Genomic DNA, 72,089 nt, shown 5'->3' on the forward strand with positions numbered 1-72,089 from the left:
ATTTTAAAAATTGGGATAAAACATCAATAGAAAAACTACAACTAGAAATTATCAAAAACATTTAAGGTGTCCATAGAGGTACGTCCAGTGATGCCTGCAGAGCTGAATTAGGCTTATACCCGCTGAAGATTGAGATCCAGAAGAGATGTGTTCAGTTCTGGCATCACCTCCATCGATCTGATCCTGATTCAGTCCGATATAAAGCCCTCCTCGCCAATGAAACCTCAGCAGAATCTCATCCTCTAAACACGCTCGCTCTTCAGCTCGTCCATAAAACCCAGTTCCTCACCGACTACAGCTACAACCCCAAAGCCATTATTAAAGAAATTGACAAAAATCTGAAAGATATATACAAAGATATATAAAATACACTTTGACCTTCAAAATAAACTCCAATGCTACTCAACCCTAAACAGAACCACTAAATTTGCCAATTATTTATTTATTAAACCATTCAAAGAAAGACAAATCCTCTCCAAATACAGATGAAGTAACCATGATTTAGAAATAGAGAGAGGAAGACATAGACAAACATGGACAGAGCGAGAGCAGAGGATCTGTAGACACTGTGATCTACAGCAAATAGAGAAAGATGTGTCCTAAATATCACAATGTGAGGGAAACATTTCTCCCCAGATTTGAAGCCCTGATCCCATCATTTACTGAACTTAGTGATACTGAGAAAATGCCCTTCTTACTTGGAGAAGATGATAACACAGCTGCACTCACTGCTAAATATGCATTAACCATTCACAATGTTAGATGTTAAACATGATTAACTCTAAACTGACTTACTTTATCTTTTCATTTATTTAGATGGATTTTATTTATTATTATTTATGTTGTTGTTATATATATATATATATATATATATATATGTTAATGCTTTGGCAACATTGTGCTACACAGTCATGCTAATAAAGCTGAATTGAATTGAGAGAGAGAGCGAGAGAGGAGTCCGGGACCTAGTTTAGCCCATATATACTGATCTCTCGGTAGGGTGTGCAATATCGTCTGTATCGTCTGTGATGATATTGTAGTTGTTGTTTTAACAATGTGGGATTTGACATTATCATATATATATATATAATGTATATATAAATGATTCGGTTCGATCGCAATGACTCGCTTATTAACAATGACTTGCTGCCACCTGCTGGTGGTTTTAATTTCACATTTAAAGTATCTTCTCATTTTTTAAATAATTGTAAATATCAGTATTCAACGTTTTATGTTTAAAATATCAAAACATTATTTATGCATGTGTAACTGCAGGTTAAATGCATTCATGTTCTGCATTAAACAGTGTAAAAAAACACACTTTTAGACAAAAATGGTTTTACAAAGCTAAAAATACCCATAAAAGGTAAAAATCAATTTAAACTTATTGTAAAATATTAATTTCTATCACTGCTGTGAACTGACCACACAGAATATTAAAAAACTGATGAGTCAGCTATCTACGGTAGTCCTTAATATACCAGCACAATAACACACTCAGCAAAATATTGACTAATTATCATTATCGATGAAATCCCAGAAAATATTTAGAGATCATTTTTGTCAATATCGCACACCCCTATCTCTCAGTTACCTAAAGTTACTATTTATTGAACTAAATTATTTTTTTTATCTCACTTCATGATGATTATATGAAATGTATGAGACACAAGGAATACGTTTCTGCTATAACTATTTTTTTGTTCCCATTAGTGTAACCCACCATTGCTAGGTCTGAGCTCACGAGGCACCATTTGGTGTAGAAAAGTAACCACTACGAATTTCAAAAGTGAGTATTTAACAGTAGTTCTTATTGGATATATGTTTATCCCATATTAGTGTCAAATACTACTAGCTCTTAGATGTAATTTGTGAGGAGCTGCCATGAGACATGGCTCGGTGTAATGTATGCTGCTAATTCTAACGTAGACTTAGTATTGACATTGCTATTTTATATATACACTCCCCTCCAAAAGTATTGGAACAGTGAGGCCGATCCCTTTATTTTTGCTGTAAACTGAAAACATTTGGGTTTGACATAAAAAGATGAATATAAGATGACAGATCAACATTTCGGCTTTTATTTACAGGTATTTTCATTTGGATCTGATACACAACTTTTAGAGGATAGCACCTTTTGTTGGCCTCACTGTTCCAATACTTTTGGAGGGGAGTGTGTATATATATATATTTGTTTTTGTTTTGTTTTTTGTTTGTTTTTTTACAGAGTAGAGATTGGAGAAGCACACAACTGTAATGAAAATGGGAATTCTTGAAGTAGTAAGCAGCAGCAGTTGCACTCCAAGGGCCCTGTCAAGTCAAGTGTGCTGAATGTCTCCGTTGTCCTGGAAGAGGAGCTGGTGCTTGACAACTTAGGAGACTTTGTAAATGCATTTACTGAACTCATCCTGGAGTACAACAAGGACTTAAAGGGATAGTTCACCCAAAAATGAAAATTCTGTCATTTAATTACTTACCCTCATATCGTTCCAAACCCGTAAGACCTTTGTTCATCTTCAGAAAACAAATTAAGATATATTTGATGAAATCCGATGATGAAATTTGTTTGATGAAATCGATTTTTTTTATATATAATTATATAAATATAATTTATTTTTATTTATAACTTATTGATGTGGAATGACATGAGCGTAGTTAATGACAGAATTTTAACCTCAAAGTACCTCTTATGAGTGTTTTTTGGCAAACATTTGACGTGTAAGATGTAGTTTCATGAGCTCGGAGTACCTTTTGTGAGAATGGTAATATTCGGTGACATTAACCTACACACTGGTTGAAGTAACCTCAGATAAATTATTACTATTATTTATTAAATTATTATTATTTTGTGGTGTTTTCGACATTTTTGCACGTTTGTGAATGTGTTATTGTATAAGGTGCAATTCATCAGCTTTGTGTATCTTATGAGAATTGGAAATGCATGATTTTGTATTCAATGTATTTATAATTTTAAGGTATTTTCACAATATTGTATATTTCATGAAAAGTATTAAAATGTGGCAGTGTTTAGTGTATCATCATTTAATAATTTTTTCCTTTTCTTTTGGGACAAGAGGGAATAAACAATTCAGTAAAGTTGCTTTAGCAATATACATTTACCAATATACATTTTTAAATTAGGTAAAACAAAAAATGTATACTACTACTATTTAAAATATGGCTCAACATATTATTTCTCATTGAGCCAATGTTAACAGACTGTTGCCACAATTGATAAACTGCAGTTAGCAGAAATTGAATTGAGCCAATGGAAAAGTAGAAAATTTTTGGTCTGAAATTTTTTACAGTGTAAATACAGAAAAATAAATAAATAAAAATCCTAAGATATCAAAACAAATTTTAAATATAACCCTGACTGACAGCACCTGTATCAAAAACATCCAATAATGTGGAGAATTTCTTATTAATGTAAGTTATAAAAGCTAAATGTGAAGTGGATGGAGCAAGTCCTGCCCATGTTTAGCCATAACACACACACGCACACAACATAATACAATAAAATAAAAAATAAAACCACACTTTTTTAGGCTTTTGATAATATTCAATATATGTGCTTGAAATTTTCCAACACTGTTAAAAATTGCTGTTAAAGAACGGCCAAATTTTGACGGTAACATACCGTTTTCCATTAAAACAGCAATATACCATAAAACGGTGTGTAATATTTGTCATGCTGCAATATACCGTTAATAATGCTGTCTTCACGTGCTTTCAGAAATTTCCCTCTTATGAAGTCGCGATTATGATTCTTCCGCTGTCGGAAAGAATAAAATGTAGTATCCCATTCATCATATAAAATGGTGTGAATGTGAAATATTTTTGAACATTCAATTCAATTCCGTAATTCAGCTTCACTTCATTGTCTGTGTGTTACACCCTGATAAAGGGGGAAAGTAGACATTAATAAATGAAGACACGGACTCGTGCTGTCCTCTCTGCGTCAGTCTGTATTAGCCGTCAGCCCTTCGGTCTCCCCCTAGTGGACACTACATAGTACACTTAAAATCATATTGATTTTAACTCTTTTTTTCTTTTTCTATTACAGTTGAATCACATTGATTCCATCATTTATATGATCATTTTGATCTTTTTAACCTCTACATGTGCAGATATATGTCACAGTGCATGTTAGTGTAGAGTGGGGGAAAACGCCCCTCTTAAAGGGATAGTTCACCCAAAAATGAAAATTCTGTCATCATTTACTCACCCTCAAGTAGTTCCAAACCTGTATGAATGTCTTTGTTCTGCTGAACACAAAGGAAGATATTCTGAAGAATGTGGGAAACAGAGCAGTTCTGGGGCACCATTGACTTCCATAGTATTTTTTTTTCCTACTATGGAAGTCAATGGTGTCCCAAAACAGCCTGGTTACAAACTTTCTTCAAAATATCTTCCTTTGTGTTCGGCAGAACAAAGAAATTTATACAGGTTTGGACCTACTTGAGGGTGAGTAAATGATGACAGAATTTTCATTTTTGGGTGAATAATGCACTTTTATAAAATCAACAACTCAGAGACCAACAAATCTGAGCGTCATGCATAACTGACAAAGCCCTAATATGTGATGCATATTTGCTGTAGCTGGCACTATTGACCAGCATTGGCGGGCAGTTTAATAGCCTTTATGCATGTGTTTTAGGTTCATTTTTGTAAGATTTTTGGAAGGTGGTGAGACAAATCTGTACTTATTTCAGAAAGTATTGATAATAGTAATATGAGTGCATCAGAAAATCAGGTTGTATTAATAAAACAAGTTGTTGAGGACCAAGGAGGATAGAAGCAATATCTTGTGTTTGGCGAGGTTGGAGCAAGTCAAACGTTGTCAAAAACCTACTCTGCTTGGTTCGTTGCTAAGGTGACCGGGGAGGTTATTAGTGGGCATTGCACTTGCATGGCTGGGTAAGTGTGTATGTCTATGTTAATAATAAATTACGTTGCTAACTGAATTCTTATCAATTAAATATTTTGTTCCGTCATAATTTACTGCGTACATAATTATTCCATACGTTTTTAAATGTTTGCGGTTAGATTAGGTGAAGTGTGCAGCCATGTTGCAGTGGAACAGTGTGTGAGAGATGGTTTGAACGCTCCATCTGTAACATCTGAGCCCTGTGTGTGGTCACGAATAAACAAGAAGTTGCATGCAATTCAATGCTGGCTAACGTGTCTTTTTTATCTATTAAATTCTAATTCATCACATGTTGTTGGTTTTCTATAAAAGTAGATACTTGCAGATTAGTCAGTGTATAATCCTACTTTGTTTTAGATTGATTCAAAACCAGTGGCAGACACTGACTTTACCAAACCTGTCATACAAAGAGCAATTCAGAGTAGGGATCCCATCACATCCACTAGTCACACCAGTCTCACCAAGCAAGCTTTTTAAGTCCTTGAAGAAAACATTTGCAGAAACAAGATAAATGAAAAAATACATCCAAAACGCATGAAATCTGTCATATGGTTTTCATGGATATAGCCACACACATTGATATGCACATGATATAGTGGCACTTGTGTGTGACTAAATCCATGTATATTTCAATGTATGCGACTACCCTATAGGAACATATTTCCATATTTCATATGTTTTGCATACATTGTCATAAACACAAGTTGTTCAAATAGGAACTTTTTAGGGGCAGAGCAGGTCATAGAGAATTAGTTATGATTTTGACATTGTATCTGGATTAACTATAAAAATATAGCTGTTGGAAATTAGATATGTGCTACACAAATAAATTTGGCTATGACTTCAATGTGATTCCCATTTCAGAATGAGATCCCAAACTGTGCACTGTTTACCACTATGACTTTTGGTAGTGACACAGACACTGCATCTGAGGGAGAGCAGGAGAGCACAGACGGGGTTGATATTCTCACTGCAGCTGAGGCAGAACCTCTCAAGGAATCACAAGTAGTGGTTCAGAGTGAAACACCTTGTACTGACGGCACTGTAACTGCAACAAACCTGCCAAAGCCCCTTACACATTTGTTTGATGAGAAGCACAGTTTACTGTCACAAGATGAACTACAAAATGAGCTGGATAATCATGCAAACCATCCCTGCACACTTTAGTGAACTGAATTGTAAGCACCTCCGAGAGAGTACACAGGGTCAGTCCTCTTCTGAACAGTGGTTCAAGCAGAGACAGAGACGAGTAACTGCAAGTCATTTTAACGAAGTGTTAAGATGCGAGACAAGTCAAGCTAGCTTGACATCTAAAATCATGGGTTACACATCCAGCAGAAATGCACCAGCCTTAGCTTGGGGAAATAACAATGAAAAACTAGCTAGAGAAACCTTTACTTCAAACCAGATGACTTGTCATGACAGCTTGAGGGTCGAAGAAGTTGGGTTAATAGTAAATCTAAAGTTTCCACATTTAGGAGCCAGCCCAGATGGAATAGTCCATTGCAAGTGCTGCCCACCTGCTACACTTGAAATAAAATACCCCTTGAAGTATGCAAATATGTCCATACCTGATGCCATCAAAAGCAAGGATTTCTGTCTGAGGAAAAATTTTGAGCTTAAAAAGGACCATGCATACTATGCACAAGTTCAGGGGCAAATGGCAGTGTGTGAACTCAAAACATCATACTTTGTAATTTGGACAACACAGAAGTCCACACTCAAAAGGTAGAGTTCTCTGAAGAGTACTGGACTCAGATCAGGCCAAAACTAGATCTCTTCTACAGACGGCACATTCTCACAGAAATCTGCACACACAAACTAAAGAAACAATTTCTGATCGCAGAGGCTTCCTGTTTGTGTAAAAGAATGTCTAAAATATCTGTCACAAAGTGCTCTGTCTGTCACAAGGTGTTTCATCTGAAATGTGTAGGCTTAGAAAGGCATCCTGGTGATCAATGTTTTTGTTCAGCGTGTTTGTCAAAAGCCACATAAACGTGAGATCATACACAGCCTTCTAAATAATGTTAAAAGTTAATTTAATTTTAAATACATTTAATCAATTGCAAGACAGCAAATATTTGAGTTAATAAACAAATGTTTAATTGTATATAGTTAGAAAAATCATTAAAAATCAAACATAAGTCAAAGAAAATTTGATATACAAATGACATATAGTGCACCTTTTCATGTGCTAAATCTGCTATTGATATTAATGCTGTACACAGTTACAATAAATTAAATCTATATAAAAAAATACAGGTTTTCTAACCACTTGTCAGTGTCTATGATATATTTTTCTCTACTGATTTAATGACTTGTCCAAATTAGATAATGCAGAACATACTAGTAATATTTTATCAACTGTTGCCACTGTGTCTTTGGGTCTTCGCTTGACCAAGTTTATGGGGAGTGTTTGTCACAAAATGGAGTAATTTTTTATGTGGCCAATAGCTCTTTCCACATGAATCCTCATCCTTGACATGTGACGTGACACGGACACTTCCTGTCCTGAAAGCGGTGTCTTTCCACGAGCTGAAGCTGGTATGAGTAGCTGAACCCCTTTTGCAGCAAAATACTCAGGGAAACTAAACCCTCTGTCAGCCATGACAATGTCTCCTTCCAAAAGATCAATTAAACCAGATGATTTGGTGATTGTTTTGTCACTGGCTCTCCCACCCCAAGACTTGGAAAGGAATGTGATTGACCCTGTTGGACTGATGCTAACCAGGAATTTGATGGTGTTGTGGGATTTATAGTTGGAGTAGGTCATTGCTCTTGCACTGAGTGATGTTGGTCGATCAATGAATATCTCGCTGCAGTCTATGATACACCTCAACAAGTGGGAGGCACATATGCAACCTGTTGTAATTCCTAAACCGTTCACCTGATTTGGATGTAAATACCCTCAAATTAAAGCTGACAGTCTGCAGTTAAAGAACATCTTGTTCGTTTCATTTGAAATCCATTGTGGTGGTGTATAGAGCCAAAAATGTTAGAATTGTGTCGATGTCCCAATATTTATGGACCTGACTGTATCAAGAAAAAATATGTGTAAAACAAGTCAAGACTTGCTAGTGTTGTTAAAAGTTTTAAACTAGTTAGAGTTTGTTACAAGTTAAATAAAAAGAAGCAGAAGTGAGTGTGTTGGTTTATTTAAAACAAACAAAGCATCTGACATGTTAGTTAAAACAATAGCATAACATTACAAGTTAAATAATGTAGAGTTGACTCATCTTACCCGTGGTGTGAAAGAAAAAATATCACACCGTTAAGTAAGAGTATAAGCTACTCGTCAAAATCTTGTAACATTACAATTTAAAAGCTAGCGTTTGTTACAAGTTAGAAAAGAAGGGAAAAAATAAAAAAATAAAAAGAATCGAGCTGATCCTCACACGCTGCTGTCAAAACTCAGAATGCGCTTACGAAGACCGAGGTCAGACCACACCTACTGCCAGCCCCTAACACCGTAGGAGAGACCGACGCAAAGATTTAAAAGAATTAAAGTAATGTTTTAACATTAGAACGAACGTTATTTTTAATAAATCTTTAGCATTTCTTAAATAATGAAACAATTCGGCACTCATCCTAAAGCTTTTCACTTTAAAATGAGGTTTTTCCTTCTAAACAAACAGTACCTAAGCCGCAGGGAAATGTTGCTTATTTTATTTTATTTACTTTAGTTTAGTTATTTGCACTTAATTTAGTAATTCCTTTATTTACACTTCTATTTTTTGTCAAACTTGCAGTGGGGCATATCAGTTTGAAGACGTAGGCTATACACCATAGTTACAATATCAAGATGACTCAGAATGGTAACATCCGGGCCCAGTCAAACCACACTTACAACCGCCCCTACACCGGAGGATAGACCGCAAAGACTTATTTTTAATAAATCTTTTTTGCATCTGATTTTGAGGGGATCTGGCATCGTAAACTTTGGCGTTTCTGTTCATTGATCAAAGCACATACATGTTAACCATTTTATGACATGCACCTGTGAGTATGAAAAGTAAAGTTGTGAGTAAAGTTCACTGACCGGTCAAAGGATGTGAGCTTTTATATGACACATAGATGGTTAAGTTAAAAGTAAATTTTTCTAGCTGATATTCTGAAGTAAATGTGACATTACGTGACACTGTTTACAAGCTGTTATATTGACATCTTTGCGTGGTTGAAACACAGATTAAGCGATTACATGAGACAAGATACAGATTTTGATAAGCAAAGTTTTTTTATTGGACAAAAGGCGTGTTTCCCTTTCATTAACTGAAAACAGGCTAGATTAATCTATTCTTGGGATTTAAGAATCGATATTGTTTCGTAAAAATTAGAATCTCTTAAAATCAAGAAATCAATATTTCTAAGTTGTCGGAAGCATGGTGGTTGGTGAAGTTGAAGGTGAACGTCTGTGGTATAGTTTGTTTATAGCCTAAGTTTAGTTTAAGTTCTGGCGCTTTTATTTAGGCTTCAAAATTTATAAAAGTTGTATTATTTTGTGAAGATTATCTTGATGGACAAAACATGTAAGTTTCATGAACTGTGGTTGAACACAGAGCTTATTTTTTGCGATAATCCAAAAGCCTATGGAAAAATCCTATTGGCTTTTTGTCAAGGGAACCAGTGTGATGCTAACAGTGGTTCTACAAAGAGACGTCGTAGTACCACCACTCTATATCGAGACAGTTCGCGATACCACGATATTGATAATACCGTTACAGTACATCCCCTACTGCTGAAAATAAAAAGTCTTTGCCATCGCAGACATTTTAAAATAGAATAAATAAAATATATTTTAAAATATTAAAATAGGAAACAGTTTAAATTGTAATAATATTTCACAATATTGCTCTTTTTACTATATTTTTTTTATTAAATAAATGCAGCCTTGGTGAGCAGAAGAGACTTCTCCCAAAAACATATATATATATATATATACAGTATATATATAAAAAAATTCAAAAACAAACAACAAAAAAAAACTGCCTTGCATAACTCTTGACCTGTAGAACTGTCCTAGTGCCGATTAGTTCTTAGATTTATGCGAGAGAGTGTACTGTTCCTTTGTGTTCAGAAATCATACCAGTCCTTTCTCAAAGAGATCCTTCTCTTCAACCCAACGAGTTTGTGCTCCACAACTCTTCACCAGTGTATATACACAGTGCCCTCCATCAGTATTGGAACAGTAAAGACAAAATTGCTCTGTTGGCTGTGGAGTCAAGACATTTGAAAATATGATTAAAAGATTAATATGAGACAAAACTATAGAATGTCACATTTTATTATTAGCCGATTCAACACAATACATGTTTTACCAAATAAAAAGAACAGCTTTTCAACTTTTAGAGTTCATCCCACTCATTGATGTGAGCATAAGTATTGGGACAGATGAACATAAGGCAGATATAAATGATTAAAAGCTATTATTTATGCTTTACAGATGAGGCTGTATGCTTGGGATCATTTGCAGTTCCCTTTTTATCCACATTTTTGCTTTCCCATCACTTAGATAAAGGTTCATCTTTGTCTCATCGGTCCGTAAACACAGTTCCAAAACTCTTCTGGCTCACCTTTGTGCTTTTTTTGCAAACTCTAATCTTGCCTTTCTATTTTTGGAGCTGGTCAGAGGTTTGTATCTTGCCGTGTAGCATCTGTAATTCTGTGTCAAAGTCTCCTGAGGACAGTAGATTGTCAGAGCATCACCCCAGCTTTCCCGAAGTTGTTGGTGATTTTACAGACACGTATTTTAGGTTTCATTTTCACAGCTTTTATGATTTGTCTGTCATCAACTACTGTTGTTTTCTCAGCCGATCAGGTAGTTGTTGGTTGCTGGTGTCGCTGGTGGTTTCCAAACTCTTGATTTCTCCATGCCTTTTGTTTTTGCTAGAGCTCTAATTGACTTCCTCTTTTCTTTTAACATCCAAATTGCTTGCTTTTCTCTCAAAGTCAGCTCAATCATCTTCATTTAAATTTACATTTAATCATTTAGCAGACGCTTTTATCCAAAGTGACGTACAAATGAGAACAATAGAAGCAATCAGACCATCGAGAGTGCAGCAGTATACAAGTGCCATGACAAGTCTCAGTTAGTCCAGCACAGTACACGTAGCTAGTTGTTGTTTTTTTTTCCTTCCTGGTTTCATCCTGGTTTGTGTGTGTCATCGTGTGTGTGTGTGTCATCATCGAATGCAAGATTCAGAATGCAGAAGTAATGGATATAACTGATACAACTCATTCCCTGCTTTTAATATCTGAAGAATCGATGCAACAGGACACAGCTGATCACTTAGAAAGACCTGCAACTGTTCCAATACTTATGCTCACATCAGACAGAGGGATGAAACTCTAAAAGTGCTGAACTTCTTAGCTGGTAAAACATCTATGTGTTGAATAACCCAATAATAAAATGTGACATTCTGTAGTTTTGTCTCATATTCATCTTTTAATCATATTTGTAAATGTCTTGACTCCACAGCCAACAGCAATTTTGTCTTTACTGTTCCAATACTTTTGGAGGGCACTGTATATATATATATTACACATACATATACATATACATATACATACACAACCATTCAAATGTTTGGGGTTGGTAAGATTTGTAATAGTTTTTTCTCTTATGTTCACCAAGGCTATTTGTACAATACAATAAAAATACAGCAAAACAGACATACTAGGGGTGCTCCGATTGATCGGCTACCAATCACTATCGGTCGATAAGCGCTTTGGGATATTTGATCGGCGTTCTCTATAAAGGCCGATCTCAAGCTGATGACGCGCCTGCTATGTGAGGTTTGGCATGACATGCAGCAGCACTTAAGTCTCTGTGCGGTGGGGGTAAAATAATTATAATGCTGAAGGTAAGGTGCAATTTATATGTGAACCTGGACCACAAAACCAGTCTTAAGTCCCTGGGGTATATTTGTAGCAATAGCCAAAAATACACTGTATGGGTCAAAATGATTGATTTTTCTTTTATGCCAAAAATCATTAGGAAATTAAGTAAAGAACATGTTCCATGAAGATATTTTGTAAATTTCCTATTGTAAATATATAAAAACTTCATTTTTGATTAGAAATATGCATTGGTAAGAACTTCATTTGGACAACTTTAAAGGCGATTTTCTCAATATTTTGATTTTTTTGCACCCTCAGATTCCAAATTTTCTAATAATTGTATCTCGGCCAAATATTGTCCTATCTTAACAAACCATACATCAGTGGAAATTCAGCTTTCAGAGGATGTATAAATCTCAATTTTGGAAAATTTAACCTATGGTGAGGATCGATCCTGACAGCAGCGAGTGCTTCTCAAAGGTTCAGATCAGCAGAAGAAGTGGGACGATGGTGAAAGGACGAACTCTGGCCTGAACTCCTGTGTTGCCTCCTTCATTAATGACTTTGGGGATTTAAACGGGTAAAATTACTGATCTACTAAATAATTCTGCTCGGGAGAGTTTTTCAATCTGTAAGTTTTAATACTGTAGGCTACTTATGACTGTTCATGTATTCCATCAAATTTTTCTTTTCTTTTTTTTTCCAGTATGAAACTCTTATGTGTAAATGTTACTGCAGGTTGTGGGAGAGTTTCTTTACTCAGTGATAATGGATAGTAATTCTGAATTCACTTGTTTTACAACCAATTGTGTGTAACAGAAAGTGCAGGGGTGCATTTGATGCTTTTGTGCTCTGGATAGTTATGAATCTTTGAAGGACAGTTTTCTAAATAAATAGTTATATGTAACAATGTTTTGTTCATGAGTCTTCTTGTCTGCTACACAATGTGAGAACACATAAGGGAGAATGATATATGATACATGTGTACATATAGGTAACAAATAATCTCACAATATGTAACAATGTAACAAATTTAAACAGCAAATACACAACACTTTGGATTAAACTGATCATGTATAAGATGAAACTCCTTTTTGCACAATCATGCTGTCTTGGCAAGAAATGTGGCACTTGTGGCATTTAACATAACAACAGCCTAACAGACATTAGGTTACACATATTTATTAAATCATATTCTGGAGATGCACTATTAATCTGATATTCTGTTTTTAATTTTGGAGGGAAAGGGTTGTGGAACACATTTAAAGTATGCATTAATATTTTGTCTTGCATTTATGGTCATAAATTAATTACACCCCAATGTTATCTTATTTTAAGACATATCACACAAGCATGCAGAACAAGTGAATATCAATTAATGCAAGCTGCTGCTCAATTTAAGAAGAAAAGAGTTTGATCAGAAGTGCAAAATAAACAAGGCAATCAACTGCATTCATCAGAACATTTTATAAAATAATATCCTCACTAGGATCCCTCCGTTTGAGAAGCACCCAATGACAGAAAAAAAAACATTGCAAGCGTCAGTAAAAACACGGCACATGCAAAAGACCTGCATTTTGATCTGCAAAAGTTTAAAAACACGTTCTGGCTCCGTAGATTGTTTCCAACGTCTTCACGTCCAGTTCGGGGCGGAACTTACAGTTATTAGCGGATCTCACCTGCTTCATGAAGAGGTGAAACTGAAAGTGGCTTATCAGGAGATTACACGCCATCTTCAGAGAACTCAGGAAATGTCGTCGTATGTCACGGTAAGTTCATTAAACCGTCTCACAGCTGTAATATTATCACTGAGGAGCATTTGCGACGGAACAGACTTGAAATCAAATTACATCAAAGTTTATCAATGATCGTTATTATCTCTCTTGATACTACAAGGAAGCTACATTTATGGCTGAAAATGGTCAAACTTTCCAGCCATCTTTCTTTCTTTTAAAATTTTTAAAGTATTGTCTGGTTTACATCAATCCAGATTGACTTAAACCATGTAATGTTTTTGTTTCGTATCCAGTGAATATTTATATATGCAGTTTGACTAAAGTAGCCTTCTCCAACCCTGCTTCTGGACAGCTACCTTCCTTCAACACATCTTCAAGTAACTCTGAAGACCTTGATCAGCGGGTTCAGGTGTGTTTGATTAGGGTTGAAGCTGACCTTTGCAGGACTGTAGCTCTCCAGGAGCAGGACTGGAGACCCCTGATTTAGAGTAACTGAAGGAGAACCGGTCATGTTGAATTAAAGTGGAATAAATAACAATAATAAAATAGAAATTAAAACCCAATCATTTATTTTTAAACTAACTCACATAGTTAAATTTTGTTGTGTACTATGTGTTCTCTTTTGCCACATACAGGCCTGAAATCACATTTCTCATCAAGGAGGAAGAGGAGGAGAAACCTGCCTGAGAAATGAGTGTGTGTGAGGAGAGAGAGGAGGAGACTACTGTTGACCCTCAGAGAGCAGCGTCTCCAGGATTCAGCTGTGTGTCTATGAAGAGCAACAACTCCATGAATATAATTCCTCCTGAACTCAGTGATGTTCACGCTCAGAGAGCAGCGTCTCCAGGATTCAGCTGTGTGTCTATGAAGAGTAACAACTCCATGCATCTGCCCCCTGAACTCAGTTCTTTTCACACTCAGAGAGCAGCGTCTCCAGGATTCAGCTGTGTGTCTATGAAGAGTAACAACTCCATGCATCTGCCCCCTGAACTCAGTGATGGACCTGCTGTGACCTCTGACCCTCTGTGAGTATCATGTAGTTCAGGGCACAGACTCTGTTGGTGCCCTAGATTTAATATTATATTGGTGGTGCACTGCCCCTAAATACTGAAACACAAGCAATGTGTTTATTTACTACTGAATTTATTGCAGAAACACAATGCTTTTTAATCAATCAATATAACAATCAATCATACAACAATAATCAATAATACAACATTATATAGCACATAATATTAAGTATATTATTAAAGATAATAAATTATAAATAATACATTCACCCAACAACAAACGCCCGTGCTCCAAATTGGACACAAATTGGGACATACACACACACACACACACACACACACACACACACACACACACACACACACACACAGAGAGAGAGATGTTGGCACTCCTGCCTAACCCTCACAGAAACGTTTTTTTTTCTATTTTTACATTTCTAACAAAACTTTGTTTTATATTTATTTGTCCTCATAATGTAGTTGAATGTATACATACATGAAGTCATAATGTAGACAGTTTGAAGGTGTATGACAGCAGATGTGAAGCTTTACAGAAAGTTTTCTGAGAGCTATTTTGAATCACCAAAACGAACTTAATTTTGACCACATTTTGTTTGAAATAATTTCAAACCTGTCTTTATGAATAAATATTATAATGAAAGTTTTAGTGAACCATGATTTGTTCATGAAGACGTTTGTACACAGGTTTCATGGTACGTGTGCTTAGTGAATGAGATCCAGTGTCTAGGAGACACTAAGGTCAATTGATAAGCAGCTATTGTACAACTATCGCCGTAGGTGAGTCATAGATCTGGTGAGGGCACTTCTCATCTGGCAGCTGCTGATTCTCCTGGTGACTGTTCTTTTGGCGTGGTCACATGCCTATTATATTCCTAAACAACTCCTGCACATATGCTATTAGATAAAACATAGGCAATATCTTTTTCCTTCAAGGTTGAGCTGCAGCACATGTCAGATTTTAACATATAGCAATAAAAGGTGCTATAAACCCATAAAAGAATAATAAACATTAAGCATATGTAAGAGTTAGTGGATGCATGTAATGCGTTGTTCTTCACATGTCTCATACAGCTATCACGAGAACCACATAAAAAATAACAAAGTTCAAACTGATAATTCCGTTTCTATAAAATATAATATTTTATTATATAATGATTCAGATGAGTTATATCAAAACAAATACATTTGTTACTGCAACAACACTGTTACTGCATTCCTGACGTGGGTCAGACTCTCAGTCACCTCACAAGGTGCGTTTCCATTACAGATTTGCGCAAAACTTTGGCGATATTTAAAAAATGTCGATAAAGTATTGAGAAATGGCGGCATTTCCATTAACCAATGTTATGCGACTAAAACTTAAACTTTTGCCTCTCGCGATAAGTCATGGAAACGGATTTTGGTGGGATTTTGGCTATATTTATTTAAAGGAGGTTTATGCGTGTATCTTTACAGAAGCAGCACGGAGAGCCACCAGAAACGAGTGTGGCGCAGCTGGAATAAACACAAGCATTGACTAGAGCGGCCGCAATCAGCTTCAGTGGCCGAATCAGTGCCACACTGTACCACAACGTGTGCAGTGTAAATTGTCTAAGCATTAATTTCAGGGAAAGCCCTTATACTCAAGAGCGGCCATGTATGAAGTGTTTCTTGGACATTATAGTACATTGAAGAATGATCATATGACTTTTTACATACGCCATGTGACCTGTAAATGCGGGGGAAAAAATATTTCCATTGCAGTTTTGCCTGAAAAACCACCTCATGTGACCGTAAAATCTTTTTTGTGATATATGGAAATTTTTGTGAAATTGACATGTTTCCATTAGGTGTATTTTCAATTTGAAATTTTAATTTGCGCAATTTGAAGGGTAATGGAAACGCAGCTACAGGCAGCAAATACAGACATTGCTTGTAACACAAATACCAGAATGGATACACTAGTTTTAAGAAAACTATGATTACATATTCATTTTTTAATAGAAGAGCAGGGGATTGGAAATCAACCCCTTCAGGTCAAAAACAGGCCACTCTTTTTAACTCAACTGCAGTGAATCAGGTTTTGTCAGTATCTTCAGTTTTAGGAATTTGTGGTGCATGAGCTCATAGACAAATAAGGGACGATCAGGCTTTTTGAGCCCCTGATCCGATCCGAGTCATTGAATACTGAGCATCTGCTGATACAGAGTCCCGATCCGATATTTGTATAAGATATATTATACTTGTATATTACAGGCTACTTGTATGGTACTTGACACTTGTATATTATATATATTATACTGTCCGCTAGAGGACACAGTGTCTCGTTCCCTCTCGGGGGAACCATGGTTACATGTGTAAACCGAGAGGTTCTTATACATTCAGTAAATGGCTGATGTATGTCATTAATGCGTGTATGAATGACTTGACTTCACTTGACTATGGATCATATTACAGCAATACTGTTAATAAAATGTCTTCTGTTTTAAACTGTATAGTATGCAACACAAATACTTCTTTCTATACCAATATTTACCAATTTAATGGAACCAGACAAATTATCTTCAGAGAGAAAAAAACTGAAGTATTTCTGTCTTTTTCTCTTTCTCATCAACAGGAAGAGAAAGAGAGCAGCATCTCCAGTATCCAACTGTGTGTCCATGAAGAGCAACAGGCCCCTGATTAATCCACCCATGTTCAGGACTGGAGCAGTGCGCTTTGACCCTGTGTGAGTATATGATCTTGATGTACTAGACATTTAACACAGGAACACAGATGTACACAGAGATTACAAGACGGTAAATGTTCTTTATTTAGAAAATATTACCAAATGAAATCATATTCTTCTTTTTAATAAGTACAACACAGAATGAAAATCATGTTAAGCAAGAAAACATTACAGGAAGAGGCCTTTGTTAAATGAAGTTAGTGACACATAAATGATAATTAATTCCCAAAATAGAAATCAGAAAATTCTGGTTTGGAAACTTTTTTAAATTAGTGGTTAAATTAATTAAGACGGCATCACAGTTGTCAACTTTTCAGTCAAAAACTTCATTTACATAATCATTCTCTCTCAACAAACAGAGAGAGATTGTGGCTGTGGCTGTGTCTCTTTTAATGCTTTGAATTAAATCATTGAAATGATGAATCTGAAAATTCTGGTTTGAAATAAACTTGATCCTAAATCAGCAGTTCCCAAAGTTGTTTGCAGTGATGACTGGCTGTGGACAGTGCAGAATTTCAAATAGAGACCAATATGCTCAATGTCCATTTTTCACAGTCCATTTTTCTTCACGTTTTGTGCGATATATTTTACTAAATAGCCTCTGCATATGTTACACATTTAGAAAGGAGCAGGCGTCGTTTCTGGTGTAACACATTTAATGAGATTGTTTGCATGTAAATCTGCAAGAAAAGATATGACAGTATAAAGTCAATCACATATGGAGCGTCTTCAAATCTGCTCACCTCGCATTAACTGCTGTTACATGTTTTTGAGCAGACCTTGGCAAGAGCTCCCCCAAGTGGTTTGGATAATTCACGCCACTGTGTACACATGAAAAGATGTAACATTCCTGCAGATATCTATTAAAGTATGTAAGGAGGAGCTCAAGACCCACTCCAAGCACTTTCAGACATTTAGATTACCACGTCTGTATAGAAATATATAAAACTCAAATTGTAAAGGGGGGGGGGGGGGGTTCCATTTATGTCTTTTCTTTACACTAGTTCCACACATAAGCAATGGTAATAAATAAACAAATAAAATAAAAACCTTTACTAGTGCTCTAAAAACCAAGACCACAATCATCTCACTTCTGGTGATCAGGATTTTAATGTTCAACAAACTGAATCTGCGATTGCTTCTATAGTATATGATCTGTCATCTGTCTCTGTTTAAATTAAAAATAATTTCACGTTAACATTGCTTTTTGTCCATGTCAATGTTTCTGTTATTGGATTCTAAAATAATTTGACAGTGTCTTTTCTTGTTTGTTTGTATCTCTGTTCTTTTATAATGTCTTTTCAGTGGCAAAAAAGCTGTGTCCTCACCGACCGGCATGTCCCCCTACAATCAGAGCCACACCAGTCATTGTGATACAGAAACAGACCTGCGGCTCAATTCAGTCCCACCAGTGCATGATGATCTGCAGAGAGTCAAAGACCAGCACAAAACCAGCATGAAGAACAAGTATGAGAGTGTATTTGAGGGAATCAAACTACAAGAGAATCAAACCCTCCTGAACAGGATTTACACACAGCTGTACATCACAGAGGGAGAGAGTGAAGGAGTGAATGAAGAACATGAGGTGCTACAGATGCAGAAAAGTTACAGGACACCCCAAGACACTCCAATCAACTGCAACGACATCTTTAATCCTTTATCTGAACCAGGATATGAGGAGATGAGAAGAAAGAAGAAAGACAAAATAAAGACTGTCCTTACTAAAGGCATCGCTGGAATTGGAAAAACCGTCTCTGTGCAGAAGTTCATTCTGGACTGGGCCGAGGGAAAAGCTAATCAGGATGTAAATTTCATGTTTGTGCTTCCATTTCGAGAGCTGAACTTGATTAAAGATCATCAGTACAGTCTTCACAAACTTCTGCTTGACTTTCACCCTGAACTTCAATATTTGGACTCAAAGATTTATGATAAATGTAAAGTTGTGTTCATCTTTGATGGTCTGGATGAAAGCAGAATTTCACTGATGTTTTCAGACAGTCAGAAAGTTTCTGATGTGACTGAGATTTCATCAGTGGGTCTGTTGATGTCAAACCTCCTGAAAGGAGATCTGCTTCCCTCTGCTCTCATCTGGATCACCACCAGACCAGCAGCAGCCAGTCAGATCCCCTCTAACTACATCAACCGTGTGACAGAAATTCAGGGATTCAATGACCCTCAGAAGGAGGAATATTTCAGGAAGAGAATCCGTGATGAGCATCAAGCCAGCAGAATCATCTCACACATCAGAAGAGCAAGAAGCCTCTACATCATGTGCCACATACCCGTCTTCTGCTGGATCTCAGCCACTGTGCTTCAAAACATCCTGAAGCAAGATCTCAGTGCAGAAATCCCTCAAACTCTGACTGAAATGTACATCTACTTCCTGCTCATTCAAACAAATATGAGGAACCAGAAGTATGAAGAGAGAGATCCAGAGAAACTCCTGCAGACCAACAGAGAAGTGATTGTGAAACTTGCTGAACTGGCTTTCAATCAGCTGATGGAGGGCAATGTGATGTTTTATGAGGAGGACCTGAGAGAGAGCGGCATAGACGTCACTGATGCCTCAGTGTATTCTGGGATCTGCACTGAGATCTTTAGGGAGGAATCTGTGATTCATCACAGGAAGGTTTACAGCTTTGTACATCTGAGCTTTCAGGAGTTTTTTGCAGCACTGTATGTGTTTGACTGTTATTTACACAAGAACAGTGAGGTTCTGAAGATGTTTCTGACAGGAAAGTCCAGAACTATCACTCTGGATGTGTTTCTGAAGGGAGCAATGAATAAAGCCTTGAAGAGTAAAAATGGACACCTGGATCTCTTCCTTTGGTTTCTTCATGGCATCTCACTGGGGTCCAATCAGAGACTCTTACAGGATGTACTGATACACACAGAGAACAACCCAGAGAGCATCAAGAAAATAATCCAAAACCTCAAACGAGGTAAAAAAAACAATGTCAGTCCTGAAAGATGGATGAATCTGTCACACTGCTTGATTGAGATGAAGAATAATTCTATTGTTGAGGAAATGCAGGTATTTTTAACATCTGGAAAGAATGAAAAAAATCTTACTCTTGCACAATGCTCAACTTTCGCAAACATGATCCTGATGTCGGAGGAGGTGCTGGATGAGTTTGACCTTAAAAAGTACAATATCAAGTCATCAGAAGAGGGTCGATGGAGACTGTTACCTGCTGTGAGGAACTGCAGAAAAGCTTTGTAAGTGTGAAAAATGAATACATTTAAATTTGACTGAAATTATGGATTTTTTTTCCCAGTTCCGTTTTAATTAATTAATATTATATAATTATAATTTATGTACAGCTTATTTTAAGCATTAAATCAATCATCAAGCCTAAAGTCCATTCATTTTTATGTGAGGCTCTGTTGCGAGCAATCATCAGACAAATCGGGATCCATTTGCAGCTTCTTTATTAGAATGGTCAAACAGAACAGGGTAATAGGCCAGCAACGGGAACAGAGTAGGCTAGGCAGAGACGTAGTCGGGAGAACAGGCAGAATAGTCAAGGCAGGCGGCTTACGATCAGAGTCCAGGGAAACAGTCCAAATCAGGGCAACCAGAGAGGGATCACAGAGTCGAGAATCAAGGCCGGGATAACAACAGCAAAGTAAACACGGGTATGGAAACGCTCAGAATGACAGCCGGGGCAAATCAAGACTTCGCAATGAGTGTCAGGAAGTGTGCTGCTTATGTATGGGTGTGTGAATGAGGTGCAGGTGTGGCAAGGTGATTAGGCCCAGGTATGAGGGTGATGGGAAACTGAGTCCGAATGGGAGTTAATATTCAGGGATGGCTCCTCTGGTGGCGGAGAGGGTGTTGTGCGGGAGCTCGATCGTAACAGAGCCCTCCCCGCGAGCGGCTCCTGACGCGAGGAGGCAGACGACGCCGGGTCTTCCGCGAGGTCGAGGGGCCGGCTTCTCCAGATGCAATCGGTGGAACTCCTCCGTGAGAGTGGGGTCTAGGATGTCACCTGCGTTAACCCATGATCGCTCCTCCGGACCGAACCCCTCCCAGTCGACTAGATACTGTAGGGCACTGCCCCGGCGTCTGGAGTCTAGCAGTTCATGCACTCGATACGCCTCCTCGCCGTCGACCAGAATAGGCGGGGGAGTCTGCGGCTCAGCTCCCTCCTCTGACACCCCTCTCGGACCACCAGTGGGTTTCAGCAGAGATACATGAAAAGTGGGAGAGATGCGGTAATTAGAGGGCAGTTCTAGCCGAAATGATACAGGGGTAATTTGTCTGGAAATTTTGAAGGGTCCAACATACCTGGGACTGAGTTTCTTGCATGGAAGTCGGAGGCGAAGATCCCGAGCCGAGAGCCAAACCCATTGCCCGGCTGGTAGATGGGACCTGATCGCCGATGTCGGTTGGCCTGAAGTTCCTGGCGCCTGACAGCCCGTAGCAGATGGGTGTGAGCTCGGTCCCAAACCTCCTCACTACGTTGAAGCCATTCAGTGACCGAGGGCAACTCGGTGGGTTCTCCTGACCAGGGGAACATTGGTGGTTGGAATCCGAGAATACATTTGAAAGGGGTCATGCCGGTGGCTGGTTTGGTCAGGGAGTTTTGAGCGTACTCCGCCCACATCAAGTATCGACTCCACTCTGTCTGCTGCTGTTGGCAGTAGGAGCGAAGGAAGCGAATGACCTCCTGGTTGAGACGCTCAGTTTGGCCGTTAGATTGTGGGTGGTAGCCTGACGTGAGACTGATATTGACATTAAGACTCCTAAAGAAACTCGACCATACCCTTGAGGTAAATTGAGGACCCCGATCGGAGACGATGTCATCGGGCAGACCGTAGTAGCGGAACACCTGGTTGCACAGTAATTCCGCTGTCTCAAGGGATGTTGGCAGTTTGGGTAATGGTATAAGGCGGCAGGCTTTGGAAAATCGATCCACAATGGTGAGAATGGTGGTGTTACCGTGAGAGTTGGGTAGATCCGTGATGAAATCAATGGCGATATGAGACCAGGGACGCTGAGGCGTGGGTAATGGTTGTAACAGGCCGGCTGGAAGTTGTCTGGGTGATTTAGTGGTGTTGCAGATGTCGCAGTTGTGAATGTAACTGGCTGTATCGGTCAAAAGCGTGGACCACCAGAAGCGATTCCGCAGGAGTTGTTCCGTAGCCGAGATCCCAGGGTGGCCCGAACTGGGGTTTGTGTGGACCTGAGCGAGCAGTTGCTGACGGAAGGGTTCTGGAACGAATATACGGTCGGCAGGGCACTCTGGAGGAGGTTGACTCTGTTGATTAGCATGGCTGATCTCAGTCATAATGTCCCACTGAACGGGAGCTAGTAGAATTTTCCCGGGAATGATATTCTCGAGGGGGCCTGAGAGATCTGCACCTTCAGCTTGACGGGAGAGAGCGTCTGCTTTAGTGTTCTTGGTGCCAGGTCGATAGGTTACAGTGAAGTGGAAACGTGTGAAGAACAGCGCCCATCTGGCCTGTCTGGGGTTTAGACGTTTGGCTGAGCGCAGATATTCGAGATTTTGTGATCAGTGAGAACGAGAAATGGAAGTGTAGTCCTCCAGCCAATGCCGCCACTCCTCCAACGCTAGTTTCATGGCCAGCAGTTCGCGATTGCCCACATCGTAATTCCGCTCAGCAGGAGAGAGTTTGTGGGAAAAGAAGGCACACGGGTATAATTTCGCGGGCTCCCCATGGCGTTGGGATAGTACGGCTCCCACCCCGTGCTTGAAGCGTCGACCTCGACAGTGAATTGGCGTTCTGGGTCAGGGTGCCGAAGGATGGGTGCGGAGGTAAAGCGAGTCTTTAGTTCCTTAAATGATTGGAGAGCCTCGGTGTCCATACTAGGCGCGAGGTGTTGCGTTTGGTCATGGTGGTGAGCGGAGAAGCGATGGAGCTGAAGTTTCTGATGAAACGTCGATAGAAGTTAGCAAACCCCAGGAAGCGTTGCAATTCCTTTACCGTTTGAGGCTGTGGCCAGTCGAGTACTGCCTGGACCTTTTTGTCATCCATAGCGACTCCGTCTTGACTGATTACGTAACCGAGGAAAGAGGTGCTGGTCTGGTGGAACTCACATTTCTCTGCCTTTACGTAAAGCTGGTGTTGTAGCAATCGCTTGAGAACTGATCGGACGTGTTGTACGTGTTCCTCTTGAGTATCTGAGAAAATCAGTATATCGTCTATATATACGATTACCCATTTTCTAACATGTCACGGAAGACGTCATTCATGAAAGCTTGGAAGACTGAAGGACTGTTAGCGAGCCCGAAGGGCATAACCAAGTACTCATAGTGCCCACTAGTGGTTGAGAAGGCGGTTTTCCACTCATCCCCTTCACGGATGCGAATCAGATTGTAGGCATTCCGCAGGTCGAGTTTGGTATAGTATTTTGCCTGCCGTAGTTGTTCGAGGGCTGAAGGGACAAGTGGTAGTGGGTAACGGAATTTCACAGAGATCTCATTCAAACCTCGATAGTCGATGCATGGTCTGAGGCCCCCGTCCTTCTTCTTCACGAAGAAGAACCCGGCGGATGCCGGAGAGGTGGACGGTCTGATGAATCCCTTGGTTAATTCCTCCTGTATGTAGGTCTTCATAGACTCTGACTCTGGCTGGGACAGAGGGAAAATCCTTCCTTTGGGTGGAATAGTACCCGGCAGGAGATCGATTGTGCAATCGACTGAGCGGTGAGCGGGAAGCTGGGAGGCCCTCCTCTTGCTGAAGACTTCTATGAGATCTGCATATTCAGAGGGTAAGTTGAGAGTGTCGGTGAGGGGAGTAGTGGTTGTGTTGGGTAGTCTGGTGAGTTTGGACAGACAATGTTCTCGACACGCTGGCCCCCATTCTGTAATCTGTCCTTGCCTCCAGGATACTTGCGGATCGTGGGTTCGAAGCCAGGGAAGGCCGAGAATCAACGGATGGTTGGGTGACTGTATGACGTAGAATTGAATCTGTTCGGAGTGCAGGGTTCCAATGTGCAGTGTGAGGGGTTCGGTGATGCGGAGAATCATTCCTTTGCCCAGAGGGCGACCATCTAGCGCCTCCACTGCCAGGGAGGAAGTACAGGGTTTTAGTTTCAAGTGATGCTGACTGACAAACACACTGTCTATGAAGTTTCCAGCTGCTCCTGAGTCTAGAAGGGCCGTTGTCTGAATTACTTGGTTCAGGGAAATAAGTTCAACAGGTAGTCGAGTCGTGGGTTGACAGAGGGAGCTTGCATGACCGGAGGGTTGTTAGGAACGGGTGGCGGGTTGGCAGTGGCTTGTGCTTGAGCCACGCGCAGACCTTGCAACGCTGCGAGAAGTTCGTCGGTGAGTGTGGTAAGCCGATGCAACTGATGTTGGTGCAGAGCAAGTTGCGAGGCTTGAGCCGTGAGCTCAGTGGTCAGCTGAGTCAATGCTGCTGGATCGCTGTTTGGCGAAGTCTTCTGTTGCGAGCAATCATCAGACAAATCGGGATCCATTTGCAGCTTCTTTATTAGAATGGTCAAACAGAACAGGGTAATAGGCCAGCAACGGGAACAGAGTAGGCTAGGCAGAGACGTAGTCGGGAGAACAGGCAGAATAGTCAAGGCAGGCGGCTTACGATCAGAGTCCAGGGAAACAGTCCAAATCAGGGCAACCAGAGAGGGATCACAGAGTCGAGAATCAAGGCCGGGATAACAACAGGAAAGTAAACACGGGTATGGAAACGCTCAGAATGACAGCCGGGGCAAATCAAGACTTCGCAATGAGTGTCAGGAAGTGTGCTGCTTATGTATGGGTGTGTGAATGAGGTGCAGGTGTGGCAAGGTGATTAGGCCCAGGTATGAGGGGTGATGGGAAACTGAGTCCGAATGGGAGTTAATATTCAGGGGATGGCTCCCTCTGGTGGCGGAGAGGGTGTTGTGCGGGAGCTCCGATCGTAACAGGCTCAGTTTCTGTGAATACTACAGAAGTACAGCAGAAACTATGAATCAGTCCTCTAATCACTGAGCATTGGTTTAATTCAAAATTTAAAAAAATTGTAGTGCCTAAATAATTGTAATTTGTCCACAAAATTTCATTTCCATTAACAGTTGTATGCTTAGGAATGTGAGCATTTCTTAAAGTTATTTTTTATATCCTTGATTTCAAGAAGGACATCTATCATACCAAGACACAACATAATCTAGCATCATCACCTTTCACCATAGATAGGTTCCCTTTCCTTTAATAGACTTATAATGACACAATTCTCATGAAGGATAACTACAAACAGTAGTTTGTACAATGACATTAAACAAAATCGGTCCATTTGCTGTGGGGCCCCCTCAAGCGAGTGGCCCGGTGTGACCGAACCAGTTGCACTGCCCTAAGAACGGCCCTGTGTTCAAAAAATATGAAGTAATATCTTTATTTTGAAACTATAAAGCAATATATTTTATATAAACGTGGATTTAACCAAGGAAGTCTTTGCAGTCTGGAAGGGAAACCAGCACTTCAGCATGCCTTATATCCAGACCCCTCTCTTTTTTTCAGATTGTCACGCTGTTATCTCTCTGATCAGCACTGTGAAATCATGTCTTCAGCTCTACAATCTTCAAACTCCCCCCTGAGAGAGCTGGACCTGAGTAACAATGACCTACAGGATTCAGGAGTGAAGCTGCTTGCGGTTGGACTGAAGAGTCCAAACTGTCAACTCAATATACTGAGGTTTGACTTTTACATTGATCATTCAGTATGTTATTATTAAATACAGTGACTTACGAAAGTATTCATACCCCTTCGTTTTTTTCCCCATGTTTTATGTTGCTGCTTTAAATTATTTTATTTTTTTTTCACATCAGTCTACACTCTGTACTCCATAATAAAAAATTAATGTAAGTATTCATACCCTTAACTAAGTACTTTGTAGATGCACCTTTACAGCTGCAAGTCTTTTCGGCCATGAGGCGAAGCTTTGCGCATCTGCATATGCAGCTCTGTCAGGTTGGATGAGGGCCAAAATACATTTTCAGATTTATCCAGAAATGTCTGATTAGGTTCAAGCCCAGGCTCTGGCTGGGCCACTCAAGGACATTCACAGACTTGTCTATAAGCAGTGATGGGCAATATTTCTGATAAATGTATTTAAAATACATATTTGAAATACAAAATACTATTTTGTATTCTGTATTTAAATACATTTAAGCTTAGTATTTTTGTATTTTCAAAATACATTAAATACTTTTTTGCCAGTCAACCTCTTTATAAAGTAGTTGATTTCCTGTTTTGGCTAGTTCAGACATGCCATTTTCATGTGAGCTGCAGCTGTACAAGTTCATCTACAGTAGATTTGGGTGAGTGAATTTTCATGATTCCTGTCAGGAAATAAGCCAAGGCCGTAACCATGTCTTGAAGATTGGGGGGACCAAATATATATATACAGTGAGGAAAATAAGTATTTGAACACCCTGCTATTTTGCAAGTTCTCCCACTTAGAAATCATGGAGGGGTCTGAAATTGTCATCGTAGGTGCATGTCCACTGTGAGAGACATAATCTAAAAAAAAAAAATCCAGAAATCACAATGTATGATTTTTTAACTATTTATTTGTATGATACAGCTGCAAATAAGTATTTGAACACCTGTCTATCAGCTAGAATTCTGACCCTCAAAGACCTGTTAGTCTGCATTTAAAATGTCCACCTCCACTCCATTTATTATCCTAAATTAGATGCACCTGTTTGAGGTCGTTAGCTGCATAAAGACACCTGTCCACCCCATACAATCAGTAAGAATCCAACTACTAACATGGCCAAGACCAAAGAGCTGTCCAAAGACACTAGAGACAAAATTGTACACCTCCACAAGGCTGGAAAGGGCTACGGGAAATTGCCAAGCAGCTTGGTGAAAAAGGTCCACTGTTGGAGCAATCATTAGAAAATGGAAGAAGCTAAACATGACTGTCAATCTCCCTCGGACTGGGGCTCCATGCAAGATCTCACCTCGTGGGGTCTCAATGATCCTAAGAAAGGTGAGAAATCAGCCCAGAACTACACGGGAGGAGCTGATCAATGACCTGAAAAGAGCTGGGACCACCGTTTCCAAGGTTACTGTTGGTAATACACTAAGACGTCATGGTTTGAAATCATGCATGGCACGGAAGGTTCCCCTGCTTAAACCAGCACATGTCCAGGCCCGACTTAAGTTTGCCAATGACCATTTGGATGATCCAGAGGAGTCATGGGAGAAAGTCATGTGGTCAGATGAGACCAAAATAGAACTTTTGGTCATAATTCCACTAAACGTGTTTGGAGGAAGAAGAATGATGAGTACCATCCCAAGAACACCATCCCTACTGTGAAGCATGGGGTGGTAGCATCATGCTTTGGGGTGTTTTTCTGCACATGGGACAGGGCGACTGCACTGTATTAAGGAGAGGATGACCGGGGCCATGTATTGCGAGATTTTGGGGAACAACCTCCTTCCCTCAGTTAGAGCATTGAAGATGTGTCGAGGCTGGGTCTTCCAACATGACAATGACCCGAAGCACACAGCCAGGATAACCAAGGAGTGACTCTGTAAGAAGCATATCAAGGTTCTGGCGTGGCCTAGCCAGTCTCCAGACCTAAACCCAATAGAGAATCTTTGGAGGGAGCTCAAACTCCGTGTTTCTCAGCGACAGGCCAGAAACCTGACTGATCTAGAGAAGATCTGTGTGGAGGAGTGGGCCAAAATCCCTCCTGCAGTGTGTGCAAACCTGGTGAAATACTGTAATTGCAAACAAAGGCTATTGTACCAAATATTAACATTGATTTTCTCAGGTGTTCAAATACTTATTTGCAGCTGCATCATACAAATAAATAGTTAAAAAATCATACATTGTGATTTCTGGATTTTTTTTTTTTAGATTATGTCTCTCACAGTGGACATGCACCTACGATGACAATTTCAGACCCCTCCATGACTTCTAAGTGGGAGAACTTGCAAAATAACAGGGTGTTCAAATACTTATTTTCCTCACTGTATATATATATATATACAAGTGCATCTCAATTAATTAGAATGTCGTGAAAAAGTTCATTTTTTCTTGTAACTTATTTCAAAAAGTGAAACTTTCATATATTTTAGATTCATTACATGTAAAGTAACTCAGAAATGTTGAGTATCAAAATTATATATTTCTTAGCAAGGGGAAAATAACATTAAAACTAGTACTGGACTTTAGAGCTAGCCAGTCAGAATTGATAGTTTTTTTTTTGTTTTATCTTGGTTAAATTTTGGTTTTATCAACTAGCTAGTCGGTTGTACTTATTAAATTTTAAGCATTACTGCTTGCTATGGCTGGGTGATATGACAATATAGCAATATGTTGGTGATTATATGAAGGGGCAGGACTTATTGACCCATTAGAGAGATTAAAAAACATGGATAAATGAGTAATAAAGCGTGAGAGGAGTTAATAAAAGTGCAGTATGCTGTGAAAGAGAACTCAAGAATTCAGTAGGCCTACTCACATTCTGACAGGCAGCTTTCTGTGTGCGCCCCAAGACAAACTATGTAACGATAATAATAAAGATAGGGTCTCACTTTACGTTAAGTGGCCTTAACTACTATGTACTAACATTTAAATTAATCATTTGATACAATGAACTTATTGTGTACATACATGTTTTTACATTGTACTTTTTTTTTAAAAACCTGCATGTAATTACATCTTTAAATAATTTCTGTAATTTACTTATAATTCACTGTTGACCCATCCCTTAGGCTGATGATACATGGGGCAACTTTTTGAGCAATGTTGCCAGGCAACAGGCAACCAGGTGAGACACAGGGCCCATGGCAGGTCTAAAGTATCCAGATAGAAGTTTGTTACCCATTCTCAATGGGAAAGTGCCCAAGCAACATTGCTCAAAAAAGGTCGCCAGGCAAAATTGCTAAAAAATTTGCCCCATGTATCATCAGCTTTACACCTTAACCCACCCTTAAACCTACCCATACCATCAAACATGTCCCTAAACTTACCCGTGTCCCACCTCAACAGCAGCAAAAGTGTTTTTTCAATATAATATGAACACAAGTACAATCGTAATAATTTTTTGAAGTACAAAAAGCAAAGCAACTCCATACTTATACAGCTAATACAGTCAAACCAAATTCTTTTGAAAAGTTTACCACTGAATAACTTGTTTAACAAATTTAAGATTTTGTTCAGTTTGTTCATGTTTTTCACCCACTGACAGGATTTATTCCATCTTTGATTTTACCGTTTTGAACTGAAACATGGCATTGGAGTGCTCAAGGTACACACAGTGCATGCAGCCATGCCACTGCTAACATGGAAACACCTCTTATTTCTGATACACACTAACATGAACCTGCTGTTGTTGTAGATTATCTGCCTGTTTGATGAAAGAAGAAGGTTGTGCTGCTCTGGCATCAGCTCTGAGTTCAAACCCCTCACACCTCAGAGAGCTGGATCTGAGCTACAATCACCCAGGAGAATCAGGACTGAAGCTGCTCTTTAACAGTCTCAACCATCCAAACTGCAGACTGGACAAACTCAAGTACGTTGAGCAATAAGAATCTTCCTGTCTGATCTGCATCTTTTGTATGCACTTTAATTGCTGGACTTTTCTGCATGTAAATCCAGGAAAAAAGTCAACCAGCCTTAATTTTATAGTAAAGTTGGTTAACTGACGAAATTCTGCATTTTAAAGGAGACACAAGCACCCCAGCGTGCATTATTTACATTTACGTTTATTCATGTAGCAGATGTTTTTATCCAAAGTGACTTAGAATTGAGGAATACAATAAGCGATTCATCATAAAGAGGCAAATAAACACATGAAGTTCCCATAATACAAAGTTTCAGACACTTTTCAGATTAGTACAATCTTTAAGAGAATTGCAGTACTCCAGCCTAAAAATGACAAGGGCCTTGACAAGAAGTTGTGCAGTATGATCTATTAGGAAGAGCTTGGTCTTTCTGATGTTGTTCAATGCAAACTAACACATTTGAACGGTTTTTGCAATGCGTTCTTTGAAGGTCAGCTGGAGATCAAAGATTACACCAAGAATTCTTACCGAACTTGATGGGGTAATTGTTGATGAAATCATGCTGTAGAGTCGGAGTGGCAGGGAAGACAGAGAAGCTCAGTCTTTGCCAGACCAGACATTATAACCAGAGTCCTCTCTTTTTTTCAGATTGGCAGACTGTATTCTCACTGATCAGCATTGTGAAATTGTGTCTTCCGCTCTACAATCATCAAACTTTTCCCTGAGAGAGCTGGATCTGAGTAACAATGACTTACAAGATTCAAGAGTGAAGCTTCTCTGCCCTGGACTGAAGAGTCCAAACTGTCAGCTCAACATACTGAGGTACTTAAGGGTCTGTGTAAAATAGCAGTATAGAAGCACACAGTTGTCATGCACTGTTCCACCCTTACTAGTCTGTTATTTGCATGTTTGTTTATATCCGGAGTTATTTAAGGGCCTAAATGCAAAATAAACTATAAAATATAAATGCTAAGTGTGGTGCCTGACGAGGGGCAGCATTTGAAGGAACAGGGTGTTACTAGATAATGTCTGTTTTATACACTGAACAAAATTATAAATGCAACACTTTTGTTTTTGCCCCCATTTTTCATGAGCTAAACTCAAAGATCTAAGACTTTTTCTATGTACACAAAAGGCCTATTTCTCTCAAATATTGTTCATAAATCTGTGCAAATCTGTGTTAGTGAGCACTTCTCCTTTGCCGAGATACTCCATCCACCTCACAGGTGTGGCATATCGAGATGCTGATTAGACAGCATGATTATTGCACAGGTGTGCGTTAGGCTGTGTTTTGCTCTGTTTAATAATTCTGAATGGATCTGTATATATTTATATACAGTCATGTTAAGGCGACTGGTATAGTCGTCTGTTGGCATCTCCCTGTGGTCCTGTTTGGTATTGACCTGACTTGTAGTTATAGAAAATGCTCTAAACTGAAATGTACTGTATACAGTGCAACAGAGTTTTTCAAGTAGGGCTCACTCCATCCTGCGGTGGACATCCAACCCCGCCCACATCCAAGTGTGACATCATAAGCCACGCCGATACCCAATAAAGCCACGCCCACATCAAAGCGTTACGTCAGAAACCATGCCCCTATGATTCCCCATCCCCGTACCAGGAAACCCGGAAATAACGTTATGTCGAAGCAATTTCTGGCCGTTTCGGGGATCTAAATTAAATAATGTTGTCTTTCGTTTTACTAATACACGTTTTCTTATTTCTTTATAGGATGTCTAGGCTAAAATGGCACAACTTAAATCTAATATATTTAATATGTCTAATGTACAGAGCTGATTTCATCATCACAACAGCCTGTAAAACACTTGCATTGGTTGATTAAATTAGGCTAATTGTAATAAAAACTTCTACACCTTACCTTATTCATTTATTTAATGAGACAAATTCACATTTATTACGATCGATTTTAAACTACCTAAAATGCCTTTTAGATTTATCAAATTGAAGGGGGACAATTCGATTTTGTTATTGTAAAAGTCACAGCACATTTTTATAATTTATAATTGTCATTTAATTTTCTAAAGATGCGTTCCACTTATCATAAATTGTTAACATTTGAATGATAGGATTGACAGTTCTCCATATGCAGTAGGCTACACATACATAGGGTAAATAGAGGTTGTGTATGAAGTGTGTCCAGGTCCTCCACATATTTAAAGATGAATAAACAGACATCACTTGCTTCATCAGGTATTTTTATATTTATTATTTTACAAAAATAATAAAATTGTACAATTTTACAAAATATATATGTTCTATTAGAGATATGTTCCAACTATCATAAATGAACAGCTGAATGATCAGATAAACAGTTCTTGAAATTCAGTACACATACATACATAAGCTACATAGAGAAATTCCTTGACTTGTTAGATTATACATAGTCGGTGAGATGTGTTATAAAAACAAATTTGCACATTCAGTCAGCATTCATTTTATGTTGTAAGAATCACAAATAAATATATAGTTCACTGATTCCTATGACATAAAATGAATGCTGACTGAATGTGCAACTTTTTTAATAACCCTTTTTTTAATAATACATAACACTCTCACCTGCTCATATACACACTTTATCCCTCTCACATATGTATTTACCTCTCCCCACACACATGATATTTTTAATGATATACACTGATCACAGAACCCTTGCACAGTTATCTTGGTCACTGTATACATAAATTGTGATTTATGAAAATAAAAAAATAAGTTTGAACTTGGTAAAAACCATTTATCTTTATTTTAAAATGTTTCCAGTCTTAATATTTCTCCTTTTGGGACAAATCATACTGGGATGCAAAATTGTTGGACGTGGCGCCCTACCTAAAAAAAAAAAAAATTTCCACCAGCCGCCATTGATGTTAAAGTCCGCATGAAATTAAAATGTACAACATTTTTTGTTAACACACATTGCTAGTTTTAAAGTGAATAATTAATCTTGCAAGTTATTCCACTTATTGGTAATCTTTAATCAAAATCTGATAATTTGCTTCTGTTCTGGAATATCATTCCTTCTCTGCTGATCTGTTCTTTCTTTAAAGAACTTTAAAATAGTTATCCATGCATTTATTACTTCACGCCTTGATTACTGCTATTCACTCTATTATGGAGCAAATCAATCATCTATCAGTCATCTTCAAATGGTACAAAATGCTGCAGCTATTTTGGTAGAAAATTCGATCGTATTTCTCCCATTTGAACCTCTTTGCATTGGCTTCCACACTGTAAAAAGTCATGTTAACTTAACTTAATCATTTTGAGGCAACGGGTTTCCTCAATTTTTTTTAAGTAAATAATAATTTAAAAAAAGTTAAGTGAACTTGACAATTCACTTAACTTTTTTTAAATTATTATTTACTTAATCATTTTGAGGCAACGGGTTTCCTAAGTCAGTAAAACTGAGAATAGAATTTAAAATTCTTGTTTTTGTTTTAAAAGCATTATACGGCCTAGCACCAACGTATATTTCTGACATTTTACAGTATCATAATCCTTCTAGGTCACTTAGATCAGGCAGCCTCTGATTGCTTTCTGTTTGTAGATCTGGGTTAAAACATTGTGGAGACCGAGCTCTTGCGACAGTATGCCCTAAACTCTGGAATGGCCTATCGGTATCGATCCGAATGGTATAATCACTTTCCTCTTTCAAATCAAAACTTAAAACTAATCTTCTTAGCGTGGGTTTCTAATTTATTATTCTAGTGTTTTTGTTTGCTGTTTGAGAGATTGTAATTTGTATTTTTATTCGATGACTCTGATCTGTACAGCACTTTGGTCAACCCTGGGTTGTTTTTAAATGTGCTTTATAAATAAAAAATGAATGAATGAATGAATGAATCAGTTTGAGGGCTCGGGCAGAACCATGTCCCTCCAACCGTTAGTTTGCTATTAGTGAACCTGCATTCACACCCTATCGAAATTACCATAGGTTCAAGATGACAACACGTGATGGTGTACTCGGGGATACTCACATCCTCACCTTGAAATTATGCATTTCTATGGCAAGACTATCAACTCCTAAACATAGGCTTATGAATCTGCTGCAGTCAGGTGGTACTGCGGTGACGTGCTACTGTGTTGTAACCAGGTGATGGGGAAAGTATTCTTAAAATGCATTCAAAAAATCTGAATAATACAGATTTTACAATCGCTATGACATTTTTTCCAATACTTCTAACAATTTTCCTAAACTCTTAACGCACCAACACACCTACAACACACAATTGACAAAACGGTTAATTTCATGTTCACAATCACACACTGCAAACTTAACACTAATTTTCAAAATACAATAATATACTAACACAATACACTACATCTACCTAAACACTGCAAACATGTCTCAAAAACAAATTATTATTCCAAAACACTAACACATGTTCTCTTCCAACAGGAACATTTAGTCGATCATAGCACAATATCATAAAAATACTAACATCAAATGGAATTACAGAAACTGTATTATTTTAGGTGTCAGGTCTGACCTTACAGTAATACAGTATATTGCATTGATCATAGATTGTGTTTTACACTACAGTTTGTTTTTCTTTTTGGGTTTAGTAAATGCATGTATTTTGTCTTATTGCTGCAGAAGTTCAATACAAAATTTGAATGACCCATCTCAGAGTAGCTTTATAGAATGAACGGTTTATGGGTGAAAAAGAGACTGAGACAGAATTGCTGCAGTAAAGGATTTATTTGCAACAGGACATTAGAAAAACAAGAAAGAAAACAAGAATGCATGGAAAAAAAAGATATGCAATATTCTGTCATTTATTATGTGAAAGTACAAAATATACAAACAGAAAAAGCCACAGAAGAATTATAAATAAATGTAATCTAATTTGCCCGGCCTTCTGCATTTGGCCACATGTTCTTATCCATATCACACCTGATATCTTCACTGGCAAGGCTTCTTGGGAAGAATCTTTTGGTATGCCTTATCCTTCCTGGTATTGTTCAGCTGTGATGTCTTGGCATTCAGCATCCTTTGCATCCTGGAGGGACATTTGACCCTGTGGACGATGGTCAAAAACCTTCCATCTCCAGGCTCAGAAAAACTTCTCAATGGGGTTGAGGAAAGGGGAGTAAGGGGCAAGGAAAGGAGACATCATTCTCGAATGGGTGTCAGACCAGGCTCTGACTGCACTGGGAAAGGTGGAATGCCACATTGTTCCATGCGATCACATATATTGGCAAGTGGTCTCCCACCCGTCCCCTTTCTCTGGCACCAGTCTTTGGTGCAGATCTTCTAAAATATCCAACCCGATCTCATGAAAGTGCATATAAATAGTACGCCAAATAAAAATGAAAATTTGTGGTATCGATGGGTAGGATTAGGGTTGTGGGGTAGATGCGTATTATATGGATGTGAAAACTGCGTTTTATATGCACGCCAAACACGTTTGTATCATATATATATACGCCAAAGTCCATTTTTCCGTATCAATACCATGAGTTTTCATTTTTATTTGGTATACTATTTATACGCACTTTCATGAAACCGGGCTCAAACTATCGCATTTAAGCTGTTCACTTTGACTTTAGCCTATAAGTTAGTTTTAGAACACGATGTTATCTGTTCTGACATACAGTGTAAAAGCATTTGAAAATTTGGAAGTAAAATTTGGTCTTGATTGAGCTTGTGTGTAAAAGAAGTTCAAGCATGCAAACTGTATGCATTTTGTGTCAAAGCAACAAGAAATGTGTTAATTGTATAGCCTACACAGACAGATGTTGTGCTAACTGTGTTAAGAGTTTAGGGAAATTGTTAGAAGTATTGGAAAAATTGTCATAGCGATTGTAAAAAAATTGTAAATAATGATTCACTGTATTTTGAAGTGTCCATAATTTCTGAAAATAATCCCTCATATATCAGCACCTTAATTTCATTACTATCATTCAGAGGGCCTTATGAAGATAATTGACAGGCTAAATTTAGCCCCCAAAAGACTTGTTATATCTGAAAATAATATCTCTTGAGCAGGCAAGTCAGGTGACTCATTGAAAATATTTGTTCATAATAACAAAAGTTACAAATAATGTTAGTTATCACTGATAATGGAATGATTGCTAGATATCTTACTCATCATGCAAGAAAAAAAGCTATCTCTTGGTTTGTTTTAAATCCTTTGCATCCTCTGATTTTAAGTCCACTTGTTGTTGTAGATTATCTCATTGTTTGGTGACAGAAGAAGGTTGTGCTGCTCTGGCATCAGCTCTGAGTTCAAACCCCTCACACCTGAGAGAGCTGGATCTGAGCTACAATCACCCAGGAGAATCAGGAGTGAAGCTGCTCTCTGAAACACTCAAACATCTGGACAAACTCAAGTAAGTTTAACAATAATAATTATACTATATAATCTATGCAGCAAAGATTCATGCTCTTTGAACAATTTTTGGGTCTCATCCAGACACTGCTTTACTGAGAGTCTATGAGAGCATCATTGGGGAAACATCTGAAAGTTCATTGGGCTTTTGTCCCAGATGGAAGCTCAGCTTCTGTATTATGATTTTACGAGCTCTCAAATTTACAACAAATGGCCAACAGTAATAATTATGACTGACAGTGCTCAATTTCTGAAACCACAAGCAGTATGTGGTTTTATATATATATATATATTCTTTTTGGACAATCATAATTAATTAATTTCACAGTTTAGTGGTAATTTGAGTAGCGTTTTGGACCCTCATTAAACAAAAATGTATATATATAAAAATATGTGCCATTGGGAAGTGATGTATGCTTCCCCATTCTTGAAAACATCAACTAACCATGTAACTGCAGAAGTGTCGTGTACTGGTGTTTTTGTTTGTTTGCAATACAGATGGTACTCAAACAGAATGTTTTTTGTTTGTTTGTTTTGTTTTTGCGGCCAATGGTACTTCCACTGCTTCTGTGGGAGATGCATTTGCAGCTTTTGGCCACTAAGTGGAGCTGTAGCCATAGACTTCCACAAGTTATATCATGCCTCCAAGCCAGATAATTCAGAAAATATCTGTTTTCTACGGTGGCCAAGAGAGCTCATCGAGCTGCAAATAGAAAAATAAGAAATTAGACAACACACGCACCGCAAATGTTCAAAACACAATAGGGCTGTCAAAAAAAAAATATAATAATTCGAATTTCGAATATTTGTCAAATTTAAAATAAAAATCCACATGCAAATACAAAAACGTAGCATTCGAAGTTTAGGTGTGCGTCAGGCTGCCTTATCAGTGGTGCACAAGATGGGCTGCATCTTAATGCTTTTTTTAGCCTTTCCAGCTGAACCCACTGGATGCAGCGCTGCTCAAAAAGAGAACATCGATGCGGAGATGTTGTTTACCTCAAAACTGAAACCAAGCCATTCACACAGAACACATTTATCGCATTTTCTATAGGGACATCTATCACCGTTACATTCGCGTCTCGCACAAGAGAGCTACATGTCTAGAAAAGCCATGTAAAATTAATATAAGTTAAACTTTTAAAAAACATGTCTCGAGACTTTATGGCGGTTTTTCTGCATCCCACTGCATCTCATGTTTTTAAATGAAAAAAAAAGTACTCTTTGTGACTGGTTTTCGGTCCTTAGTATTAAACTATGCATATATAAATGATACTTTTTGTTTCTAATTGTTTAAGCAACTTAATTATGTTTTTTAAACATTATTTTAAACATTATGCACTTTTTCAAAGATAGTCCTGCTTTGTTTTTTTTCCTTTGAAGAAACTTGCATTAGTAATATTTTGCTTGATGCGCTCTCTTGTGGCCTCAGGAGAGAAGCCAAAAGCTTTTTTCCCCCTAACAGAAATTATGCCTTTTAAATTCGAATATAATTCGAATATTGATAATATTTTAGTACAAAATTCGAATTTAGTTTTTCAGCCAATTTGACAGCCCTACAACACAACCAACTAAAGAAATGCACTGCAAATAGAAAAAAACACCTGCAAATTGAGAAAACAACTTCATCAATTTGACAGCACGTGCTGCAAATTCTCAAAACACAACCAAACAAAGAAACGCACTGCAAATAAAATTCTTTATTTGTTTGTGTTGTGAGCATTTGCACCACCTGCTGTCAAACTGATGAAGATGTTTTCTTGATTTGCAGGTGTTTTTTTTTTCTATTTGCATGTGTTTTCTGAAGTTGCAGCGCGTTGAACTCTCTCGGCTCTCTGCTAACAGAACAACTCGTCAGGAAAGTAGTCTAATACCCAAAATCTGTTACATAGGAGGTCTTGTCTGGTGCCCAAAATCATGCATACGGCACTCTATCAACAGTCTTCTGTCAGACAAGAAGTTAACGGAGGATAAAGCCAGAGAAGAGCAGAAGCAGGATACCAAGTAATGATAAAAGGAGCAGAGTTTATTGAATAATCTCAGTTATGTAAGTTTCAATGCTCAGACTTCGTGTGACGAACACAAATTCAACAAGTATTATTATACCAAAACTGCTTCAAAACAACATCCCATAAACCTTGACCCGTTATCTCTTATTCATACAAAACAGTTCATGAAACCCCACAATCATGAGATTGAACAACAATGAACATGCATAAGCAAGATATATATATATTTTATATAGAAGCACAATAAAAATAAGTGAGTGAATAAATAAATGATAAAACAATTAAAATTATATAAATGATAAAAATAATCAAATGATAAATTCAATGAATGGCTAATGATGATAAATGATTGTGTGATTATATGAATAAATGATTAAAATGAATAAAAACAAGAAAAATAAAAAGACAGCACAAAAGTATCATTGCTCTCTTGAATCAAAACACACACAGTTTGTATTTGAGGAGAAAAGATGTTTCTCCAGTCAGAGACTTTCTGTGTTTCTGACAGAGACAAATACTATTGTTTGTGTAAAATATTCACACTATTGATATTTGAAGAAACCTCTTGGTACTTGAAGTTTTTTTTAATTAAATTTTTTGGTGCTTTTCTTCAGGGAAATCATTTTAATATATTTTTGTTCAATAATATATTTTGATTATTATTTAGAATTTTGAAGAGATTTTATGATACAATGCCATATTTATAGAATTTTCATTACTTATTTTTTCCATTAAAATGAATTAAGCTCTGAGCCTCTTCATTTTTGGGTCAGGCTTGGTACTTGAAATGTAAGTGTTTTTTTTTGTTTGTTTTTTTTTTTTGTTCTTGTTGTTGTTTTCAATATATTATTGAACAAAAATACATGACATTGATTTTGCTTAAAAAAAAAGAAAAAAAAAAGAAAAGAAAAAGACCCTTACATTTCAAGTACCAATTTTGGCCCAAAAATGAAATGAAGAGGCTCAGAGCTTAATTCATTTTAATGGGAAAATATCTCATAAAAACAGTATAAATATGGCAAAGTACCATAAATTCCCCTCAAAATTCTAAATAATGAGATTACATTGATTTAAAAAAAAACACAAAAAAAAAACACTTACATTTCGAGTACCAAGCGTGACCCAAAAATTAAGAAGCTCAGAACCTAATTCATTTTAATGGAAAAATAGCTCAAATCAATTATATAAATATTGCATAGTACCATAAAGTCCCCTCAAAATTCTCCAAAATAATTACAAAAATATTATTGAACAGAAATAAATTATATTGATTTAAAAACAAAAAACAAAAACACATACACACACACAAAAAAAAAACATACATTTCATGCACCAAGCGTGACCCAAAAATGAAGAGGCTCAGAGCTTCATTTTAATGAAAAAAAAAGCTTATAAAAACTGTATAAATATGGCAAAGTACCATAAATTCCTCTCAAAATTCTAAATAATGGTAAAAAAAAATATTATTGAAGAGAAATATATTACATTTGATTTTTCTAAAAAAAAAAAAAAAAAAAACGTACATTTCAAGTACCAAACGTGAACTAAAAATGAAGCGGCTCAGAGCTTAATTCATTTTAATGAATAAATTGTTCATATACTGTAAATTGTAATTAAATAATAATTGTAATTAATTAAATAATTGAAAAACATTATTGAACAAAAATGCATTACATTGATTTTCCATAAAAAAAAAATAATAATAATAAAAAACAATTAATGTACCAAGAGTGACCTAAAAATGAAGAGGCTCAGAGCTTAATTAATTTTAATGGAAAAATAGTTCATATAAATTGTAAAAATATTGCATAATATCTTAATCTCCTCAAAATTCTAAATAATAATTAAAAAAATATTATTGAACAAAAATACATTACATTGATTTTCATTAAAAAAACTTACATTTCAAGTACAAAGTATGACCCAAAAATTAACAAGCTCAGAGCTTAATTAAATTTAATGGGACAAAAAGCTCATAAAAAATTATCTTATGATACTTTGCAATATTTATACAGTTTTTATGAGCTTTTTTTCAATGGAATTTATTACGTTCTGAGCTTCTTTATTTTTGGGTCACATTTGGTACTTGAAATGTAAGTGTTTCTTTGTTTGTTTGTTTGTTTGATGGAAAATATAATATATGTAATTTATTCAATAATATTTTTTGACTATTATCTAGAATTTTGAGGGAATTTTACTATTCTATATTTATAAAAATTTTAATGAGCTATTTTTTCCATTAAAATGAATAAGCTCCGAGTCTAAATGAAGTTTAAATGAAGTAACTCTCTATCTATCTGAAGCCTTTTGAGATTTGTGTGAGATATAAAGCTGTAAGATATAAATGCAGAAATAAAGACTCTCAAAAACAAATCACAAAATGTTTTTTGTACCATATTTGCACAACTAACATTCATTCATGCAGCTGTTATGTGTGTGTGTGTTTTTGTGACAAATCAGGACATAGATTTGTATAATGACAAGGGTATGACAGGTATTACAAGGTGAAGGTGACTTTTCAGGACATTACCCCATGTCCACACTTTTCAAAACGCTTATAAATCACACAGAGTGAGGTTTTTTTGGGGAAAGTTGAAATGCACAGTTTCCTGTAAGGGGTAGGGTTAGGTGTAGGGTTGGTGTAGCAATAGCACATACAGTTTGTACAGTATAAAAACCATTACACCTATGAGATGTCCCCACTTTTCACAAAAACAAACGTGTGTGTGTGTGTTTTCTAGTGTGGATCATGGAGGAGAGTTCATGATTACATCAAGACTCCACAAATGTAAGTCACACACAGACACAGAGTTTAGTTGTTTGTAGTTTAGTTGTAAATGTGTGTGTTGTGTTCAGATGCCTGTGATCTCACACTGGATCCAAACACAGCAAACACTGAACTCGTTCTGTCGGAGGAGAACAGAAAGGCGACACGAGTGAAAGAGCGACAGTCGTATCCTGATCATCCAGACAGATTTGATGAGCGTCCTCAGGTTCTGTGTTCAGAGAGTCTGACTGGACGCTGTTTCTGGGAGACTGAGTGGAGCGGATATGTTCATATATCAGTGTCTTATAAAGAAATCAAGAGGAAAGGAGGGATTGCTGACTGTGTGTTTGGATGTAATGTGAACTCCTGGAGTCTAAGATGCTCTGATCATAGATTCACCGCTCGTCACAATAATAACTTCACTCATATATCAGCTGCTGCAGACTCCTGTAAGAGAGTAGCAGTGTTTCTGGACGAGTCGAGCGGCTCTCTGTCCTTCTACAGCGTCTCTGACACACACACACTCACACACTTACACACATTCACACACACATTCACTCAACCTCTACACGCTGGGTTTAACCTTTATTATCCAAACTCTTCAGTGTCTCTGTGTCACATTAAACATTAAACTCGGACACACACACACACACACACACGTCTGGTTTGCCATCCTTGTGGGGACTCTCCATAGGTGTAATGGTTTTTCTACTGTACAGACCGTATATTCTATTGTCCTACAACAACCCTACACCTAAACCTACCCCTTACAGGAAACTTTCTGCATTTTTAGATTTTCAAAAAACTTAATTCTGTGTGATTTATTAGCTTGTTTACCTGTGGGGACCTCAATTTAGGTGACACGAGTCCCCATGAGTCTGTGTGTATTCAGGTTTAAGTCCCCACCAGAATAGAAAAACAGGTACACACACACACACACACACACTTCTTCTCCTTCTCCTCTTCCTTCTTCTTCTCCTTCTCCTTCTTCTATATATATATATATTTTTTTTTTTTTTTCTTATTTACAATTGTGATGAGATTTTGTGATATTATGTAATATCTATACAATTTTTATGACCAATTTTTCCCATTAAAATTGATTAAACTGAGCTCCTTCATTTTTTCTTGAAATCAATGCAATACATTTTTGTTCAATAATATTTTTTGTTTATTATTTAGAATTTTAAGGAAATTTTATGATACTCTGCAATATCAATACATTAATTATCAGCTATTTTTTCCCATTAAATTTATTAAACTCTGAGACTGTCTGTGAATCTCATGAAAGCTGTCCAGAATATTGCCAGTCATTAGACTCCAAAATAAAAAAAAGAAACAAAAAATTACATTTAGCTTAAGAAAATAAAAATAAAAATATTTTTAACTGTAATGCAAAAAAAAATAAAAAAATAAAATTATTTTTAATAAATCTGCAAAAATGTCAACAATTCTGTGTTTTTCTGTCAATATGGGGTGCTGTGTGTACATTAATGAGGAAAAAAAATAAAATGTTAAAAACTTAAATGATTTTAGCAAATGGCTGCAATATAACAAAGAGTGAAAAATTTAAGGGGGTCTGAATACTTTCCGTACCCACTGTACATTCACCGAACATAATAAATCGTGCTCAGCCAATCTTTCAAGCAGAAGTGAAAAATCTGTGTTTTGCAGCAAAAAAAGTGTGTACACATGCGCCTGAGAGAAACCGTTGCTGTAGCGAATTCAAATTCCTGTGCACGGGACAGTGTTGCCAATTTGGGGATTTTGTCACCAAATTTAGCTACTTTCTCATTGTTGCTGCGACTTTTATTGATTTTTTGCGACAAGGAGCTATTTTAGCTATATTTAAATACAAATAGCGATTTATTTTTTTATTTTTTTACTTGGCCACACCTTGCCGTAGGCCCGTGACCTCCCACATTTATTCTCAATCATGCCAATGAGAACACACATCAGTACACCTGCCATTCAGATATGATGACACGCACCACCATTTCATTATAAGCTTCAAGATGGCGGAGAACAAATATGAAAAATTATGATTACATCGGGGCACCAACTACTCAGTGCATGAACATCTTGTTTTAACCACAGACACAAATGTTATACCACAATTCATGCGCAATCATGTCAACCAGATACTGAGAGACAGTGCATCATCGTGTCATGTGTGCTGGGATGCAGTATTTTGCACTTTGCAGTATAAAACACATGCAAATAGAAAAAGCACCAGCAAATCAAGAACATATCTTCATCAGTTTGACAGCAGGTGCTGCAAATGCTCACAACACAAACAAATAAAGAAACACACTGCAAATGCTCACAACACAAACAAATAAAGAATTGTATTTGCGTTTCTTGTGTTGTGAGCATTTGCAGCGCATGTGTTGTCAAATCGATGAAGTTGTTTTCTTAATATGCAGGTGTTTTTTTTTCCTATTTGCAGCACGTTGAGATCTCTCGGCCACCGTATAATAGAGTGTGTTGACTGAAATAAATTTGTATGAATAAAGGTTTTGTTTTTGGAGAATCATAATATCTCTTATCTGTTGTATTTGAGCAGGACAGGGATGCACTTTGGTGACACATGAAACAAATGCCCAACATTGTGTGTCTTTACATCATTTCCATCATGTGCTTGCAGATCACAGGAAGAATTTACTGATTCAAATGTGTCATGCAGAGTTACAAGAAAGCATTTCCTAAATTTCACTTCAGAATTTTTTATACTTTTGTTATATTTTTTATACTGTCATAAAATTGTACTGTCATTGTAAAGTATATATTTACTTTCCTTTACCAATTTTACCTGTATTTACTTTCTTTTCATATTTGACGACTTTTTGTGAAAAATGGAGACTTTTGTGGGTGGTTCTAGAGATTTTCTGAGGGAGGGGTTTGGCAACACTGGCGCGGGAGTCCAAAGAGAGCGAGCGAGATAGCGGAGCCGATACCGAAGGGCGACAGAACATCATTTACAGACGGATTTTCTATCATTAAAGTTATGGTGAGTATACTGAGTTTTGTATTTATTAAGTCATGTTTCACGTACTGCATTGTATTTTGCAGAATAACAGTGAATTCACGCCTTCACTGGTGTCATGTTTGCGTTTATAACCTAATTTAGCCCGTATATGATCTCTTGGTAGGGAAGTGCGATATATATCGTCTGTGATGATATTGTAGTTGTTGTTTTAACGATGTGGGATTTGACATTATCATGTATATCGCAAAAACCAAACAAAACACGCCTAACTTACAGAGTGCACGAATACATTAATGTTAAGTGAGGAAGATTAGACTATAGTGCGCGTGCGCATTTACAGTGTGTTTTTTCACTGCATCATTCAGTCTTTAAAATGCATTTAGTATGATCACATATGATATGGGGGCAGAAAATGTCATTTATGTCATTTCATAATCAGTATCACGCGAAGAGTGCCGTATGCATGATTACAAATATGATATTGATTTTATACAACAGTTCAATAAACAAGAAGTTAATATTAAAGGGACTTGCGTTTTAGACACAGTATTGCCTGTTTTTGCTCTATTTCGCCAACAAAAACATTCCAAACACAGCCACAGCACTGTTTTGTGTCTCCGAGCAACATGCTGTGTGTTTTGTTCCTGAATGAATCAATCAAATGATTCGGTTCAATCGCAATGAATCGCTTATTAAAAATGACTTGCTGCCACCTACTGGTAGTTTTAATTTCACATTTAAAGTATCTTCTCATTTTTAAAATAATTGTAAATATCAGTATTCAACATTTTATGTTTAAAATATCAAAACATTATTTATGCATGTGTAACTGCAGGTTAAATGCATTCATGTGCATTAAACAGTGTAAAAAAAACATGCACTTTTAGACAAAAATGGTTTTACAAAGCTAAAAAAGTTGCTATTTATTGAACTAAATTATTTTTTATCTCACTTTATGATGATTATATGAAATGTATGAGACACAAGGAATACGTTTCTGCTATAAGTATTTTTTTTTTGTTCCCATTAGTGTAACCCATCATTGCTAGGTCTGAGCTCAGGAGGCAACATTTGGTGTAGAAAAGTAACCACTACGAATTTCAAAAGTGAGTATTTAACAGTAGTTCTTATTGGATATATGTTTATCCCATATTAGTGTCAAATACTATTAGCTCTTAGATGTAATTTGTGAGGAGCTGCCATGAGACATGGCTCGGTGTAATGTAGGCTGCTAATTCTAACGTAGACTTAGTATTGACATTGCTATTTTATATATATATATATATATATATAATATAATATAATATATAATTTTTTTGTTTTTACAGAGTACAGATCCATTGGAGAACCACACAACTGTAAACACACAACATGAGCGTAATTAATGACATAATTTTAACCTCAAAGTACCCCTTATGAGTGTTTTTTGCCAAACATTTGACGTGTAAGATGCAGTTTCATGAGCTCAAAGTACCTTTGAGTCATGTGTTCCCGCCTCTTGTTGCCATATTTGGTCATGTTCCTGTCCTTGTTCTGTGTGATTATTAGTTTATTCAGTTCAGGTGTTTTAGTAATTATCTGTGATTGTCATGTGTATTTAGTTCCTGCCTGTTTAGTTAGTTTTGGTCTGGTCTACTCGTTACTCCCCGGTGTTCCTGTCTGTGTGTCAGCCTTGCCCTGATGTCATCATTAAAGAATATTATTTTGACTTATCTCCTCGTCTGCGTGTTCCTTGTTCCTCCCTGCTGTGTGCACCGTTGTGACAGAATACCAGACCTAAACAGTAAGCGGCGCACATTCACCTCGTTTTTGAAAGTTTTGTTTTGTTCCTGTTTTGTCTGTCTGTCCCACGGCATGGAAGTCGCCGCTCGTCATCCCGCCATAGCCCACAGCAAATCGGTGTGGGAGTTCGCGGGATCGCCGCGAGTGCCACGAATCTGTTGGCCGTGAGCCCCTCCAGTCTCAGTCTGCTGCTCTCTTCAGCCCGCCGTTCGCGGGAGAATCACTGCCGCCGTCTGCTGCTATCTTCAGCCCGCTGTTCCTGGGAAAAGCGACGCCACCGTCCGCGGCTGACTCAAGCCCGCCGGCCGCCGCTGACTCCAGTCCAGAGCAGGGTTCCCGTGAATCCAGTCCACACGTCACGGCCAGGAGTGCCGTTTTTTTGTGGTGTTGTGCCCACAGGAGCAGTTTTAACCCAGTCATGTCTTGAGTCCATGGAGACTCGTCGAGGGCAGGCGGCTCCTCTAGTCATGGCCACGGAGGCCATTCCCAGCCGCCTGCCACTCCTGTCGCGGAAGTGGAGGCAGTTGCTGAGGGACCCTGTTAGGGCCCCTGACTCCTTGTCATGCCCAGAAGAAGCCTCAGCTTCCAAGCTAGCCCAGAAGGGCTTCCTGTCCCTGTGGGCTGTCCTGTCCCTGTGTGTTTGGCTCCAGTGGGCTGTCCTGTAGAGCTCTGGGTGGAGTGTGAAGACCATCCTGAACTCCCTCAACCCATTCTCACACCCAACTCTTCACATATTGAAGCTTGGTCAGGACCACTTGGCGTCGCTTTTTGACGCTTAAGGTACTCCTTAGCGTCATTTTTCGACTTGAAGGGTCCTACGTTGCTTTAAATAGGAAACCCTTAGCGTCAATATGCCGAAGCCATACTGGGAATTGTATTGTCATAATTATATTATATATTGGGTAATAACAGTGCCATTATTGCATATATGTTGGGGTGTGATTTTTCAATGTAAACAGCCACAACAGTTTTTTATATTAAATTATTTACACATTTATGAGCACATAACCCAAGCCCTGCCCCTAAACCTACCATTTGTCAATAAAACACAAGATACAGTATAACAGGCAGATACAACAACCGTCATAATTTATTCAAAAAATATTAATATTCCAAGTCTTCCGAGGCAAAACATTTGATTTGTGAGAGGAATAGACGCGATCGCCGTCTCCGTCCGCAATTAATCCTGTATGCTGCAGTCTGTGCGCGAATTAAAAAAATGCCGCCAGAAGAAGCCTTACGTCAGCCTTGGTTGTGAAATGCTATTGGCTCTTGTGTGTCTCGTGACCGATTGCGTTATGCTGTTCTGACAGGCTATTGGCTCTTGTGTGTCTCGTGACCAATTGCGTCATGCTACGGGATGGGAGTATCTTTTTGAAAGAGATGTGGAGCGCGTTAACTGAGCGGGATCATTTTCAGCGATTAAAACCTTGTGCTTTACTCTCTTCTTTGCATAAAGACTTTGTATGGCTTCAGAAGACTTGGAATGCAACACGACTTGTTTGTAATGCTTTTATACTGCTTGTTTATGGTCAGTTTTTGCAATAAATACCTGTGACTGCACTTATATTTGCCTGTTATGTGTTTTATGTTGTTCAGAAGTGGGTAGGTGTAGGGTAGGGGTGGGTTATGCCGAGTTCACACTGCACGATTTTCAAACTTGTCGGATCGCTGTTGTTTTCACACTGCGTGACTATCTGGGGTAGCATTCAGTCGGTGCTGTGTTCACACTGAACGATGGATCGGCGACAGGGGCTTTCACATTGCACGATTTCACAATAGGAAGAATCGCCGACAACTCTGTCTGATCCGCAAATACCTTTCACAACAAAACACACGCGAGAAGTGATAAGGAAATAACACGAGAACCTGCGTGTGTCATACCGTTGCTCTTAAGCGAGACTGAAAGTATTAAAAAAATATAGCCTGCAAATTGTCTGTGCGCTGATTTCCAGCTACAAAAACAGATTATGCAGGGAACAGGGATTGTGTTCTGCAAAGAGTGGTAAATAATAATTTTGCAGTAACTGTTATGCTGATGTTGCGGCTGGTCAAGCGTTTGTGCTTGTTTCTGTATGATATAATTGTACATTAAAATACTGATATGGTCTATAACTCCTCACCGAACTTCCCTCTGCTCTGTATCTTTGTCTCTCATTGGCTGAAGGTCATCGTGATGTAGTTTTCAGTCAGAAATCATTGCACACAGCGTGATTGTGAATCGCCGACAGCTCCAGATATTTAGCATGCCAAATATTTCACGGGCGTCGGCGACGTGTAGGCGATTCTCTCAGATCGTGTCTTTGGTAATTCACACTGCGCGATTGTCACTCGCGTGAACGAGCTCCGATTTGCCTCCGATGTCGGCATTTGTCGGCGATTTATCAAAACCTGTCGGCGAGTGAAAAATCGGGCTAAAATCGTGCAGTGTGAACTCAGCATTAGGTGCTCCAATAAAAGTATAAATGTATATAAAATTATTTATATTTTTACAAATGCATGCAAACTATTAGTTAACCTGGACTGTGTAATTATTTTTTTCTGTGAAACAAAAGGCAAATGTGTCCAGAATAATTATCATCGTTTTAGCCCTCTATGGGATATTGTCATTTATAAATGATGCTAAGAAAATTGCATTTAAAATACAATATTAATGTTCAACCAACAAAATTTTATTTTAGTGATGTCAAATGACATCCCCTTCAACCAGTAAAATGTTTATTTATTTGCCATAGTAAAGGAGACATTAGCACATGTTAGGTCACATGCTCTCAAGGTGTAGGGAGGAGTCAGAGGCAATCGGATCCATTTGCAGTGTTTTATTAAGATCACTATAACAAGCAGACAGAGGTCAAACAACAGCGTCTTGGATAACACAGAGAACCAGAATCATAAACGTATTACCAGGCTTGGGTCGGGGCAGGCGGCAGGCAAGAATCGGGTCAGAGTCAGAACAAACAAAGGGGCAGGCAGTCCAGGATCAAACACAGAATAACCGTCAAAACGCTCAGAAATGTCAGATAGGCTCAACAAGACTTTGCGTTGGAGGAGAGTGAGAGTGTGGCTTATATAGTGGGGTTGATGGAGAACACCTGGCGGTGATTAGTTCTAGGTACGGGGTGTGTGGGAAATGGAGTCCATACGAGTACTCGGGTGAGGGCGCCCTCCGGTGGTGATCGGAGAGAGCCACAGAGGCCTGGCTTGTGACACAAGGCTCCATACTGAGCTCATTTTAGACTATATAAATTCAAGTTATAAAAAATAAAATTGTGCATCCAAATGTGTTTTCTAAAGTTTTTTTTGTCATTTTAATGCACTTTTATAAAAACAACAACTCAGAGACCAAGAAATCTGAGCATCATGCATAACTGACAAAGCCCTAATATGTGATGCATATTTGCTGTAGCTGGCACTGTTGACCAGCATTGGCGGGCAGTATAATAGCCTTTATGCATGTGTTTTAGGTTCATTTTTGTAAGATTTTTGGAAGGTGGTGAGACAAATCTGTACTTATTTCAGAAAGTATTGATGATAGTAATATGAGTGCATCAGAAAATCAGGTTGTATTAATAAAACAAGTTGTTGAGGACCAAGGAGGATAGAAGCAATGAGCGTGAGGGCAGTGAAGAATAGGCTGTTGTGGAAATCAGGCATTTGGGTACATTATTGTATGCCAGTTTGAAAGATGTTTGAGAGATGCTAACGCTCCAATGATGACTGCACAAGTCAACATCTACTTATGTGTGGGATACACTGAAAAACAAGAGTCTTGTTGACTTTCACATGCTACGATAATTGATTTGAAGTTCCAAGATGAAACTCAATGTTAAAGTTGTTTTAATGCTTTTGAAACACTAAGACATGGTTTTCAGGCAGTGAAATTGCATCCGAATTTGTGTCAAGTTTTAGATATTTTCATGTGCAAGTTCCAAATGAAATATAGCAGCACAAGAAAAAAATGGAATGTTCATAAAGATTTTTAATGTTTTTTGAAACAGTAAGACTTTTTCACTTCTTTTCAGATAGTGAAAAAGCATTTGATTGTGTGTGAAGTTTCAGACAATTTGCCAAAAATAATTTACCCTAATGGGACAACGTCAGTTATAAATGACGGATACCTAAAAAAAGGTCAGATGAAGAAAACAAATTTTGGAAAATGATTTTACTCCTAAATGTATATAAAATATAAAGTCAACTATTTTTTTAAGCTGTAAATTCACAATTAGTCCTATGAAGGGTTAATGACAATGACATAAATTATAAACCAAGTATGAAAAATGTCCAGAGTTTTCATGTTTTTTATTAGCAGCCATATCACCCTGCAGCCCAAGACTTGTCACCCACTAAAGCTAAGTAGGGTTGAGCCTGGTCTGTACCTGGATGGGAGACCTCCTGGGAAAACTAGGTTGCTGTTGGAAGAGGTGTTAGTGAGGCCAGCAGGAGATGCTCACCCTGTGGTCTGTGTGGGTCCTTATACCCCAGTATAGTGACGGGGACATTATACTGTCAAAAAGCACTCGTAACTGGCTGGCTAACTAGCTACCTGATGCAGTGATGGTGCTACAAATAATAAATCTGTAAAACAAATCTGAGTATGGTTTGTGAAAACAGTGTTCATCTCTCCTTCTTTCCACAGTAAATGTTGATGGGGGAAAAAAAAAAAGTTTGTATTTGTGAAATATCAGACTGGGATGATTCATGAGAAACAAAATCAACATGACAAAGATGCATTTCAATACAGTCTTAAAAATAAAGGTTCCAGAAGGGATTTCACAGCAATGCCATAAAAGAACCAGTTTTGGGTCCCCAAAGAACCTTTCAGTGAGCAGTTCCTAAAATAACCATTTTTTTCTTAGAGTGAAGAACATTTTAATAATCTAAAGAACCTTTTTCCACAATAAAGAACCTTCTGTGGAATGAAAAGGTTCCATGGATGATAAAGGTTCTTTGTGGAACAATTGATGCCAATAAGGACCTTTATTTTTAAGTGTGTAGAGAACTCAGAGTCAAGTTTTTTTGTTGTTGTTGTTTTTTGTTTTTTTGGTAACAAGTACTAAACAATACATTTCAATTTACCTGATGAATATGTTTTATTTATTTATTTTAGGCTAATACATCTAACATCAGTCTAATATTAGGTTTAAGGTTTTTTAAAATTTTAAAGTCAAAAATCATTCTTGATAATATTAGACTTCAAAGCAATTTACCATGTGATATTGTAAACATGTTATCAGTTCTTGCATTCTCTGGAAATTGAACCCAAATATTATTGATATTACTGTTGCCGTCATCACAGAATATTGTTGTTATCATCACCATCTGTAGTATTATTATTATTAGTAGTAGTATGCATGTTAATACTACTTAAATACTACTACTATTATTCAGATTGTCATTGCTGTTTATTTCCATTGCTGTATCATTGCTGTTTTTGTGTTTTGTGTTCAACGTATGTTGTATGTTTTGCACTCTTAATAATAAAAAAAAAGGAAATTGAACCCAGGGTCTTGGAGTTATCACAAAACACAAAATACAATAAAATATTACTGATATATATACAGTGCCCTCCAAAAGTATTGGAACAGTGAGGCCAATTCCTTTATTTTTGCTGTAGACTGAAAACATTTGGGTTTGACATCAAAAGATGAATATGAGACGAGAGATTAACATTTCAGCTTTTATTTACAGGTATTTTCATCTGGATCTGACACACAACTTACAAGATATCACCTTTTGTTTGAACCCACCCATTTTTCATGTTACCAAAAGTATATATCTTGGAGTTATGATTGATGATCAGCTGACTTTCTCAGACCGCATTGCTGAAACTGCCCGGTCCTGCAGTTTTGCTTTATACATCAGGAAGCTCAGGCCCTTTCTTTCAGAACATGCTTCACAACTCCTTGTTCAAGCTCTTGTTCTCTCCAGACTGCACTGTTGCAATGCTCTCTTGGCGGATATTCCAGCCAGTTCTATCAAACCTTTACAATTAATCCAGAATGCAGCTGCAAGATTAATCTTTAATGAGCCGAAAAGAATGCACGTCACACCTCTGTTCATCAATTTGCACTGGCTACCAATTACTGTGTCATCCCAAAGAGGCACAAAATCACTTTCATTGACTTTTACATTAACTGTTCCCTCCTGGTGGAATGACCTGCCTAACTCAATCTGAGCAGCTGAGTCCTTAGCCATCTTCAAGAAACGGCTAAAAACACATCTCTTCCATCTTTATTTGACCCTCTAATAAAGTCTATTCTGTTTCTATCTTCTCTACTTGTTTTCTTTTTATTTATAATTAAAAAAAACATGACCCTCTAACAACCCTCTGCAATTTCTATTCTATTTCTATTCTACTACTTGTTTTTATTTTTATTTTAAAAATGGAGCCTCTAACTCTAGCATTGTATTCTTTTTTATTACATCTTCTTTTCTTTTTATTTATAAAATAAATTACCCTCTAACACTGTTATCTATTCTTAACTCCCCCACCCACACACACAAAAAGGCATTGCAATGTTTACTGCGTTAGAAGTATATATAATTATATATATATATATTTTTTATATATATATTTCTTATGTATTTTTGCCTTGTTTTCCTTTACGAATTTTTAAAAATCAAAACTCATTTACTTCAGGATCAAGTCATGTTTTTTGAAAAATGTATCAAAATTAAGTTAGTTTATGCTTAAAAAAAGAAAAAAATCTGCCACACACACCACTTAATTCAAAGGGGAAACAACTAAATTGTCTGTTACTCATCTGTTAATTTTAGTAATACATGTGCTCTCTCTTGACATAAAAGAGCTGCAAGCCGTGTTAACAAAATATCTATTGTATTTACAAGCCACTATATAGAGAAGGTAATTTATTTGCAAAAAAAAGGAAAGAAAGCACCTCGTCGCTGATCAGATGCAGCACAGAGAGCGAGAGTGAGGTGAGAGAGACAGCTTCTGCTCTCACTCCACATACAGCTGTGCAGGAGAGATGCGAGAAAAATCCTGCGGCTTCCTCATCCAGCTGTTGCTGAGATCTGCTTCTTCCTTCAGACTGGAAACATCTGGAGAAATAAAGCTGGAATCATGTGCTTTAATGTGTCTGAACGCACTGGGCTTCAGAGGACCTGAATGAGAGCAGCCGGAGCTCAATTCAATGAATCATCAGAGGGATTTCAGCGCTGATTAAGATGAACTTTGGGACAGTTGTGGTCTCTGCGGGTCTGTGCGGGCTGCTCAGCTTCATCCTGCTCGCCGTGTCCATCGGCACTGAATACTGGTACATTATAGATGTGGATGAAGGGAGGAACTCCAGCCTGGAGTACAGCAGCTCTCACTCCGGACTCTGGAGGATTTATGAAGGTAAGATCACAACACAAACAACTTGAGCTTCCTTTATGTCCGATTCTATTCTGCACCTGTTGATCACATTTATTATATTCTGACAGTGATGTTTTTTCATCTTCATTAAAAGCATTTAAATATCCAGAGAAATTGCTCAATTAATCACTACACAACAGCGTTTACATTAAAGTGTTGATGTGAATATTAAACATTAGGCTAAATACTGAGTACCGATGAAGTAGCCTGCATGAACTTAATGTGCATTTATTAATTCTCCTGTTCTTACTGTTTAACATTTCATGTGTCTCATTAGATGGATGAAGTATTTTTAATCTCATTCCTGTAGCAGCACATTAACTGGCAAACGGTTCGACTGGCTGCAAATGAAGTTATTTCAGAAATATTCACAGATACAGTCCTCATTACTGGCTGAGTCTCATTTATGTTATGTACATAATTAATGTCTCGTCCAATTCTGTAGCTGTTTCGTGGCACTAGAGACAATTAAAGAGAGAAGCAGTTCATCACACAACTGTAAATGTTTAATGTTAGACACAGTTACTAAATCTGTTTTCCATTTCATTCTAATTGCAGTAAAGATGATTTCTTCCCTCAAACACAAAGGCTGTTTTTCCTTATAAGAAAAGAAACCCGTTAAATGCTGTGTGTTGTATGCGGAGAACTTTGTAGGCTGTAATATATTGAGATTACCAAGAAAATGAATTCTCAGGCAGCTGTGTGAAGTGTAATGGGTGTTTGCAGCTCTTGCTTGACTGGTGTTTTAATGTGATCCACAGGACAGAACGGCAGTTATCACGACATCTCGTTCTACACGGACTCGTCCGACCACACCGAGCAGGAGAAGCACCTTTTGAGTGAGTCTCTGAAAGCTATCTACACATTAGCCACAATCAGAGAATGACACTGGAAATAGGCTTGTTATGTATAGTGTACTCTCGCTCTCTTTAAGAGCTGTATTCTCAGCACCACATCAGTCCTGATCCATCACTGGTCACTTTTATTATAAGAGAGATTGCACAATTATCAAAGCTGGCGGGCTTTTATTAGTAGTCATAGGGTTGTGCTATATTGACAAAAAGATGAGATCTCGATATTTTCCAGGATTTTGTCGATATAGAGTAAATTAGAAGTTACTTTTCTGAGTGTGATTTTGTGCCAGTACGCTTGCTGGTTTAGGTCTGTTGTGGACAGATGTCTCCCAAAGCTTTTCACATCTTCATATTCTGTGCGGTGGTTAGTTCACAGCAGTGATAGAAACTTTTCCATCTTTGATTTCAATTTTTACCTTTATAAAGGCATTTTTTCTAACCTTATTAGATGTATGCATCATCTTTCACGTCCAATTCTTAAATTTATTCAATAAATTGTTTTAGAATAATAAGACAATGTAAGCTGTTAACAATCAAATGACATCAGTATTAATGAAATCCATTTCGTACTGCAGAAATAGCACAGAAGCAACATTTAGATGAATTTACACTGCAATTATGATAATAATATTTAAAAATAATGTTCTTATTATTGAAATATGTTTTTATATACTTTAAATATGAATCTAAAAACACCAATAGGTGGTGGCAAGTCACTGTCTTAATGAGTGAATCACTGAATCAATCAATATACCATTTTGTATAACAGCTGATTTATTCAGGAACAATTGGTTAATTTAAGTAGCCGATTGTTTTAGGGACAAATTAATTATTTATGGAAATTTTTGTGCAATATTGACAATATAAACTTCTTGTTTGCTGAACTATGAAATCAATATCACATTTACAATCATACTGATCTTTGGGGAAAATGCTTTGAAATTGCTTTAGAAATGTAAGACAAAAATGCATACAGTGGAATTTTTGCCCCCATTTTTTTTTTATTTTGGGGTCATTCTAACAGCATTCTGCTAGGCTACCATATCTGTTTATTGTGAGTGAGGTACATTCTTGATAATGTCAGTTTCCAAACTGTTAAAACAACAATTTCGATATTATCATAAGACAATAAACATTGCACCCCCCCAGTGGTCCCTAGTTCAAAGTCACTGAAACTGAAAGGACAAAGCTGCTTCAGATGTCTATAATCTTGAACTTGTGGCAGCAGGTTACACTGAGCATGTAATAAAGGCCTGTATGTTTCTCTGCAGACTTGCACAGGGTCATTGTGGTCCTGCTGCCTCTCAGTCTGGTGCTGCTGGTCTTTGGTGGGATCTTCGGTCTGGTGGCATCTTTGGCTCAGAGCTGCACTCTTCTCACCTGCATCGCTGCATACTTCCTCATCTGCAGTGAGTGCCATTAACAGCTACACGGCATTCAGTGGCCATCTTCACTCATCAGCTGACATGAAGTGAGCTCTCAGCAGTGATATGGCTGGAGTTTGTGTCGTTGTGTATAGGTCAGTGAGAGATGTGTTCAGTGGCTCAGTCAATGTCACACGTGGATATAAAACACAATGGGAAAGAAAGAAAACAGAACATGTCAGGCACTCCAGCTGAGTGCAGCTGTAAGGTGAACTGGTCACACACAGTGAGAGATTTTAATAGATATGGAGGTTTTTAGCTCAATAATACATAACCACAAATAACAAAAATATTGAACAGATTTATTTGATGTGTTTAGGGGATTTCTTTTCTAATCTAGATCCAAATTATGTTCTAGGCACAAATAAATAGCGGTGTAATGTTAAACATATTCATACCACATTTTTTTTTTTGGTACAGGTCTTTTGGTTTAGCATGCATACTGTTTTAACCACTGCAAGTGTGGAACTTCTGTGTGTGCAGAACAGCTGTTTTATGGACAAAACAGTTTATATTCATATACTTTGATGTTGTGAATGGATCTGAAATTAACTGACACAGAAAAGTGCACAATTCTTGAACATGACAAGGTTTCACTTTATTTTGATGGTCCCTTTAACACATTCTGTTGACTATAAGTAACATTGCACCTACATTTCTACTAACTCTCATTAGCGTGTTAGTAGTGTGTTAGTAGGGTTAGGGTTAGAATAAGTTGACATGTACTTGCAAAGTTACTTACAGTCAGTAGAGTGTCTGTTGGGAAGCCATCGCAATAAAGAGTTAACAGATATGTAGCAGACAGTCTACTAATACTCTAATGAGAGTTTGTTGACATGTAGTTGCAACATTACTTAGTGTCAACAGAATGTTCTAAAGGGACCATCAAAATAAAGTGTTACCCATGACAAATAGTAAGTGCTTCAATCTTAATCACAAACCTGCACTGCACAGCGCAGTGTTGTCTATTTGCATTTAGACATGTTTTCCTCAGCAGAACTTCTATCTTATAGTTGTGTCCTTATCTATGAATGTTAGAAATTCAAGCAAATAGATGCATAAAGGCTCATCCTGACAATAACGGAGTTTCGTACAGACCAGTTTCCCTTCTTCCTTTCAATGCAAAAACACTTGAACGAATTGTGTTAAACCGAGTCTCTGCCTTTCTCACACAGAAGAACCTCCTGGACATCAACCAGTCTGGCATTAGAAGTAGACACTCAACTGAGACTGCCTTGCTCTCAGTTGTTGAAGCCCTAAGACTGGCAAGAGCGGCTTCCAAATATTCAATGCTCATCTTGCTTGATCTGTCTGCTGCTTTCGACATGGTTAGCCACCAGATCCTCCTGTCAACCTTATTGGCAAAGGGCATCTCAGGAACTGCACTTCAATGGTTTGAATCTTACTTCTCAGATAGGTCCTTCAAGGTATCTTGGAGGGTTGAGGTGTCCAAGTAGCAACATCTAGCTACTGGGGTGCCTCAAGGCTCAGTTCTTGGACCACTTCTCTTCTCTGTCTACATGGCATCACTAGTTTCTGTCCTTCAGAAACATGGCTTTTTATATCACTGCTATGCTGATGACACTCAACTCTACCTCTCATTCCATCCTGATGATCCGACGATAGCTGCTCGCATGTCAGCTTGTCTAACAGACATTTCTTGCTGGATGAAGGACCATCACCTTCATCTCAACCTCGCCAAGACAGAACTGCTTGTGGTTTCAACAAACCCATCACTTCATCACAATTTCACCTTTCAGTTAAGCTCATCAACCATAACTCCTTTAAAAACAGCCAGAAACCTTGGAGTTGTGATTGACGATCAACTTAATTTCTCAGACCACATTGCTAAAACTGCCCGGTCCTGCAGATTTGCTTTATACATCAGGCCCTTTCTTTCAGAACATGCTTCACAAATCCTTGTTCAAGCTCTTGTTCTCTTCAGACTGGACTATTGCAATGCTCTCTTGGCAGGTCTTCCAGCCAGTTCTATCAAACCTCTACAATTAATCCAGAATGCAGCTGCAAGATTAATCTTTAATGAACTGAAAAAATAGCACATCACACTGGCTACCAATTATTGTGTCATCCCAAAGAGGCACAAAATCAATTTCACTGACTTTTACATTAACTGTTCCCTCCTGGTGGAATGACCTGCCCAACTCAATCCGAGCAGCTGAGTCAAGTCACCTTTATTTATATTGCGCTTTTAACAATACAGATTGTGTCAAAGCACTTAACAGTATCAAATTGGAGGATAGAGTGTCAGTAATGTATAATGATAAGATTAAACACTCAATTTTCAATTAAAGGCATTTCATTATTGAATTCAGAGATGTCATTGTCTAGCTCAGTTTAGTTTAAATAGTATCTGTTCCACCTTTATTTGACCCTCTAACTCTAGCACTATTCTAATTCTATTTTATCTATTTGTTTTTGTCACACCCATTTGGACTTTTGTTGTGTTTTCATCCCTCATGTGCTCTGTTTGACCTAGTTTCTGTCTCTCCTTGATTACTTAGTTCACCTGTGTCTTTATTAGTTGATCATCCTCACCTGTCTGTCTCGTTAGCTACCCTAGTTTAGTTCTAGCAGGTTCAGTTCTGCTTCGTCCGGTATTGTTGAACGTTACTTCGTGTGTGTGTTTTCCTGCCCTGTTTGGATTACCCTTGTGGAATCATTAAAGTTTATTGAACTTTCTTCTTATTCTTCTTCATCATCGTCTTCGTCTTCGTGTGCCTGATTCCGCAACACCAAAGTGTGACAGTTTTCTTTTGTAATAAAAAACACTTGACCCTCTAACACTTGCACTCTCTAACTGTTTTCTAACTGATTGTTTTCTTTAAAAATGCCTCTAACACTAGCTTTCTCTGTTCTTTTTCTATTCTAACTACTTGTTTTCTTTTTGTTGTATGTGTGTGTGTGTATGCAGTATATATATATATATATAAACCTTGCTATGTGTACTGCATTAAGCTAACAGAGACTTGTCATAGCACTTGCATATTATTGCTCTTTTGTTGGTTTTGATTGCTTCGATTGTCCTCATTTGTAAGTCGCTTTGGATAAAAGCATCTGCTAAATGACTATAGGCCCTTTCGCACCGCAGGAACCTTTTCATAGTACCCGAACTAATTGTGGAACTACCCACTTTTTGGCATGTTTGCACCGCGGGAACTAGGAACTGTTTTAGTTCCCGGAACTCCGTTTGGAGGAACTATTTAGCTCCTACTTCAGAGTAGGGTCTAAAACAGTTCCATAGGAACTATCGTGACGTAAGTGTAGGCTGATTGGCTAAACGCGTACGGAAACGCCCTCACCCGCCATGATTTAAAACACCGTGTAAACACATACTGTGTAAACATCGCATCAACTTATATTTCGCAAGAATGGAGAACAGCGATAGATGGACGGATGCAGAAGTGCAGGCACTTTTGAACATTTTGAACTCCTTTCCGATCTTTCAATCGCTTGACATATAAGTTACGTCGACATTCCATGTCCATTATTGTGAACCCCACAAGACACAACAAAAACACAGCTCCGATCACAGCGTCCTCCATCCTCCTGTTGTTAACGTTGTTGTTCTTTGTTTTCGTTGTTGAACGCCGCGCACAAATGACGTCATTGTCGACCGGCTTACGTCACTTCTTAGTACCCACTGTCGGTGCAAATGCAACCCTTTAAATGGTACTGGAAAATAGTTCACGCAAAATCGTCCCAGTACTTTAGTACTGTACTTTTAGTTCTGGAACTAAAGCGGTGCGAAAGGGGCTTATGTAAATGTAAATATTCATGTACAGTATATAAGCATTGCTAAGGTACTTTTACTGTTTTAAATATAAGAATTATTCTCTTTTGATTCACAAACATATGGACACATTTTACAAAAGCAAAATAGTGTTTGTTAAAGTTCAAGATGAACAATGTATGCATGGCTGACTTTGGACTGGAATCTGAATAAATAATAAGTAAAATCAGGGCTCAGATGTTTGGGATATGGTGGCCAAAACACCAGCAAAAATTTATTTCAAGCATCACCATGAACCAGCCTTATTTTCTGTGTCATCTTTGCTATCAAAGGCAATAAAGCACTACTGGATGGAACCACACAGGCTTATAAAGTAAACGTTTTGCACTATATTCCACTGCTGATTACTATAGAGCTGCTATACATTGCAATGAACATCAAAATCAAAAGCTACGTTGTGATATGATTAGTTTTTGCCATTCAGTCTAATACTTGTTTACAATTCAGGAGGCACCACATGACAGGTATGAATGGTTTACTTGCATATCTGTAATCAGCAGATTTTGCTCCTGTGTCTGTAAAGGTGTTATAAAAACAGCAGCATTTGATTCTGTCTTGAATGACACATAATTAATTCACACCCTCATTACACTAAAATCAATAGACAAAAACTAAAATCATGAGATTATCACTGGATGTGTGCTACAGTATTTTGGAAGAGTTATTGAAGAGCACATAAAAATATAAGAGGGAGCGACACAGGCTTTTTTGTCAGTAGAATATCTGTTCATTCTGTCCTCAATATTATTGTGATAGTATTATTGGTCATGTTTGTTATGTTATGATAGGATGTGATGATGGAGTGTACTTTGGGGCTCTTTTGCAGCGCTGTAACAGGTGCTTGTGTTTCAGCCTGAGCACAACAGAAAACTGAAGTGCAGCTGAATTAAAGGAGAGGTGGAGCCGAGAAAACCACTGGGATCTGTAGAGGTTGAAACACTGAGGTCAGCAAAGACCATCACAGCTTTTTATTTGTGTTCTGTTTTCAGTCCTGTTGGATGAGGCTCCTGAGATGAAAAATTACTATCCTGCCCAAGAACACAGAACGGTGTGTAGTCTCTATATAAATGTGAACTTAGCACAGCTTTCTATGCTAGTATAGATTAGTTTCCATTTATTGCTGAGGTAAATTGTTGCTGTATTTGTGCCAGTGAGTGTTTGGTTCATAAGGACTGAACATTGCACACAACTGATGGATTAAAGTAAAACAGTGGAAAGGTTGAAGCCCACAGGAGATTACATTAATGATCACGTCTGTAAACATAACACTTTTCATCAAAAAAACACAGACATGACAGAAGAAGATTCTGATATTGACTCTCTCTGCTCTCTGAATTAATTTAAGCCAGGAATGCTTCACCGAATGTTGTGTATCTTTCACTCAGTTCAGCTCTCCTGAAAAACTTAGTCAGTGTAACACTGTAAGTGTTGTAGTTTATATATAAATATATATATAAAGAGTCGTTCACGACCTCCAGGCTGTCTGTGCTTCTGAGAGCTGATTCATCCTTTTGGTTTTAAAGCTTCTCTTCTCACATCAGAGAGTGAAAAATATGTGTATGCTTAATAATACCAAATGTGCACTTGCCGTGTATTTCAAATCTTATATTTTTATAAACTGTACTTGCAGATATTATAATAATTAAATAAAAGGCTGGTTACACTTTATTTTAACATGTCCTTGTTACAGTTTAATTACACTTTTAAGTATGATATAACTATATGTACTTACTGTATGGTTAGGTTTAGGACTAGGGTTTGGCTTAGGGTTACTTGCATGCAATTATGCATAATTTATTGTTATTATAATAGTAAGTACATGTAACATGTAATAATAACACTGTAAAATAAAGGATTACCAAAAGGCCATGTAAGTGTACCTAAAGAGAATACACTTCTATGTCTGTTTTACTTACACACCAAAAAAGTTAAGACATTTTGTAAAATGCAGTAAAAACACGATTCTGTGATTTTTTTTTTTTTTTTTTAATTCGCCTTAACCTTTAACTGACAAAACTGAGGTTTGTGGCTTACCACTTTGTGTCAACTTAATGAGAGGATTGTCAAACTGTTCAAAAACAACATTTATCCATTCAAGACAGCAAAGAATTTAGGTCTTCATCATCTCTCATACATAACACTATGAAAAGATTCAGGGAATCTGGAGAAATCTCAGTCTGTATAAAAGTCTGGGAAAGTCAGGAAACCTCTGTTGAATGTGTTTAACCTTTGAGCTCTCAGATGACACTGCATTAGAAACCATCATGTTATTGTGTTAAATACAGTCACTTGGGGAGTACTTTGAAAAACCGTTGTCACTTAACACTGTCCATCCCTGCATCAAAAAAATGCAACCTGAATCTCACGCACAGAGACAACTATACATCAGTCCTATACAGACATGCTGCTAAATGGTCCGAAAAATGGTGGAAATGTGTGCTGTGGTCAGATGAGTCCATGTTTCAACGGTTTTTTTTTTGTTTTGTTTTTTGGAAAAACAGACATCAAATTCTTCATGCCAAAGATGAAAGGGATCATCCAGACTGTTATCAGTAACAGGTGCAAAAGCTTCATCTGCCATGGTATGGGGTGCATCAGTGCCCACAGCATGGGTGATTTGCATATGTGTGAAGATACCACTGAGGCTGAGGCATATAGTGGGATTGTACAGAGACATACTGCGATCAAACTGACGTCTGTTCCCAAGAAGTCCATGATTAGAGAGAGACAATGTCAAGTGTCTTTCTGCATGTGCTAGCACTGCACAGATGCGCTTGAATCGTCTGCCTGCAGTCCAGATCTGTCTCCTATTGAAAATGTGTGATGTGTCATGAAGAGGAGAATAACACAATGATGACCAAGGACTGATGAGCAGCTGAAGTCTTGTTTCATGCAAGACTGGGCAAAAATTACACTTGCACACCAGTGGAAATTAGTCTCATCAGTTCAAGAATGATTAAAAAGTGTAATTGAAAGGAAAGGTGATATAAAATAGTTGCAAACATGCCTCTCTCCCAACTTTTTGGAGTGTGTTGCAGCCATCAAAATCAATTTGTTGTAATAAAAAAAGAAAAAGAAAAAGTAGTTAATTTTATAGTTACAATGAAAAGTCAAAACAGGAATTCTATAATATTACATTTTAGTTTATTTACTGTCTCCAAAGATGTCATACTTGCAGAGCTTTATTTCCTTACTGAAATTAAACTCAGTATATAAGGTACTAATATTATTATACAGGAACCACATTCAAAAATGATAAAAAACTAATTACAAAATGGCTAAATGTGCTCTGTGTCTTCTGACGCCTTCGCTGACAGGCACAGAAGCAAACCCCACATCAGCTGTGTCAGTGCATTTTGTTATTTACCATCTTGAAAAAGCAATGCATTGTTTGAGAAATAACTGATGTTTAATTGCTGAGCAGCAGGAAAACCTCTCTTCTGTTCTTCCTGTCGTGTATCATGAGTGATCGTGAAAGGTCAGGGCTCCTCTTAGCTTCATGTAAGTGGGTTAATTACAGCAATAATGACTGAGTTCATGACGGTTCCTTCAAGCAGGTCTCAAGGAAAGCACAGATCTTCTCTTACTACCATGGTGATTATGAGCTTTCCTATTAATACTCCCACCACTAACCTGTGTTACTGTCATATTCTGTGCTTGTGCACTGCTGAGTTTCAGTCTAAAGAAAAGACTCATTTGCTTTGATAGGATTTTGCCATCATGCATTTACTGTATAGTACATGATGAATCAAGCCATTACAGCTTTCACACGGAGGCTGTTCAAACTCCTGCCGGGCCACAGAGACCCACTTACATAGTTTTCCATTAAATTACATCAGATTTGTCCCAAATTGTTGTTAATGTACATAATGGCTTCACCCAGGCTGGAAGATTATGCATTTTTCAGTAGTACTTTTGTCGATTTTTGGCTGGAATGACGTCTATGCTTCATACAGAGAAAAAGTACTGTATATTATAGACTGCACTTTTTCTTTCCTTTTGCTTCGTTTTGTCAAACACCTGAACTTGAGAATGCGAGTACAAAATGGCATGCCCAGTGTGCGGTAAGGTTTTTAAAGGTTTCAAAAAAATCATACAGTGCATTGTGAGATTTACAAATTAGGAATACAACAGACTCTCAGAAATAAGGTTACGAAAGCTGCACTGTAAAAAAATAAATAAAAAATAAATAAAACATTCCAGGAATTTACAGGATTAAAGAGTAGTCTATTATTTTACAATAAATTACTGTGGTCAGAGATTTATTAGGAAATCAATGCATGCTGGGTCATTTTCTTACAAATGGCTGTGAATGAACAGCAGAATGATGCTAACATTTCTGTAATTTACAGAAATTTACAGAAGCTGGCTGGCTTCCTAAACTTTCTAAAAAACCAGCTTGGTCAGGTTAGTAAACTGGCTTACAGGGTTAGTTCACCCAAAAATGAAAATTAGCCCATGTTTTACTCAACCTCAAAGCATCCTAGTTGTATACGACTTTCTTCTTTCAAACAAATCTAATCAGAGTTATATTAAAATTGATAAATTATAAGAATAAAGGCCTCCTGTAGCGAATCAATGAATTTTTGTAAGAAAAATATTCATATTTAAAATGTTATGTTATGTATAGTTCAGTCATGAAATTCTAGATGGTGCAGGCTGATGGGTATTAATGTAACTGATGACATTCACAGCATTAAACGACTTGGCACAAGCTGATTGGTTCGTATTGCATACGCAGCCAATGAGCTTGCTGCTTTACATTTAAATGACTGTTTAGCAAACCCTCCACCTTCCCCAGCTCCACCTGTATAGGTCTGCTACGGGTTATTTTATATGCTATTTGTGCAGCAGCAGTATGTCTTAAATACTCAAAGCACCGTATCGCCATATGCATTGGCAGTAGCAAGTTCCTGTATTTGCTTGCAGCAGCAGGAATAATCTGTAACTACAGCAATAACCAACAGCAGCAGCAATTCAGCAGCAGCGTAGCAGGTCTATTCTGTCAAGACCAAATACATTAACATTGTCATAACCATTATCATGCTAAAATCTTTCAAGAGTTGTCATGATTGAAATACGTTTTTCTCACTTCTGCTGATAGTCGATCATGCAGCGTAGCGCACACGCCGGTGATTAATGATGAACGCAGAAGCACGGAGGAGAGACAGCAAAACAAAAAGCCGGCAGAGATTGTTTATTCAGCGCTGTGAAGCCTCTCCTTCATTGACATCCATCCAAAAAAAAAACGGCCTCTGGTCTTATTTCCCACATACTGCTGGACCGGAAGAGTTAGCATTAGCTGTTATGCTTTTTCGGGTAATGGTTGCAGGCTTGCCTTCTAGTGGCTTCGAAGCCAGTCACGAATCTAGAAGTACAAAATAAGGATTTGTAAAGAAAAATGTAGGAGGATTTCAATATAAGCCAAGAGGAGACTGGTTTTCCTTTGCTCCTGTAAGCAAACTTGCGAGACTAGCATATTTAACAAGCGTGCGGGTGGCACATACATCCTATGTCATTCGCCGGAATGGCTTCCGCATACGACAGATATCGAAAGTGAGAGAAAAGTGTTTATTACATTTGAAATATGGATATTTTTCTTACAAAAACGCATGGATTCGCTACAGGAGGCCTTTATTCTTTATTTGGGAGGTTGTTCAGTGAGTGAATGGAGTGTAATGACGTCTCTTTGTCCACAGGTCTGTTGACGGTGTCCGGTGTGAGCATCTATATCAGTTACTCTCAGCAGGCTTTGGCGGAGCTGCAGCACACGGTGGATATTGAGTCACTGTCGCACGTCCACATGTCCTTCGGCTGGTCTCTGGTCATGGCCTGTCTGTCCTTCTGCCTGGAGTTGCTGACGGGGATCCTGCTCATGCTAGCGGCCCGTCTCATCCACCGTCAGTGCCACCACGAGCCTGCTGCAGTGCTCTCCATGAGCCAGAGCTCACCACAGCTTCTGAGACTGCAGTGATGGTGATCATTTCATCTACAGCCTTATCAAGAAATGAGTTTGTGCTGCGTCAGAGTTCAAATGGAGAGAGCTGGGTGGCAAATGAGACAGCTGCATCAATTATTGAATGAAAGTGTTCAGTCGAGGACTGCAAAATTTGTCTGCATCACTCGAGTGTGTCAGTGCAATTACATGTTTTCCTCAAGGCTTCTAGAAACACATTTTCCAGAGCTCACCGATGTCATGTGTCATGCATTTACTGTACTCTTAAAAATAAAGGTTCCAAAAGGGTGTTTTTGCAGTGATGCCATAGAAGAACCATTTTTGGTTGCTCAAAGAACCTTTCAGTGAGCAGTTCCTAAAAGAACCATTTTGAAGATAATTTTAAAAATCTAAAGAACCTTTTTTGACTATAAAGAACCTTTTCTGCATTTGAAAGGTTCCATGGATGTTCAAGTTTCTTCATAAAACCATTGATGCCAATAAAGAACCTTTAACATGATGAATCAAGCTGTTGCAGCCTGTCTAGGCACACATTTTGTAACATAGTGTTTTTTTCTGTCAATTAATGTCAAGTCAAGTCATCTTTATTTATATAGCGCTATTAACAATACAGATTGTGTCAAAGCACTTAACAGTATCAAATTGGAGGATAGAGTGTCAGTAATGTATAATGATAAGATTAAACACTCAATTTTCAGTTAAAGGCATTTCATTATTGAATTCAGAGATGTCATTGTCTAGCTCAGTTTAGTTTAAATCGTATCTAATGAACAAACAAATTTGGTATGTTTTTGCTCATTATAGCCAGCCAAGACCTCTAACCTGTTTTAAATGACATTGTAAAAAGTTTTAATTGTGACCACACTAATACTTTTACACTTTATAGGAATTGTAATACAAATTCTTCTTAAATACTTAATTTACACATCAAATTTTTCATACTGATATTTAATGTTTAGTTGCAGTATTAATGCTTAAAAGAAAACTGTTATGAAACTGTCATATAACTTACAGTAACAGTCATTTTATTTCCCATCTACTGTATAAGTCATGTTGAAGTACCATAATAAACATTACTGATGCCCATCAATTTTCCCTTCATGCTGTATATCTAATTTCATATAATTTAATGATTTTTACTGTCTGATCATTACTACGCAAACTCATTCATAAAGACACTTTGCAAGGCATATACCAATTTTAAATGAAGCTAGTTATAATTGTGTTTTCATTTGTGGTAATTACATTTATCTCTCTAAGGCTCACGTTTCATTAAATGTCCAAGACGCACCATGTGAGCTCAATTCAAAAATCAATTTGTCACTAATTAACCAATCTATTTAGGAAACCAATTCAAGAAATGTGCCATATAGGAACAGAGTGGGCTGTTTTCTTGAGCGCTCAGAAAATTGTATCCATTTTCATTCCAATTTCCTGAAGGAACTCTTCTCTGAAGACAGCCAGTCAGTCCAGAATGTAATATGCTGTATTATTTGCAGGGAAATATGACTGTGTTATAATGTTAAATTGCAAAGCCCATGTAGGAATGGAGACTGGGTGGCTGTATGTCTCTGATTGCTGCCAAAATAGCTGCAATCCAGACAGCATTAAATGTTGAACCAATTCTGTTAAGTGAAAATAAAGGACGATAAATGGAGTGAGGAATGTCCTTGAGCACAGTTTTAAAGTTGGCAGCAGCTATTTGCACTATGTGTAAATAGCGATAGAGGCTTACACTAAGTGCAAATAGCAAAATATGTTATTTACACTAACTGCAAATAGCAATGGATGCTATTTACACTATGAAAATAGCAGTATTTTTTTTAACGATATGCTATTTACACTAAGTGCAAATAGCTCTAGATTCTATTTACACTATGCTAAAATAGCAAGATTTTCTGCTATTTATACAATTTATTGCAAATAGTGGCAATTATCTGCACCTCAGTATTGTAGTACATTATAAAACAGTACACAATAATAACGTATTGAGTGTAAATTATAGTTTTAATTCAAATTAGGCTATTAAATGGATTCCACCTTGTTGGGACAATAAAGCCCTCCCCACACCTACCCTAACCCTACCCGATACTTTATTTTCAACTTTTTGATTATTAATTATTGAAAATAAATGCTTTTCCGATGCGATATTAGATTTGAAAAGGGAGAAAAAAAAGTTTGGCAAAAGGCGAGTTCGAACTCGGGCTGATCGCATCAAAAAGCACATGCTTTACCATCTACGCCACTGAAACTGATGTTGAATTAGCGTCTTTTTTCAGTGTTGACTATCCCAATCACACGTTGGTGGGCGGAGTTAGTGTAAATAGCCTTTGCCAACAAGGCGGGCTATTTGCACTTAGTGTAAATAGACACTGCGTTTATGGTTTCTCTCAATTACCTACACTATATAATCAGTTCTATGAACAAACAGCTTAAATAAATAAGTAAATCAATCAATCAATCAATAAATGTTTCATAATTACAATTTTCAGCATTGCATTCGGAGGTGATCTGTGATGAGTTTTGAGTTTTGAGCACATTTAATGAAGTTGAAAATTAAAATGGGTTCAGCTGTACAAGACCTATGTAATGTCACATTGCCAATAACCATATACATCAGTTTGACAGTTTCACTAAAGAATTGTGCTGTGGGTTCTTGTCCTTTTCTCTTACTTAGCCTCTCACAATGTAAAAAATACAACAGACAGTGTTGCTTTCGTGACAGACTTGCTCTCGTGAGTTCACAAAAAATAACCAATTATTCATCAAATTATTTTACTGGATTACACTAAGAATTTACAGTAGTTTCTCTTACTTGTCCAACTGAACAGAATATGGGAATTTTTAAATACATACTCTCATATAATATTTAATTGGCGATTATCATTTTGTGTGGGAAAGGTAGATGCACACTGCACTGTTAGACATTTCAAAAGGTTTTTACAGTGTTACTGTAATTAAGATTTACATTAAGTTTACATTAAGATTTACAGTAACAAACTGTATTTGATTTACAGATGCAAACTGTACTGTTTTACTGTAAATTACCATAAAAAACAATTTGTCATTATACTACTGTAATTCATTCAATTTAATATAGATTTCATTAGATTTTATGGAATAAATTTTATTTCTACTCTACATAGGTACTACTGGCATTCAATTCAATTGATTCAACAGACACAATAATTACAAATGCTTTATTTAAAACATTGCATTTATAACACTTAAAAATATAGTCTTCCAATGCTGGAACAGTGCATCTTCACCATTTCTCCTGTGTTAGGACGTTGTGCAGTGCATTATGTTGTATCCTCTGGATTTATCCTCACAAAGAATCTTTAGGCAACAGAAACATAATGGGGAAAAAATACATAGCCATCTGCAAAACCCAGGTGCTGCTCCAAAACGTGGCTCAACATCCACTTTGTTAGTGACAGAAATGTGTTCCCTGAAAATCAGGAAGTAGACATGACACACATTTAAAAGGCAAACCCCATATAGAGTACACAAATCTCTCAAAAACCATAGTTGTTCTCTTACCATGAATTATCAGTCTCAGGGTGGCTGGCATGCTCATGTCTTTCTTGATGCTTCATTGCAGTTGCCTTTAAAACACAAATACAAAAATGCAGTAAATCTTAAATTCCATTAAAAACTATAACAAACTTATTCTAAAACTAGAAAGGCAGCTAGCCATAAAACTAGTTTAACCTAGCTAACATACGATTTTATTTTCTCAATAGGCTACTGGCCAACATTAACTACTAACACCTGAATAAAATTTCACATTAATTAACCTAATGTTAATATAAGATATAGAAACGACAGCGCAGTTTACCATAGTAAAGTTTGTTACCACCATATTGACGGGTAAATGTTACTAGGTTAAACTGGTGTACAAAAATCTGACACAAACACAAAGACAAATGTAAATAGATTTTTAACTTACTTGCTGGTCTTATTCTCTCGTAAAGTGCATCGACACACAGCGCAGATGTTCTCCGGAGCTCTTCCACTCTTGCAGGTTCATCCCCGGGCAAAACCTGCGGCGTTGCTGTGCTGCTTCCGTGGCGCAGCGCGACTCGACAAAAGACAACATAGAACCCATTATATATACTATCTACATTGTTTGCGGACAGTAAATTGATGCCCCGGTATATTTCTGGCGTACAGTAGTATTCCAAGCACTCGTGCTATTTCTAACAGGAAGGACAAACAGATTTTCCAATCATTGCAAGCGATCTAACATGTCCAGTGTAGTCAGTCCCAAGCTGTTGCAGCATTGTAGTCACGGTGTAAGGCAAATCTTATCAATCCAAATGTAAGAAATTAGGAAAATAAAACAACCTAAATAGAATGGTGCCAAAGAGGCCATTACAGCAAATACAGTAGTATACAGCATTTTAAAAAATACAGTAAGTCTCTGTATGTGGGGTGTGACGTCACAGAAAATTCCCATAATGCAAAGGTTATTACGGTTATTTACTGTAAAGGGAATTTGCAGTATTATTCTGGGTGATATACAGTAAATAACTGTAGAAATTACAGAAATGTCTAACAGTGTGTACAATTTATAATAGTTATTTGCAACTGTTGCTTGTTAGACTGTATGAACATGATCCCAGCAATAAGCCATTTCAGACTGTAGGATCTTAGTTGTCAGACTGCATGACAGTCAAGACTCATTAAAAAATGTACAAATGCAAAAAGACTCGTTCTGAGTTTCAATTGAAATGGCAGCTAGCATTTCAAAACAATTGGGGCTGTCATTAGGTTCTGTGCTACTGATGGTTCTTGATATGATGGTCATCATAGGAAAAGCCTACAGATTTTTTGATTGCTTAGGAAAGTACTAGTTTCTCTCCTCAACAAGCCACATTATTTGAGAAATCATTAATGTCCAGAACTGGAGTGGAATGAGTTATGGCAATGTCAGTTCACTCAGCACTTCTTACAGCAGCTCCATCAAACAGCAAGAACTGAAGACTGAAAGAGATGACTTTGCTTATTTGTTACCCTGGACCACAAAACCAGTCTTAAGTCGCTGGAGTATTTGTAGCAATAGCCAAAAATATATTGTATGGGTCAAAAATATTGATTTTTCTTTTATGCCAAAAATCATTAGGACATTAAGTAAAGATCATGTTCCATGAAGATATTTTGAAAATTTCCTACTGTAAATATATCAAAACTTAATATTTGATTAGTAATATGCATTGCTAAGAACTTAGTTTGGACAACTTTAAAGACGATTTTCTCAATATTTAGATTTTTTTGATTCCAGATTTTCAAATAGCCAAATACATCAATGGAAAGCTTATTTATAAATCTCAATTTTGAAAAATGGACCCGTATTACTGGTTTTGTGGTCCAGAGTCACTTTAGAATAGGGAACACTTATTCACTATTAACTACGACTTTTTCCTCAATAAATTCCAAATTTGCTGCTAGTTAGTGAGGTAGTTGTTAAATTTATGTATTGGGTAGGATTAGAGATGTAGAATAAGGTCATGTAGAATAAGGTATTAATATGTGCTTAATTACTACGAATAAATGGCTATATTCTAGTAATATATGCATGCTAATAAGCATCTAGTTAAGAGACCCTAAAATAAAGTGTTACCTGAATTTTTTAAATAACCAAAAAACATAAGTAGAGATTCTTTGAGCAAAGATGATAACACTTTTCATGTGACTCATGAGTGATCAACAATTTTACATTTTTGTATTATACACTGTTTGTGATTAGTGGTGGTTCACCAATAACAAAAAGTATACAATTCAAAAGTAATATATAAAATATAAATCATATTTATTCTGCATCTGTATCTAGTTACTGTTCTAGAATCTCTTCTACAGACACCAGAACAAATCACTTCTCATGCAGATATGTAGGTTATACCATTTATGACCATATCAAATATAACTATCCATGGGGCTGAGGAAGAGGGTTAAAGGAACACATTAAAATCTCAGAAAGTCAATGAACCAGCTACATATCACTCGGAAAGTGGAAATCTTGCAACTTTATTGGCACAGCATGACAGCTCTGGCTGCCCAGATAATTCACCCTGAAACCATGTGATGCTGATTTGTTCAATTCTTTGAAATATACCCTCGTTCTTAATTAATCTGATGTGAATTTCTCCACGCTCCAAAGAATAAAAGTTCTTTATTGGCATCTATGGTTCCATGAAGGACCTTTAAGATCCATGGAATCTTTCCTCTGCAGAAAAAAGTTTTTTTAGGTTATTTAAAAAAAAAAAAAGCTTTTCAAGAACTGTTCATTAAAAGCTTCTTTGGGGAACCAAGAATGGTTCGTCTATGTCATCGCTGTGAAAACCTTCTTTTGGATCATTCATGTTTAAGAGTGTAACACATTTTACATTGTTGATTATAACTCTTTTATAGGGGTTTGTAACTCATGTGGGGTTTGTAATTTCACATGCTAATTTGTCTAGTCTAGTCTGATGGTACTTTGAATGAACTTGTGACTCTTTTTACATCTTGCAGTTATGATTGGTGTATGAATAATTCTTTTAATTAGGGTCCAAGCCAGAATGGTGCAGGGCCCTATTGTTTCCTTCAGGATTATTATTATTATTATTTTTTTAGACTATCCGGGGCTTTTGGGGGGCCTTAAAAACTTTGCACACACATTGGAATCTGCGGTCATTAGGACGCCGCCCAGGCTGGGACCCGGGCGTGGCACAGGGGCTCTACATCGCCCCCTGGAACACAGTCTGAAAACTTGATGTGTAGCTCACACATACTTGCACGTATTCATATGAAACTCGGTACACATATAGATCTCATTGAGCCGACCAATTTTCGCTCTCTATGTCATAGGCTCCGCCCAACAGGAAGTCGGCTATATAGGGCTGTTTGAAAAGCGCACGCTCTGGAATTTGATATACTCCTCTGAGGACTTCCATACGATTACCACCAAACTCGGTGAACATGATCTCAAGACATTGGGGATGCTAAATTGCGGAGGGATTTTTGATATCTCAAACGGTTTGCCCGTGGCGAGG

General features: G+C 37.5%; 2 protein-coding genes and 1 long non-coding RNA gene across 6 annotated transcripts; all 3 read left to right on the forward strand.

Moving 5' to 3' along the window:
- The first annotated feature begins 13,398 nt into the window (after positions 1-13,398).
- LOC131536037 (NACHT, LRR and PYD domains-containing protein 12-like) lies at positions 13,399-41,808 on the forward strand. Of its 4 annotated transcripts, none has more exons than XM_058768669.1 (10): positions 13,399-13,536; positions 14,139-14,528; positions 17,131-17,241; positions 18,547-20,460; positions 25,728-25,901; positions 29,567-29,740; positions 30,381-30,554; positions 35,922-36,083; positions 40,833-40,879; positions 40,948-41,808. In XM_058768669.1, the coding sequence occupies exons 2-10, from the start codon at positions 14,194-14,196 to the stop codon at positions 41,487-41,489; spliced, it is 3,633 nt and encodes a 1,210-aa protein (XP_058624652.1). In that variant the 5' UTR covers positions 13,399-13,536; positions 14,139-14,193; the 3' UTR covers positions 41,490-41,808. The 4 variants fall into 4 exon arrangements, with proteins under 4 accessions (XP_058624652.1, XP_058624655.1, XP_058624654.1 ...); XM_058768670.1 differs by lacking the exon at positions 13,399-13,536 and adding an exon at positions 13,838-13,912; XM_058768672.1 differs by lacking the exon at positions 18,547-20,460.
- A 1,541-nt stretch (positions 41,809-43,349) lies between these two features.
- LOC131537795 (uncharacterized) lies at positions 43,350-46,199 on the forward strand. The gene is made up of 3 exons (XR_009270389.1): positions 43,350-43,868; positions 44,878-44,953; positions 45,176-46,199. It is a non-coding gene; the product is annotated as an uncharacterized LOC131537795 (long non-coding RNA).
- A 6,618-nt stretch (positions 46,200-52,817) lies between these two features.
- On the forward strand, positions 52,818-65,411 carry LOC131537810 (transmembrane protein 235). Its single transcript, XM_058771468.1, has 4 exons — positions 52,818-52,989; positions 53,769-53,846; positions 55,133-55,270; positions 64,796-65,411. The coding sequence occupies exons 1-4, from the start codon at positions 52,818-52,820 to the stop codon at positions 65,068-65,070; spliced, it is 663 nt and encodes a 220-aa protein (XP_058627451.1). The 3' UTR covers positions 65,071-65,411.
- The last annotated feature ends 6,678 nt before the right edge of the window (positions 65,412-72,089 follow it).

This window comes from Onychostoma macrolepis, chromosome 03 (genome assembly GCF_012432095.1).
Source record: "Onychostoma macrolepis isolate SWU-2019 chromosome 03, ASM1243209v1, whole genome shotgun sequence".
Classification (NCBI taxonomy): Eukaryota; Metazoa; Chordata; class Actinopteri; order Cypriniformes; family Cyprinidae; genus Onychostoma; species Onychostoma macrolepis.

Excerpts from the sequence above, each read along its gene's own strand:
- LOC131536037 (XM_058768669.1), top strand. The coding sequence starts at position 14,194 with ATGAGTGTGTGTGAGGAGAGAGAGGAGGAGACTACTGTTGACCCTCAG. Across the intron at positions 29,741-30,380 it reads TGCAGACTGGACAAACTCAA|ATTGGCAGACTGTATTCTCA; the intron begins GTACGTTGAGCA and ends TCTTTTTTTCAG. Across the intron at positions 40,880-40,947 it reads TACATCAAGACTCCACAAAT|ATGCCTGTGATCTCACACTG; the intron begins GTAAGTCACACA and ends TGTTGTGTTCAG.
- LOC131537810 (XM_058771468.1), top strand. The coding sequence starts at position 52,818 with ATGAACTTTGGGACAGTTGTGGTCTCTGCGGGTCTGTGCGGGCTGCTC. Across the intron at positions 52,990-53,768 it reads ACTCTGGAGGATTTATGAAG|GACAGAACGGCAGTTATCAC; the intron begins GTAAGATCACAA and ends TGTGATCCACAG. Across the intron at positions 55,271-64,795 it reads TGCATACTTCCTCATCTGCA|GTCTGTTGACGGTGTCCGGT; the intron begins GTGAGTGCCATT and ends CTTTGTCCACAG.